This window comes from Saccopteryx bilineata, chromosome 11, assembly GCF_036850765.1.
Source record: "Saccopteryx bilineata isolate mSacBil1 chromosome 11, mSacBil1_pri_phased_curated, whole genome shotgun sequence".
NCBI lineage: Eukaryota > Metazoa > Chordata > Mammalia > Chiroptera > Emballonuridae > Saccopteryx > Saccopteryx bilineata.
The window spans coordinates 80,439,248-80,509,208 of NC_089500.1; the positions used below are offsets into that span (position 1 = coordinate 80,439,248).

The 69,961-nt window shown below is 47.1% G+C and overlaps 3 protein-coding genes across 8 annotated transcripts in view; 1 reads left to right on the forward strand and 2 right to left on the reverse strand.

The window, feature by feature from the left end:
* Positions 1 to 347: 347 nt before the first annotated feature.
* On the forward strand, positions 348 to 18,330 carry SLC17A4 (solute carrier family 17 member 4). Its single transcript, XM_066246633.1, has 12 exons — positions 348 to 374; positions 3,928 to 4,054; positions 7,312 to 7,508; positions 8,204 to 8,437; positions 8,536 to 8,623; positions 9,289 to 9,375; positions 11,481 to 11,599; positions 11,713 to 11,874; positions 14,349 to 14,481; positions 14,579 to 14,726; positions 15,553 to 15,643; positions 17,369 to 18,330. The coding sequence occupies exons 2-12, from the start codon at positions 3,964 to 3,966 to the stop codon at positions 17,501 to 17,503; spliced, it is 1,485 nt and encodes a 494-aa protein (XP_066102730.1). The 5' UTR covers positions 348 to 374; positions 3,928 to 3,963; the 3' UTR covers positions 17,504 to 18,330.
* An 11,309-nt stretch (positions 18,331 to 29,639) lies between these two features.
* On the reverse strand, positions 29,640 to 53,307 carry LOC136315624 (sodium-dependent phosphate transport protein 1-like). Of its 6 annotated transcripts, none has more exons than XM_066247333.1 (13): positions 53,132 to 53,307; positions 52,195 to 52,279; positions 50,224 to 50,396; positions 45,400 to 45,633; positions 45,223 to 45,310; positions 44,439 to 44,525; positions 42,844 to 42,962; positions 42,576 to 42,737; positions 41,385 to 41,517; positions 41,124 to 41,271; positions 34,957 to 35,047; positions 32,341 to 32,477; positions 29,993 to 30,126 (listed from the first exon to the last, which is right to left on the reverse strand). In XM_066247333.1, exons 2-12 carry the CDS (start codon positions 52,220 to 52,222, stop codon positions 32,343 to 32,345), a joined length of 1,398 nt encoding a protein of 465 aa, XP_066103430.1. In that variant the 5' UTR covers positions 52,223 to 52,279; positions 53,132 to 53,307; the 3' UTR covers positions 29,993 to 30,126; positions 32,341 to 32,342. The 6 variants fall into 6 exon arrangements, with proteins under 6 accessions (XP_066103433.1, XP_066103432.1, XP_066103430.1 ...); XM_066247334.1 differs by lacking the exon at positions 29,993 to 30,126 and adding an exon at positions 31,565 to 31,733; XM_066247336.1 differs by lacking the exon at positions 32,341 to 32,477 and having other exon boundaries at positions 29,640 to 30,126.
* Positions 53,308 to 57,567: 4,260 nt separating this feature from the next.
* The window catches only part of LOC136315524 (sodium-dependent phosphate transport protein 3), an 18,862-nt gene continuing 6,468 nt past the window's right edge, over positions 57,568 to 69,961 (reverse strand). The window contains exons 3-12 of the mRNA XM_066247202.1: positions 69,139 to 69,359; positions 66,596 to 66,829; positions 66,422 to 66,509; positions 64,068 to 64,154; positions 61,883 to 62,001; positions 61,596 to 61,757; positions 60,984 to 61,116; positions 60,740 to 60,887; positions 59,825 to 59,915; positions 57,568 to 58,283 (exon numbers count right to left, since the gene is read on the reverse strand). Of these exons, the coding sequence (XP_066103299.1) occupies positions 58,149 to 58,283; positions 59,825 to 59,915; positions 60,740 to 60,887; positions 60,984 to 61,116; positions 61,596 to 61,757; positions 61,883 to 62,001; positions 64,068 to 64,154; positions 66,422 to 66,509; positions 66,596 to 66,829; positions 69,139 to 69,359 (1,418 nt within the window). The 3' untranslated portion in view covers positions 57,568 to 58,148. The remainder of the gene's footprint in view (positions 58,284 to 59,824; positions 59,916 to 60,739; positions 60,888 to 60,983; positions 61,117 to 61,595; positions 61,758 to 61,882; positions 62,002 to 64,067; positions 64,155 to 66,421; positions 66,510 to 66,595; positions 66,830 to 69,138; positions 69,360 to 69,961) is intronic.

The following is a 69,961-nucleotide window of genomic DNA, read 5'->3' on the forward strand; positions in this document are numbered from 1 at the left end:
CCTCACAGAGAATACGCTGCCCCGAAAGCCTCTGTCAGGTGACAGCGTGGTCGTGCCGCTGTCAGGCGCCTGCGAGCAGGGACCTGGGTTCCGACGGGTGATCAGAAGAGGTTAAGTCATCTCTTCTGGGCGTGGAGCAGGAGGAAGACTTAATGAGCTTGATCTACATGTTAATTAAGCCAAGTTAAAAATTAAACCACGTGTTAATTAAGTCAAGTTAAAAATTAAACCACGGAACCAGTCACATCTACCCATTTCGTAACATAAGGGCTAGAGGTCTGGGGTAATCATTTACCTCATGGGGTTAAAAATTTTTGAGCAGCTTAGAGAAATTTATTTGAAAGGAATGAGGACCTGGCACTCACCTCCTTCAGGTTAGCCTTCAATCTTTTTTTTTGCCCTTAATTATCTGCTTTTGTGGAACTGGGAATTTCTCCCATAGGCAGCTGCTTAATTTGCTGTTTTGGGGTAGGAGAGATTGTGCAGGGGGGAAGGTAACAGAACTCATCTTTTCTAAGATAATTCTGAAAATTGAGAAGGAGATTTCTCCTTTTTTTCCTAAAAGAAACAAGAGCCCCCGAACTGCAGGGAACAAAACTCTAGGGAATAAATCCATTCGAAATGATAGCTGCAGAGAGTCTGAATTATCTAAAGCAGCTGTAGGCAAACCAGCAATTTTAAGCTATATCTGTAAGGGTTAATATCACCTAAATATTGGAACTAGACTAGATGACCTGCACCTTAAGGTTTGGACATTAGACTTGTTTTGGTGGGATGCGTTAACTTTTTTTTTTTTAAATCACCAATCATATCTGTCAAGAGACAATAAACGTAAATGCAGAATTCTGGCAGATGAAGGTTTTCATCAGGGCTAAAAGATCAAATGAATCTTTTTGGGGGGGCAAAGTAAAATAAAATAAAACCTCGCATGGCCCTGGGAAGTAGTAAATGAGTAAAGAGTTTAGGGCAGAGGTCTTTTGTTTGGGACTGTGAAAAAGAAATCCAAACTGCTGCTTATACGGAAAAGATGTTCACCGTTGAGACTAGACAGAGACAACGTGTGAACTGTTAACAGCTCTGCCAGGCACCTTTAGTAAAAGTCTCCTTCTCTCGTGAACTAGTGGGTAGGGAAGAACAGGGCATCTGTTCACGCAGAGGGAACACCCACAATCTGTCTCGGCCAGAAAAACCAACAGGAAAGGGATATGAAAATGACCGGCACGTCGTCTTGGCTGGTTCTTTCTCATTTGCCTGGTCTATAAAGAAATAGATAAGGCCCTGGCCGGTTGGCTCAGCGGTAGAGCGTCGGCTCAGAGGTAGAGCGTCGGCCTGGCGTGCGGGGGACCCGGGTTCGATTCCCAGCCAGGGCACATAGGAGAAGCACCCATTTGTTTCTCCCCCCTCTTCCTCTCTGTCTCTCTCTTCCCCTCCTGCAGCCGAGGCTCCATTGGAGCAAAGATGGCCCGGGCGCTGAGGATGGCTCCTTGGCCCCTGCCCCAGGCGCTAGAGTGGCTCTGGTCACGGCAGAGCTACACCCCGTAGGGGCAGAGCATCGCCCCCTGGTGGGTAGAGCGTCGCCCCTGGTGGGCGTGCCGGGTGGATCCCGGTCGGGCGCATGTGGGAGTCTGACTGTCTCTCCCCGTTTCCAACTTCAGAAAAAAAAAAAAAAAAAAGAAAAAGAAATAGATAAGACGGATGACTTTCAAATTTGTATTTCTACCTGGGCCCTCTGTCCCAAGCAGCAGATTCATTGACACCATGTCTACTCCGCCATCTTCCCTTCTGGGTCGAACACGCCTCGCGTCTCAAACCCAACACGTGCAAGGGAAGTTGCTTGTTTTCCTCCCGAGACCTGCTTCCCACCCGCTCGTTTCCGCTCTGCTGAGCTCAACCCCTTTCACTCACCGGCTCAAGCCATAGATCCGGCAAACCCCGAGGATTTCTTCCTCTCTCTCATCCCTACGTCTGCCTCATTAGCCCATCTTGGCGCGTCTCCAAGAAGAGATCCCCAGTCTGGTCATCTGCTCCATGACCAGCCTAGCCCAGACTCCACCCCCCGCCCCGGTGGAGGGGACAACAACAGCCTCTTTCCCGAGTGGCCCTGTCCCAAGTCTTGTCCGTTACAGACCACGCACCACACAGCTGTCGGGGTAAGTCAAGCCCCCTGACCTGGCTGTATAGGGCCTGACCCAGTGTGGCCCCTGGCCACCGCTCGGATCTCGTCCCCCACCATGCGCCTCCTCACTCACTCACTCTGCCCCGGCTGCCCCGGCAAACTCCGCCTGGAAGGCTCTTCTCTCAGGGACGCTCCCTTCTCCTCCTCCCCTATTTCAGCGCCACGGACACCTGTCTCCTGCAACCAGGCCGACCATCTATCTCATTTCCTTCCTCGCACCTGTCCTTCTTCCTTCTCTCTTTTTCATTCTCATGGAGGCTTCCTGGAGGCTTTGCTGGAGTCACCAGCGCAGTGGGCGTTGGCAGTGGTGGGAGAGACCCAGGTGGTGTGGGGCGAGGCCGGCCTCCGTGGGCAATAATGCCGGACATCTGGTACCAGAAAACCGGCTTCTGCCACAAGAAGCATCGAGAGGGGACAATTTAAGGTGAACTGAGTCCTTCAGTCATAGATGCAGGAGGAAGACCTTATAAATAAGCAGGGCGTTCTACCCACCCATCGGCTCAGCAAATATCTAGTGAATCAATGAATGAACCAGCCAGGGGTCAATGAACTCGCAGGCATGGATTCACTGGAGAAGTCCTGGTAAGCACAAGCCCTGGGAAAATGTTATGCTGAAAGGGTTCTTTCCACTCAATCAATTTTCTGCAGGCGCACACAGACACGATGTGCAAATGACTTTTGTAGCAGAAGATGCCGTGCTTTGCTTTGTCCGGTTTCTTCTCAGGTACCAGAGCTGCTCTGTTGGCCCAGTGAGCGTTAATTTAGATTTAAATCCAACTTGCAGTCTGTTTCTGAATTCTGGTGCAGACTGGAGGTCTCCTGGGGTCTCACTTTGGTGCTTTTGAATGATGCACTGAGGCAAACAGTCTGTTAGTGCAAACTAAGAGAGCGGTTACACTAAGTTCAGTGGCGGTACACATAAACATTACCTGGTCCTTTCACTTATAGTTAAAAACAATATCGGGCAAAAGTATAGACATTTGCCATTGTATTCATAAAGTAGCACTCCACAGAGAAGAAGTGGAAACAATTGTATTTTACCAACAACTCCTGCCTCGTCCCAACTTTCTTTTACATCTGCTGGCCCCATAACTTCTATGATCATTTTCAGAGAGTAACAAGTTCATTGGTTATTTTCAGCCTTCAAATAATGACATGTTATAATTAATAGGTCCAGTCTGCTGAGGTGCACAAAACTCCAAACTTTGTCTGAAAGTATCCACTCCAGTCCCACCATTACTGAACGGTTAGCTTATCCCTCCAACTTTTTATGACCTTGATGGGGCTGTCTCTTACTATCTTTGGAACTATGTCTTTAAAAGGCTGTCTCCTGAATTTTATCTAGTCTATCTAGATAATTATAGCAGACAGCCTCTCAGGTAATTTAATCCGTCGGCATCTTCTGGTTGCACTCTCAAAGAAGATGGTCAATTTTAACATTCAGTTCATCCTGAGATCAGTGGAAAGGCACGAGGAAACACAGAACTGAAAAGAATATTGCAATCCCTAAAGCAATCCAGGCCAGATCTCTCCTTTTCGAGAACCAGGAACGAGGACCAGGGTACTGACCTTCCCAAGGCCACACAAACAGCTAGTGACAGAGTCTGGGTGACAAACCAGGTCACCTGAGTCCTAATCTGGCACTTTCCCCACCAAACATTTCCCCCACATTCTGAGAACTGGGACAGTGTCCTGTATGGCATACCAGACTTCTCTTCCTCCGTAATTGCTTGTGCGTTCTTTTATTTCAGTAGGTACACACCGGACCCTGGGAGAAGAGGGTCAGAATGTCCACTGGAACACAAGGCAAGGTCACGGCAGGAGACATTTCCAATGATGACAACGTAAACCGGACGTCAGCGCAAAACTCCAGCACAGGTAAGATCATGTACTGGTTGTGGATAAAACTAGGATCCAGGTCACCTGGACTCTTTTTTGATGACCCATAGAGTCTTCTTGCTACCACCAATTGCCAAGCGTTCTATATAGTGATAAAGAATTTTTACTGGCACTCGGGTTGGGTGGCTCAGTGGATAAACTGTCAACCCAGCACACCGGAGGTCGTGGGTTCGAGCCCCCCAGTCAGGGCATGCACGAGAAGCAGTCAAGGAGTACACAACTAAGTGAAACAAGTTGATGCTTCTCTCTCCCCTTCCTCTCTCTTTCCCTTTCTCTCTCAAAACAATGGAGAAAAAAATTTTTTTTTCCAAAACAGAATTTTTTACTGAGAATGATTACATTATTTGAAATAAACCTTGAAGATATATAAAGCAGGTATTAATTTATTTATAGCAGAAGGAAAACATTAAGAGCAGATGCTAAGCAGAAAATATGGAATCCAATCTAATCTTGGCTTTTCTGATTCTTTTTTGTGTTGTTTTTTAAATGTTTTCATTGTTTGCAAAGAGAGAGAGAGAGAGAAGTATCAACTCGTTATTTCATTTACTTGTGCACTCATTCATTGCTTCTCCTATGTGCCCTGGCTGGCGATTGAACCCACGACCTTGCTATGTGAAGATAATGCTTTATCCACTGAGCCACCGGGCCAGGATCTTGGCTTTTCTGATTCTAAGTCCAAAGGTCATCTCATTAAACCTCTCTGCTCATATGAGAGCCAGACCGACCTCACAGAGAACTATAGGCTTTCTTTCACCACATCCCGGAAGTGAGTCCCTTCTCTCAAGCCTCTCCTCTGTTTCACAACTTCTTGCTTTGCTAGAAAACATCATAAGGAAAACCATTGAACACCTTATTTTCCTCCCAACTCTTCATAATATAACTATGCTATTTTTTAATTCTCTTAAGGGTGTAGGCTATCTGTCAGATAATACTTTAAGAAAAGGAAAGCACTTATCAAGATGAAATACTTCATAATATTCCATGTTTTAGCCAGTGTGTCTGCTGGGAAGTGAGCATGTCTTAAGGAAAAGAGAATTCTCCTAATCTTACCCGTCAGAGAAGAATCAGGATAAGCACATCCTAATACTTACTCTATAATTAACTACCAACCATGACCTGGAATGAATTGCCTCATCTTTACAGCTTCCTCATCTGTAAGACAGAAAAGTTTGACTCTTATATCTCTAAGATCTCATTCATTTCTAAATATCCAGGAGTCTCATAGACTATACCACTGGCCAAATTCTCTTATCCTAACTCTTTCTCTCTCTCAAAACAGTAATTTATAGAATTTCTGTGCAAAAAAAATTTTCCATGAGCGGTTCAGACTACCAGAGTTTGCAATCCTGATTTTCCCGCTGTGTGACCTTAGACAAGGTACTTAAACTTTCTGTGTCTCTGTTTCGTTTCCTGTAAAAAAGAAATGGTAACAATAGTACCCCTATAGGATTTTTGTAAGGGTTAAGTTAGTCATGCTGTATAAACCATTTAGAACAATGCCTGGCACATAGTAAACACTATATAGAGACTAGCTAGCATTATTACCTCTCACATGGGGTCTCTCCCCAACCATCATTCAAGGAAGGTGCTGCCAGCATCATCACCATTTTATAAGAGCGAGAACTCAAACATAGAGCATTAAATAACTCATTTAAGTCACCCACGCACAGAGAGGTGCCACCTGAATTCAAACCAGGATGACCTGATTGTTAACCATTATAGACACTTCTGTGCTGATTTGATATGGAGAAATCGAACAACAGTTTCATTCCCAATGTCTTCAATATCTCAAGAATTATAATAATAATAATAAAACAGTAAAGCTTAGAGTGTATAAAGTAAATCAACAGGATAATAGGAAAGAACAATGCAATATAGATGAGAAAGGAAACTAAAGGGGGCAAATGTCACTTTGGAATTGAAATGGAATTAGCAGTTGCAAGACAATTGATCCCTGCAGAAAATCAGATCAGTGACATAGAGCGGAGCTTGAAAAAGTCACAGAAAATGCAGATAGGCAAGAGAGTAGGTCAAAAGGTGATGGGTATGAAGAACGGAGGAAAACAAAGATCTCACGAGAATAAATAAAGCAAGTTATGCATCCAATTCACTGAGTCTACGACGGCAAGGAAACTCTATGGAAGAAAATGAGACAACTTCAATGTAGATGAAAATGTAAATTCAAAACATGCAGGAAACTGAAACAAAAATCATATACAAGAGCTGATTCTTTGATAACGGAGATGCCATTCACAGTAATAAAATGCACAATTCACTTCTCAGATTGATAAGGCCAGAGAGATTAAATATAAGTAATAATGGGGAAAAGGGGACCTCAACAAGCAAAGTGTGAAGGTGCCGATAACGGGGACAGCTGAGAAAGGACATGCTTCCTGTGAAAATATAACTTTACACATTTGAATGAAGAAAAGTTGAATAGACCCCACAAAACCATTTTAATAGATTTATGCACATGTTGAAAACATACAAGAAGTGGAAAAAAGTTGTTAAAAAGTTATCATTTTTAAATAAATCAAAGTCCTAGTGGGAGGACAGTGGTCACACATTTCCTCTGGGGTTTCTTATATTCAATCCATTCTTCCAGATGCCATCAAACTAATTAATGCACCTGGACTCAACCCCAGGGATAACACCACAGTCCCCACGGGACACCAGCAAATACTGTGCAAACCTAGGTGACCGGATCAGGATGACCTTTAAGTAATTCTGTCTAACCCAGCCTACCTTTCAAGTCTCTTCTCCTGCCAGCCCCCAAACACGTGCCACGTTTCTTTGGTTATAAATGGCACTGAACGCTGTGCCAGCTGCCCGAGCAGGGCACTTGGGAGCCGCATTTAACAACTCCTCTCTCTGGCTCTCTGTGTCCAAACAATCACTGCCTCCAGCCAATTCCTTCTGTAAATCCACTCTTCCTGTCCCCACGCCCATTGGCTCACCCCACAGCCCTGCCCAGAAAATGCTTGCCTAGAGCTAACCCTGGCCAAGTCCACCATTCGCCAGGTGTCCACTTTGGTAGCAGTTCTGAGGGACTGACACCCCCCCCCCACCACCACCACCACCAGGGGGACAGGTGTCCGCCACACACAGCAACACCTGCTCGTGCTACAGGACTGCCTCACACAGACAGACTGCAATTGTCTCCCTCGTCCAGACTCAGAGAGGGCCGGGGAGAAGAGTGCCCTGGTCGTAACACCTTCCGTGCCTTCTCCTTTCAGGCTTTTGTTCCGTCCGACATGGGCTGGCCCTCCTCTTGCATCTCTGTAACTTTACAATTTTCACCCAATTTATGAGCCTGAGCATTGCCATGCCGGCTATGGTAAACAACACGGTCCCGCCCAGCCCGCCCAACAACACCTCTACAGAAGGCTCTCTGGACAACTGGAACGAAACCCTCCCAGGATTTCGGGCAGTGGTGAGTTTATTCAGACTTTGGACTCTTTTCTGGGACCCAGAGGGCTTGATCTCAAGGGTCACTTACCGAACATCTACTATGGTCAGGGATCTCTGTGTCATAAGAACGTGAAACTGTATGTAGCCAAGGAGTTTGTATCCTTCCTTGATGTCTTATCTGTGTAACCCAGGACTAAGTTAAAACGAAGGAAACAGAGTTGACCATGGAGTGGACACATCTATCCTCCACCGCAAAATAAGCTGAAGAGATTTACCCTAATTTCTCTTTTTTCCTTCGTGTCTTTGCCATTCCCTTGCCTATGGTGCCGACTCCGTTTGCCTCCCTCTTCTATAATTTAATTAGTCAGTTAGATGGTTGACTGGGGAAACTCTGTGGGGAAGAGCGTGTTGTGTTTATACAGCGGTGAGCCTCAGTAAGGTTCCAGTTGTGACACAAATAAATTGCACGATACTTCATAATAAAAGAACACACTTTCTGCTTTCGGGTACTCACAACCGTGAAGCCTCTCTGCCCCGCCCGTGTGGTTAGGTTTTTTCCTCCATGAAGCGAGTCGATTGGAGGAAGGATTGGAGAGAGAGAGTGAAAAGAAAGAGAGCTTGCCATTACTCTTCTGCCTCTCAAGTCTTCACAATAAAAATCCTCAGCCTTCCATGGCCCAAGATGAACAGAGGGGGTTCTCTTTGTCTGTCTCCTAGGCGCCCAGGTACGACTGGAGCCCCGAAATCCAGGGGCTGCTCCTCAGCACCTTCCACCTGGGTGCATTCCTGGCCTCCATCCCCAGTGGCTACCTGGCTGGAAAGTTCACGGCCAAGTGCTTGGTTGGCGCTGCCCTGTTCGTGTCCTCGGTCCTGAACCTCTTCATCCCCCTGGCCGCCAAGGCCGGAGTGGTCTTGCTCAGCATCCTTCGGATTGTCCAAGGCGTAGCCGAGGTACCAACGTGTGTTCTGAGGACGAGCGAAGGGTCTGAGGCACCTCTCGGGAGGCAAGAAGTGGAACTCGCTTATTTATTTATTTATGTATTGTTCAGGTCATGATACTAACAAGTCAGTATTTAATTTGGGTGAAGTGGGCTCCCCCACTGGAAATGAATCAACTCATCTCCATTGCCATCTCAGGTAATCGATAAACTCTTCTTTCTTTTTTTTTTTTTAAGATTTTTTATTTATTTATTTTAGTGGGGGGAAGAGAGAGAGAGAGACAGAGAGAGAGAGGAGGAGCAGGAAGCATCAACTCCCATATGTGCCTTTACTAGGCAAACCCAGGGTTTCGAACTGGCGACATCAGCGTTCCAGGTCGATGCTCTATCCATTGAGCCACCACAGGTCAGACCCGATGAGCCCTTCTTGTTGCTTATGTACACGGTCTGAGGGGGACTCTGCAACGGCTCAGCAGCGGAAGCAGGATCCACCCCCAGCTCCTCTGTGCCCTTGCCCGACAGTGCTGCCCTCAACTCTCTTTCTCGATCATAACTGCACACCTGCTGTGCAGCAACTTCTTGCAAGTGAATAATTAGCACACGCTAATTATTCGTCTTAAAACTTCTCATTCTCATTCCACACATAAGGCAAATCCCGACACAACTAGACGAGTAAGTTGCCCAGGGTCCTGCAGCTACTGAGTGAAGAAGCAGGATTTGAACGTAGAGAGTCTGGGTCACAGCTCATCGCTTCCCGCGCTGCACGCAACTCAGCTTGGTGACCAGGTCCGTCCGTGGGCAGGAAGCACACGCTGTCCCCGGGCCGGACCTCTCACCCTGAACATCCTCACATCTTCTGTTTAGGGTTGTTGCTGGGGCCCTTAACAGCCCTCCTTGCCGGCGGTTTCCTCTGCGAGACCCTTGGGTGGCCTTCTGTCTTCTACGTTTTTGGTGAGTTTATGCTTTTCAGACCTCGGAATTTTATTTCCTGATAGCGAGTGGCGGGCATGATTTCTGTCATACGAATCACCGGTGATTAACCAAGCCCTCATAGATACGCATATCCGTGTAACTGAAGATCCTGTCCAGGACTAATCACGTTGTGAATGGTGCAGAGTGACCCTGCTCTTCCAGCAGCCTGAGTGTGGAGCTAGAATAACCTGATGACCCGAAGGCATTATAATATTCTCTCTTGTTTCGTTATTTTATTTATTTATTTATTTATTTATTTATTTATTTATTTATTTATTAACAGTTTTCTTAAGTGAGAAGCAGGAAGGCAGAGAGACAGACTCCTGCATGCGCCCAACCAGGATCCACCTGGCATGCCCACCAGGGGGCGATGCTCTGCTCATCTGCCGTTGCTAGGCAACTGAGCTGTTTTGGTGCCTGTTTAGGTGAAGTCATGGAGCCATCCTTAGTGCCAGGTGCCAACCTGCTCCAGTGGAGCCCTGACTATGGGAAGAGAAGAGAAGAGAAGAGAAGGGAATAGGGGAAGGGTGGAAAAGCAGATGGTTGCTTCTCCTGTGTGCCCTGACCAGGAATCAAACATGGGACATCCACACGCTGGGCGGATGCTCTACCACTGAGCTAACGGGCCAGGGCCCTCCCTCCTCTTTCTATATTGAGCCCACAAAGGATGCCACAGGGATTTCTTTCATAAGATGTTGAAACTGTTATCTTGGTACAGTTCTATTCTTAGAGACACTTATTTATTTCATACATCCTTTTAAATTTCTCTTATTAATACTATGACTAGGAAATTGGGGGAATGTGACCTTATCGTAGGTAAAACGCTGATTGGAGTAGAGAATACAGCCCCCGGGCGAGAGCAGACCGCATAAGGCTCAGGAGTGGTCCTAAGACACAGACAGGCTGTGCGGAAAGTTTCCAGAGACACATGAAGTGTTCCAGGAGCAACGCTCTACAACTTCCCAGTCTGCCTTTACCCAGCCTGGTGGGGGCGTGCCTGGCTGCTTTTGACTCATGTTTGTGTCTGGTTGATTCCGAAACAGTCCCAGAAATCCCATCGGCTAACTGCCTGACTTCAGGGGGACCAGTGCCTCCAAGGGGTATTTTCATTAGAGGATAATGTTCTGATATCAAGAGTTCTGTAACATGAGGTCCACGTATGTATTCTATAGGTTGATTACTATAGCACAATAACCTTCAAGGGCTGTCATGGAAACTTCCAGAGGGCAGGTTCCACAAGTTATTCAAGCAGAGAGAGAAGGTTACTGTGCACAGCCTTTTGAGAAACGGTAAGCAATTGATACCAGCTGCAAACCCACTAAATACCGTTGAATCAGGGTGAACATCCTCCATTCTTGAGTGTGCAGCAGAGCGAATTCTCATCTCTATCCCTTTCCGCTTGGTTTTTAAGTTCCTTGACAGTGAAATTATGTATATCTTTGTATTCTGGTATTCTCAAAACCTAACAAAACGCCTGACCGCTCTGTATTTGCGAAGGAATGCGTAGACACCAAGCTAACCAGCTGAAGAGGACTCGGGACGCTAGGACTCTGAAAAGGAAAGTTTAAGATGCATTATATTTCCACCTCCAAAGTAACTGGGTTTCGTGGTCCAACACTTTTAGAAATGTGGATATTAGAGAACCTCTCTTTGCCGAGGATTCGTTTCATTTCCTTTCATATTTTCAAATTGTCGGAGTGATGGGTGGCACTCAGGTACTGCGGCTAACTCTTCCGCGCTGGAGGCGGAAAACGCACCGCCGCCCTGACGGAAGGAACTTTGCAGAGGCCCGAGGACCAGGGGGGACTCTGGTACTTCAACCCCGAGGGCCTTTTCAAGCACCTGGGGCAAACCCACTGGGCTCTGCACCGCCCCCTGGCCGTTGGCAAAGGCAGGCGACACCGCCAAGGCCAAGGTCAAGCAGCAGGGGAGCACCTTCCGCCTGTGCATGGGCCGCTCGCTCCAGGGCGCAGACGCAGGGAGGCGCGTTGGGGCCGGCTGTTCTGTCACCCACAGGGGCCATCTCGGGACGAGAGTGAAGCCGGAAGGGCCTCGAGCCCGGTGCTGACTGGGCTCTCTTCCAGGTGGCATCGGCTGTGCCTGCTCTGGTCTCTGGTTCTCTCTCGTGTACGATGACCCCACGGAGCATCCGTTTATCAGCGCCGGCGAGAGGGACTACATCGTGCGCTCGCTGGCTCAGCAGGTTGCCTTGAACGACTTCTCTGCCACTTCCCCGTGCCCATGTGTGTGTGTGGCTGTGCCTCGGAGGTCAAGTGTCTTCCCACGGAGGGGACATTGATAACTGCTTTCTCGTAGGACTATCCGCCAGACCAGCCTCTTCCTGTCAAGGCTATGATCAGGTCTCTACCCCTCTGGAGCATCTTAGTGACCCAGTTCACGGCACACTGGTATTTCCACGTCCTAATGGCGTTCTTACCGATGTACATCAGCTCCGTACTTCAAGTTGGCCTCCAAGATGTAAGTACAAGGGGAAGCTCATTCTGTTCTGTTCACATGCTCCATCCTCAGTCTCTCCGATGGTCAGCAAATCCGGGAACGAGGCCTGGGTCCTTCGGGTGGGCAGTGCAAACAGGTTCACTGGAATTCTGACTCATCTCAGTCTGACCTCCTGTTTACTGGGGCAGAATGGTGCTCTTCAAACAATGTCATCTATTTTTTAAGGGACCTATGAAAAAAAGTCTACCTTCAACCCTGGGGTCCCCATCGACACTGGCACACAGGGCACTCTGCTGATGGCAAAGGGGAGGAGGCACTAACAGAACAAATTCAGCCTTCAGGGGCAGGGGGTCTGTGCCAGAGAATCACACACAGCGCAGGCTGAGAATAAGACACGACTAGAAGGACAGGAAGCCCCCCTGGAGGACGTATTCCCCAAACTTGTGGAGACTGTTCTTTAAAACAAAGAAGCAAACGAAGCCCCTGTTCATCTAAGTCTGATGTGTACAGAGAAAGGTGCCCAGACACGTGCAGGTCTCTGCTTCTTCACAAAAGGCACGGGCGCTCGGATGGGCTGATGGGAGACAGACGTCTGACAGGTGGCAAAGAGCGTATCAGCTGCCATAGCCGGTTAGCGGCAGTGCACGGAATGACTGCTACCTTCTCACCTCCTGGACTTGAGGAACAGTGTTCCCATGTGGACTGGCTTCCTGTCCTGACAGCACGCTACGTGGCCAGAGAGTGACCGCAGCAGAGGTCGGAGGACAGGACGCGCGCATGCAAAGGGGCCCGGGTTGCTGGGGTCAGAAAGCCCCAGAGTGGGGTGGCCGTGGTCCCCTAGAGGAGGAGGAGGAGAGGCAGAGGCAAGCGACAGGACCCAACCACAGGCCAGGGAATCAGAATGAGCACGGGGCGAGGTCAGGGTCGGGGGCATGGGGTGGTGGCATCCCACCCTCAGGGGCCACAGCAGCAGGAGGCGACTGGGAGAATGATGGCACAGACGAGCTGAGACCAGCCCTCCCGCCCCCCGGTTTGGGAAGTCCAGACCTGAGGTCCCATCCGTTGTGGGGCACTTTCTCACGACGACACGTCACCCCGATGGCATTTGGTTTATTCGTTGGTAAAATGAACAGCTTGCACCATGTGACTGACTGTCAAGGGCTTTCCAACACTCTCCTTTCCCTTCTTGCTTTAGAAGTTTGCACTGAGAACAAGAGTGTTCAACATGTAAAAAAAACCTATACAGAAAGGTAAAGAGTGAAGAATCTTATCCTCTCATTCCTGTCCCCAATCTGTCCTGTTCTTCCAGCCCAGTCCTCAGCTCACTCTTGGTATTAATTTCATACATATTCTTCCATTTCTGAGAATGCAAACATATGTGAATGGATAGTCTTATCTTCCCAAGGTTTTTTCTTTTTCTTTTCTTTTTACACAACACACAGCATACTGTCGGGGTTTTGTGTCAGCAAACATGAACAAACCGACTCTGGGTTTTATTTTCAGTCTTTGTCCTACATTTGTGCAACTGTTTCTTAAATTTCTGCACATCTGAGTCGTGAGTCCACGCAGTGATAAGCGCTCATGTTTGTTGACACCCTCCACAAGGCACGAATCATATTGGCACGCATCTGACTCCCCACAGCACCGCCGAGGACCCTGTCACCAACCTGACGCGTCACCGAGTTGGTCCATGGACAGCGGTGTCTCGCAGGAGTCGTAGCCTGAGGTCGAGTGCGTTTTAATCTGTGTAGGAATCACTTGGTTTTCTTTCTTTCTTTTTTTTTTTCCTACCTATTTCCTCTTTGTGTCCTTTGCCTACTTTTTCTACCGCGTTTTGTTCTTTAATTAATTTATTATTTTTTTTTATTTTTCTGAAGCTAGAAATGGGGAGAGACAGTCAGACAGACTCCTGCATATGCCTGACCAGGATCCACCCGGCACGCCCACCAGGGGGCGATGCTCTGCCCCTCCAGGACGTCGCTCTGCTGCGACCAGAGCCACTCTAGTGCCTGGGGCAGAGGCCAAGGAGCCATCCCCAGCGCCCGGGCCATCTTTGCTCCAATGGAGCCTCGGCTGCGGGAGGGGAAGAGAGAAACAGAGAGGAAGGAGAGGGGGAGGGGTGGAGAAGCAGATGGGTGCCTCTACTATGTGCCCTGGCCAGGAATCAAACCCAGGACTTCTGCACGCCAGGCCGACGCTCTACTACTGAGCCAACCGGCCAGGGCCTGTTTTGTTCTTTTAAACATCTATTTCCAGGTGATCTCGATAGATGGAGAGAAGAGTTGTTCTTTCCCCACACCACCCTAAACTGAACAATACGCTGATTTTTCCTCAGAAATTATCCTGGCTCGGTCTAATGGCATAGGATTTGTATGAAAGATGATGTGCTTGTGAAGGGAAGTCACGGTGTAGACAGAGCACCTAGGGACCGATCTGTGCCATGCCGGGGGGCGGGGAGGGGTGAGCGTGCACCTCAGCCCATCTCTGGTCCTCAGAGCGGGTACCTGTCAGCCCTGCTGCTTGGCGTTGGCTTTGTCTTCATCATCCTTGGAGGCCTGTTGGCAGATTTTCTCCTCTCCAGAAAAATCCTCACCCTCCTTGTCATCAGAAAGCTCTTCACTGCCGTAGGTAAGGACCCAGGGCTGGGTGGAGGGCAAGGTGGGTGCGGGACCCTCGGGGCAGCGTCCGAGTCTCTCCGCGTGTCCTCCCGCCCGCCCGCCCGCAGGGGTTCTCGTCCCGAGCCTGTTCTCCGTGCTCCTGTCCTGGGTCAGTTCCAGCTTCGGCACCGCCGTGGCCTTCCTGGGGCTGTGTATGGCCACCAGCAGCTTCTGCCAGTCAGGAGCTCTGGTCAACTTCATGGATATCGCCCCCCGGTAAGGACCCCCCCTCTGCCCTGTTGTCACTCACAGAAGCACAGTTCGGGTCCAGCGGCCCTGAACCTGCCGTGACCGTGGGTTACAGTGTGACACATGGAACAGGTCACAGGAAATGTCGCCACCAGCCCTATGTCCAGATGATCCCTGGAGGGGACCCAAAGCTAGTCGACGCTGGAGAAGGTAGTTTTTCTAGTCGAAGGCAGAAGGAGGCAGTGGCCACACTGCCACGCCTCTCTCTGCTGGGGACTCAGCAATGACAAAGGGTAGGGTCACTGAAAGGACTCCTGAAACTCCACATTACGTGCTCACACGGGGTCTAATAGAGCGAAAGGACCCGTGTAAGTAAGTACCAGAGATGACCGAGACTTCCACGTGTAGCTCCCACGGCCGTTTCACAGTCCACAGGACACACTCCACCTTCCAAGAGCCACCAAGACACGTAGGAAACACCTTACTTATCTCAGGGGAGTCCACGTCTTGCCCAGTGAGGGCTCTTGTATCCCCGAGAACAAGGCCCTCAGGTCAGACTTTATAGCAGAGACCAGGAGAACGTAGAAACCAGGTCAGAGCATCAGTCTACACATTCTGCATCCACCACGTTGTCAGGTTAGTGCCGGCTGGCCCTGGGGTGTCTCAGGTGCTAGCAGGGGATGAGAGGAACCACTCGTCAGTGCGTTTCCCTCAGGTGGATGAAGTGACGGCACAACCCCTGACGCCCGCCCCCCACCCACACACACAGCCCCATCAAGAGACGCACTGGATGGCCACAGATCAACTGAGATTGACATCTGCTTGCTCTGGGATCTCTCTCCGTCTCTTCCAGGTACACTTGCTTTCTCAAGGGGTTATCGGTGGTCTTTGCTAACCTATCGGGAGTCATCGCCCCTACTGTTTCTGGATTTTTCATCGGTCAGGTGAGGTCCAGTATTCTGACGAAAATATTCCTCTGGTTAGCCTCTAGAGGTCACCCTGGAGAAGTCAGACAGGGGAGGGCACACCTGTTCCTTCCTCAATACGGCTCCTTTGGAAGCCCAAGAGCCCCAGGCGCCCCCTGTGTCCGGGGCGCGGAATTGCGGGAGTTCACACTTTTATGAGATCTTAGAAGATGAGTCTCTCAAGCTCCTCATCCAAGTCTGTAGCAACAGGGCGGCGTTTCTGGTAAAGTAGAGAGTGGCTGACCATGGTGATCTGCTCGGGAGGGAGGGGTTTCCCGGGAGGCGGGACTTTCAACCCTGAAACCGTGAAAGTTCCAAGCCGTTCGAAAGAATTGGTCATCCTATGTAGGAACCCAACAGATGTGTCTGGGGTGAAAGAGCGAGAGGCTGGGAGAAGGGCAGAGGGAAGGAGCAGTCTGCCCCATCTGTGTGAGCTCACCACCCCCCGGTGAGGACACCTCACCAACCAGCCCCGCTCACACGGCTGCGTGTGCACCCAAACGACCTCCTGTCTGGGAGATGCGTCTAAAGTTGTCGTAACAAACAAATTTATCTGATGCCTTGAACATCTCCTAAGAACCTGCGGGTGCAGACTTTCTGCGGAGAGAGGTGCACATGACCTTCACACGAGCACCATCCTTTCAGTTCCTTGTGGTTTTCCACCTGTCAGTCAGGAACAGGGACAATAATAGCAGGGAAAGGCGATTCTTCCTGACATCGCGTCCTGTGTCACCTGAAGCTTCAGTTCCCATTCAGCCACTGACGAACACGCTGTCAGGGAATGGTTGTTCGAAATGGAAATTCTCAAGCTGACCCTGTCTCCCTCGTCATTCACCCATCCGTTCATTCGTTTTACAAACGTGCATCCACCCAGAGCGTGCGCCCTGCACCGCACTAAGTGAATAACAAGGAAGTCCGGGCCTTTGAGAAGCCTACATTATAGAAAAGAATAAAAATAGGTAACGTATGGTAGAGTGAGGGTGGTAACTGTTAAGAGAAGAACTAAGTAGGAGAAGAGAATAAGGCATAGAGCAGGAGTCCCCAAACTATGGCCCGCGGGCCACATGCGGCCCCCTGAGGCCATTTATCCGCCCCGCTGCACTTCCAGAAGGGGCACCTCTTTCATTGGTGGTCAATGAAAGGAGCACATGGACCATCTCATTAGCCAAAAGCAGGCCCATAGTTCCCATTGAAATACTGGTCAGTTTCTTGATTTAAATTTACTTGTTCTTTATTTTAAATATTGTATTTGTTCCCGTTTTGTTTTTTTACTTTAAAATAAGATATGTGCAGTGTGCATAGGGATTTGTTCATAGTTTTTTTTATAGTCCGGCCCTCCAACGGTCTGAGGGACAGTGAACTGGCCCCCTGTGTAAAAAGTTTGGGGACCCCTGGCATAGAGGAAGGGGGAGGTTTTCACTGTAAAATGGGGGGTCAAGGGAGGACTCACTGGGGGAACAGAAGCATTCAGGCAAGGTCCAGAAACCAGAAGGGTGTGAGACAGGTGCTCTCTGGGGGGAGGAGGTCCCAGCGGAGGGACAGGCCCGTGCATGGAACGCAACTGCGTATTTCAAGGACAACCAGGACTCCCAGCGTCTGGAGCAGAGCTGAGCGGTGGCCACAGGACACCGTGGCATAGCCCTTCTGTACCGGGAGGGACAAAGACGTGCGGGCCGTTAATAACCCGTCTTCTCCCGTCTCCAGGACCCGGAGACCGGCTGGAGGAACATCTTCTTGCTCTCGGCAGCGGTGAACATATGCGGCCTGGTCTTCTACCTTGTCTTCAGCCAGGCGGAGGTGCAGGACTGGGCTAGAGAGCAGACGTTCACCCACTTGTGAGCAAACAGACGAGCGACGTCCGAGCTCCTGCCGCCGGCGTGGGTTCACCTGCCGTCCCCGGCAGCCCCCACTGGGGCTTGCTTGACGAGTTGCCATTCCGTTGCGTTGACTTCGTTTCTAGTGTCTTCACCGAGGCCTCGACTGTGAAATCCTGCAGGTTCTGCCTGGAGATTTTATTGAAGGGGGGAGGAGAAAGAGACCAGCTATGTAACAGGGCACTCCTGAAAGCACAGGTGTGTCTAAATCTCTACATGCTTTTCAGTTTTTTTCACAGGCGTTGTGACATAATAACCCATATTTGGTCTCTGCTCCCAGTGCCTGGCACAAGCATCCTAAAACTCTTGCAGTTTCTTGAGTGATGAGATAATAGGGGTATCTGTTTGGTCTTCCATCCTTCATTCCTGTCACAAAAGCTGATAAGACCCTGGGATTTTTCTGGCATGATGAGAGGGTTGGCAGCTGGGGCCCTGGAGAGCTTCAGCATGGGGGTCGGTTGCATGATTAGACGTCTGGGACTTCCGGCTCCACCATCCCACCTTTTGGGAGGAGAGAAAGGCTGGAGATGGGGCTGTTCATCAATAGACGATGATTAATTTCATCAACCGGGCCCGTGTAAGAAGATTCCTATGAAAACCCTACATGATGGGGTTCTGAGAACTTCCGGGTTGGCAAACCCACGGAGGGGCCCGGGAGAACGAGCCCCCCCCCCCGGGGGGGGAGAGTGCAGAGGGCGTCTCTTCCCACGTCCTGCCCTGCACATCTTCTCCATTGGGCTGTTTCCGAGTGATATCCTCCAAAATAAACCGATCATCGTAAGTGAACTGTTTTTTTTCGAGTTCTGTGAATCAGTCTAGCGAATTATCCAACCTGAGGAAGGGGCCGTGAAAGCCCCCCCCTCTCATAGCCATGTCAGACAGAGCCCTTCCCCCATGGAGCCTGGACTCACTCTGGGTAGCTGCTCTCAGAACGGGATTAAACTATAGGACACCCAGTTGGTGTCTACAGAGCACGGAAGAACTGCTTGGTGTGGAAATCAACACATTTGGAGCCCCGGGTGGGAGCACAGAAACAGATTTCCTGTGGTTCTCCTGGTGAAAGCATCCGGGACCAGAGGACAGTTTCTCACCAACAGCAGAAGAGGAAGGCAGGGCCGTAGGAGTGGGAACTGAGAATCACCAGAGGGACGTGTGTCCAAACACCCAGAAGATGAACACAGAGAGCTACCATCGAAAGAAAGCCTGAAACAGCAAAATGCAGAGTCCTGGGCCAGGGGCGGGGGAGGGAAGTCCAGGAGCCGGTGACTTCAAGGGAAGAGACATGCTGGGCACATGATACCCAGGGGGAAATTTCCATCACCATAAGGGCAATAAAGACGAATCCACTGTGAGAAGAATGAAGGTGCCTGCAGCTGCTGGGTACAGGGTAGCGGACTCCAGCTAGTTCAGATGCCTGGCTCTCTGCGGACGCTTTGGAAACAGAACCACCGCTGGAAACAGGGTAGTGGACTCCAGCTAGCTCAGATGCCTGGCTCTCTGCGGACGCTTTGGAAACAGAACCACCTCTGGGAACAGAACCACCACTGGGTACAGGGTAGTGGACTCCAGCTAGCTCAGACGCCTGGCTCTCTGCGGATGCTTTGGAAACAGAACCACCTCTGGAAACAGGGTAGTGGACGCCAGCTAGCTCAGACGCCTGGCTCCCTGTGGACACTTTGGAAACAGAACCACCTCTGGAAACAGGGCAGTGGACTCCAGCTAGCTCAGACGCCTGGCTCCCTGTGGACGCTTTGGAAACAGAACCACCTCTGGAAACAGGGCAGTGGACTCAAGCTAGCTCAGACGCCTGGCTCTCTGTGGACACTTTGGAAACAGAACCACCTCTGGGAACAGAACCACCGCTGGGTACAGGGTAGTGGACTCCAGCTAGCTCAGACGCCTGGCTCCCTGTGGACACTTTGGAAACAGAACCACCTCTGGGAACAGAACCACCGCTGGGTACAGGGTAGTGGACTCCAGCTAGCTCAGACGCCTGGCTCTCTGTGGACGCTTTGGAAACAGAACCACCGCTGGGAACAGAACCACTGCTGGGTACAGGGTAGTGGACCCCAGCTAGTTCAGACGCCTGGCTCTCTGTGGACGCTTTGGAAACAGAACCACCACTGGGAACAGGGTAGTGGACCCCAGCTAGCCCAGACGCCTGGCTCTCTGTGGATGCTTTGGAAACAGAACCACCGCTGGGAACAGGGTAGTGGACCCCAGCTAGCTCAGACGCCTGGCTCCCTGTGGACACTTTGGAAACAGAACCACCTCTGGGAACAGAACCACCGCTGGGTACAGGGTAGTGGACTCCAGCTAGCTCAGACGCCTGGCTCTCTGTGAACGCTTTGGAAACAGAACCACCTCTGGGAACAGGGTAGTGGACGCCAGCTAGTTCAGACACCTGGCTCTCTGTGGACGCTTTGGAAACAGAACCACCGCTGGGAACAGAACCACTGCTGGGTACAGGGTAGTGGACCCCAGCTAGTTCAGACGCCTGGCTCTCTGTGGACGCTTTGGAAACAGAACCACCACTGGGAACAGGGTAGTGGACCCCAGCTAGCCCAGACGCCTGGCTCTCTGTGGATGCTTTGGAAACAGAACCACCGCTGGGAACAGGGTAGTGGACCCCAGCTAGCTCAGACGCCTGGCTCTCTGTGGACGCTTTGGAAACAGAACCACCTCTGTCACACCTGTAGGGCAGGGCACGCTCCAGGCTCAGCACTTCCACGGACACCTTCTTTCTGTCCATCCTGACCTCTGCCCTATATCTGGCCTGTGCATCCTTGAAGAGCCCTTTGCATCTTAGAAAACGGACACCAGTTTCTGTCTTGTCCCCTCAAACATGGGTTCTTTTTTTTTTTTTTTATATATAAATAAATTTTTATTTTAATGGGGTGACATCAATAAATCAGGGTACATACATTCAAAGAAAACATTTCCAGGTTATCTTGTCATTTAGTTATGTTGCATACCCATCACCCAAAGAGAGATCGTCCTCTGCCACCCTCCATCCAGTTCTCTCTGTACCCCTCCCCCTCCCCTCCCCCTCTCCCTCCTTCCCTCCCCCCACCCCCCTTAGCCACCACACTCCTGTTTATGCCTCTCAGTCTCGCTTTTATGTCCCACTAATGTATGGAATCCTGCAGTTCCTGTTTTTTTCTGATTCGCTTATTTCACTCCGCACAATGCTACCAAGACTCCACCATTCCGCTATAAGTGATCCAATGTCACCATTTCTCCTAGCTGAATAATATACCATGGTGTATGTGTGCCCCATCTTCTTCATCTAGTCCTCTATTTTTTTTACAGTGATTAAATGCCTTTAAGCAAACTCTTGGCCAATACAGCAAGAATCCATAAATGAGTAGTGTCCTTAACATGTTCCCCAAGTCCAAGTTGGCCCCCTCACCATGCCAAATCCCTGAAAAATGCAACCCAACCACAGTTCAGTCTGTTAGGAGCTGTCACAGGGAGCAGGAGTCCAGGAAAGTTCCCCACAGGAAAAGTCCGTATGGCACTGGAATTGTTGTCACCATTCTATACTTTGCAGCTCATGTCCAAGTCCCAATGACCGCTGCTTCTAGCTGGTAATGATTCAGGTAGACTGGAAAAAGCCATTTGCAGCATGCGTGGATATGGAGCTTCTGTTCTCCTCTGCCTGGAGAGTTGAGACAAGGTTGCTTTTCCCTGGAGCTCTGTGACTGTGGCCTGGTAAAGAGAACCTTGGAATACACTAAGCTGGGTGGCAAAGGTAAATTCATAATACAAGTTGGCAAAAGGAGGAAAGAGAGCTCTAAATTAAGAGTAGGTCCCAGCCTGAAATATGAGTGGGGCATTGAGGTAGGAGGAATAAAGGAATCACTATATATTAAGCAAAGCAGCAGAAAATAGGACTATCAACACCCACAACAGAGATCTTTGAGGGAAGAATAAAGAACCTGACTATTCAGGCAAAACATAGTTAAGTGGCCCTTGTGCAAATGAGATCAGTTTACCTGCTTCTTGGAAGAAATACCCTAGGCTCGTCCACAGTGTCATAGATGGGGTCGACGGCCCTGGGCACCTTCAGCCTCAGCCTTCAGTGGCAAACCCCAGCATTCTGGGCAAGGTTAGGTCATAGGTGGCTGGAGCAGGCCTGGAAGAGACTGAACCCTCCCTTAGAGGAGCGAGGGGGAAGCCCACCTTCCAGTGTCCCTGTTTCCTCACAGCAGAGGTGTGTAAGCCTGGCAGGCTTTAGCTCAATGACCTTCCTTTCCACTATTGAAGCAGGACCCAGATGGCATCCTATGAGACCCCTTTGGGGTGCTGGAGCCTTTAAGGGTGTATCCTAAAAGCTGGTAGTTCCCCCTGATCTCTATTGGGCTTTTTCTGCCTCTAGGTATCTTAAAAGCCATTCTCAGAAGATCTCGCTGAGGGGTTTGAGGATACCCATCCGCCTATATAAATCTTTTCCATATATCTGGAGCTATTTGGAAAAAAGACAGAACAGTGTTATTAGCTAGATCTAATAAAGAAGGTAGATTTGGTGTCTCCTGTTCATCAGCTTTCAAAAGAAATGTAAATTTTTTTTTTTTAAGTAAAAAGCATGATATGGTAGACCCGTCGGAGTCATTGGCCTGGTGTGCAGGATTCCCGGGTTCGATTCCCGGCCAGAGCACACAGGAGAAGCGCCCATCTACCTCTCCACCCCTCCCCCTCTCCCCCCTCCTGGTCCCTCTCCTCCCGCCCACAGCCAAGGCTCCACCGGAGCAAATCCACCCTGGGCACTAAGGATGGCCCCATGGCCTCCGCCCTAGTTGCTAGAATGACTCCGGTTGTAACAGAGCAACATCCCAGATGGGCAGAGCATTCCCCCCGGTAGGCATGCCAGGTGGATCCCAGTCAGGCGCATGCAGGAGTCTGTCTGCTTGCCTCCCCATCCCCATCCTCAGAAATATACAAAAAATAAATAAATAAAAGAAAAAATACAAAAAAAAAATACAAAAAAAAAAAAGGGGGGGGGGCATTCCCTTGTGCTAAAGCACCAGGAAGCATGGAGTGAGCTTGAGTATGTCCTATGAAACTTGGAGCTCTATGTTTACATATAAGACTTTGAAGAAGGAGGAACTGCTGAAATAGTTTGTCAGCATTTGTCCCTAAGACAGCAGTCTTTATAGTGGGAACACCATACGTAAATATTTGCTGTCTGTCTATAGATTAAGGGGGGAATATGGCCAATGCTGAAAAGCCATGATCTTTGTGCCCCTCCCCTCCCCCAACCCCCTCCCTCTCCTCCCCCCACCCTGTAACCCCAACACTGTTGTTCATGTCTCTGAGTCTCATCTTTATGTCCCACCTATGTGTGGAAACATATAGTTCTTAGTTTTTTCTGATTTACTTCTTTCACTCAGTATAATGTTATCAAGGCCCATCCATGTTGTTGTAAAAGATCCTATGTCATCATTTCTTATGGCTGAGTAGTATTCCATAGTATATATATACCAAAGTTTTTTAATCCACTCATCCTCTGATGGGCACTTGGGCTGTTTCCAAATCTTTGCTATTGTGAACAATGCTGCCATAAACATGGGGGTGCATTTCTTCTTTTCAAACAGTGCTATGGTGTTCTTGGGGTATATTCCTAACAGTGGTATAGCTGGGTCAAAAGGCAGTTCGATTTTTAATTTCTTGAGGTATCTCCATACTGTTTTCCACAGTGGCTGCACCAGTCTGCATTCCCATCAGCAGTGCAGGAGGGTTTCCTTTTCTCCACATCCTCGCCAGCACTTATTCTGTGTTGTTTTATTGATGAGCGCCATTCTGACTGGTGTAAGGTGATATCTCATTGTGGTTTTAATTTGCATTTCTCTAATCATTAATGATGTTGAACATTTTTTCATATGCCTATTGGCCATCTGTGTGTCCTCTTTGGAGAAATGTCTATTCATTTCTTTTGCCCATTTTTGGATTGGATTGTTTGTCTTCCTGGTATTAAGTTTTACAAGTTCTTTATAAATTTTGGTTATTAACCCCTTATCAGACGCTATGTCAAATATATTCTCCCGTTGTGTAGTTTGTCTTTTTATTCTGTTCTTATTGTCTTTAGCTGTGCAGAAGCTTTTTAGTTTGATAAAGTCCCATTTGTTTATCCTGTCTTTTATTTCACTTGCCTGTGGAGACAAATCAGCAAATATATTGCTGCTAGAGATGTCAGAGAGCTTACTGCCTATGTTTTCTTCTAAAATGCTTATGGTTTCATGGCTTACATTCAAGTCTTTTATCCATTTTGAGTTTATTTTTGTGAGTGGTGTAAGTTGGTGGTCTAGTTTCATTTTTTTGCAGGTAGCTGTCCAGTTTTCCCAACACCATTTGTTGAAGAGGCTGTCTTTACTCCATTGTATTGTCTTACCTCCTTTGTCAAATATCAGTTGTCCATAGAGCTGTGGGTTTATTTCTGAGTTCTCTGTTCTGTTCCATTGATCTATGTGCCTGTTCTTATGCCAGTACCATGCTGTTTTGAGTACAATGGCCTTATAATATAACTTGATATCTGGAAGTGTGATACCTCCCGCTTTTTTCTTCCTTTTCAGGATTGCTGAGGCTATTCGTGTTCTTTTTTGGTTCCATATAAATTTTTGGAATATGTGTTCTATGTCTTTGAAGTAAGTCATTGGTATTTTCATTGGTATTGCATTGAATTTATAAATTGCTTTGGGTAATATAGACATTTTAATGATGTTTATTCTTCCTAACCATGAGCACGGTATATGCCTCCACTTATTCGTATCTTCCCTGATTTCTTTTATCAATGTTTTATAATTTTCTGAGTACAAGTCTTTAATCTCCTTGGTTAGATTTATTCCTAGGTACTTTATTTTTTTGGTTGCAATGGTAAAGGGGATTGATTCCCTGATTTCTCTTTCTGACAGTTCATTATTAGTGTATAAAAATGCCTCTGATTTCTGAGTATTGATTTTATATCCTGCCACCTTGCCAAATTCTTTTATCAGGTCTAGTAGTTTTTTGACTGAAACTTTAGGGTTTTCTATATACAATATCATGTCATCTGCAAATAATGATAGTTTTACTTCTTCTTTTCCAATTTGGATGCCTTTTATTTCTTTTTCTTGTCTGATTGCTGTGGCGAGGACTTCCAGAACTATGTTGAATAAGAGTGGTGAAAGGGGGCAACCCTGCCTTGTTCCTGATCTTAAGGGGATAGCTTTTAATTTTTGCCCATTGAGTATTATGTTGGCTGTGGGTTTGTCATAGATGGCCTTTATCATGTTGAGGTATGTTCCCTGTATTCCCACTTTGCTGAGAGTTTTGATCATGAATGGGTGCTGGACTTTATCAAATGCTTTTTCTGCATCTATTGAAATTATCATGTGGTTTTTCTCCTTTCTTTTGTTTATGTGATGAATCACATTGATTCATTTGTGAATATTGTACCAGCCTTGCCTCCCAAGAATAAATCCTACTTGATCATGGTGTATGATTTTTTCCATATATTGCTGGATCCGGTTTGCTAATATTTTATTGAGGATTTTTGCATCTAAGTTCATCAGGGATATTGGCCTATAATTTTCTTTTTTTGTGTTGTCTTTGCCTGGTTTTGGAATCAGAATTATGCTCGCCTCATAAAAGGAGTTTGGAAGTCTTCCTTCCTCTTGAATTTTTTGAAATAGCTTGAGAAGGATAGGAGTTAGTTCTTCTTTGAATATTTGGTAGAATTCACTTGTGAAGCCATCAGGCCCAGGACTTTTCTTTTTTGGGAGTTTTTTGATAGCTGTTTCAATCTCATTTGTTGTAATTGGTCTGTTTAGGTTTTCTGATTCTTCCAGATTGATTTTTGGAAGATTATATGATTCAAGGAATTTGTCCATTTCATCTAGGTTGTCTAGTTTTTTGGCGTACAGTTCTTCATAGTATTTTCTTACAATATTTTGTATTTCTGTTGTGTCAGTTGTTATTTCTCCACTCTCGTTTCTAATTTTATTTATTTGAGTCCTCTCTCTTTTTTCTTGGTGAGTCTTGTTAAAGGTTCATCGATCTTGTTTACCTTTTCAAAGAACCAGCTCCTGGTTTCATTGATCCTCTGTATTGTTTCTTTAGCCTCTATGTCACTTATTTCTGCTCTGATCTTTATTATTTCCTTCCTTCTACTAGCTCTGGGCTTTACTTGCTGTTCTTTTTCTAGTTCTTTTAGATGCAGGGTTAAGTTGTTAATTTGAGCTTTTTCTAGCTTCTTGAGGTATGCCTGTAATGCTATAAACTTCCCTCTTAGGACTGCTTTTGCTGTGTCCCATAAATTTTGAGTTGATGTATGCTCATTATCGTTTGTTTCTAGGAATTTTTTAATTTCTTCTTTGATCTCAATGTTAACCCATTCATTGTTTAATAACGTGCTATTTAGTTTCCAAGTGTTTGAATGTTTTTCAATTTTTCTATTGTGGTTGATTTCTAGTTTAATGCCATTGTGATCAGAGAAAGTGTTCGATATGATTTCAATCTTCTTAAATTTGTTGAGCCCGCTTTTGTGCCCTAACATGTGGTCTATTCTAGAGAATGTCCCATGAGCGCTTGAAAAGAATGTATATTCTGCTCTTTTAGGGTGAAAGGTTCTGAAGATATCTATTAAATCGAGTTCATCTAATATGTCCTTTAAGTCTGCTGTTTCTTTGTTAATTTTCTTTCTTGAGGACCTATCTAATGATGTTAATGGGGTATTGAAATCTCCTACTATTATAGTATTGCTGTTGATCTCGCCCTTTAAGTCTATCAAAGTCTGCTTTATATATTTAGGTGCTCCTATATTAGGTGCGTAGATATTTATAATGGTTATATCTTCCTTTTGTATTGCTCCCTTTATCATTATGTAGTGACCTTCTTTATCTCTAACTATGGTCTTTGTTCTAAAGTCCATTTTGTCTGATATAAGTATTGCTACCCCAGCTTTTTTTTCATTTCCATTTGCGTGAAATATTTTTTTCCATCCTTTTATCTTCAGTCTGTGTGCATCTTTTGATTTAAGGTGTGTCTCTTGTAGACAGCATATGTATGGGTCCTGTTTTCTTATCCATGCAGCTACCCTATGTCTCTTGATCGGATCATTTAATCCATTAACATTTAAGGTTATTACTGATATGTAATTGTTTATTGCCATTTTTTTTCTTTAAAACTGTTTTTCTCTTTTGCTATATTCTTTTTTTCCTTTGATCTGTTTACAACAGGTCCCTTAGCATTTCTTGCAGCCTTGGTTTGGTTGTAGTGAAATCCTTTAGTTTTTTTTTGTCTGTAAAGCTTTTTATTTCTCCTTCAATTTTAAATGATAGCCTTGCTGGATAAAGTAGTCTTGGTTGTAGATTCTTGTTCTGCAAAACATGGGTTCTTGCTGCCCCTCCCGTCTCAGAAACCCTCGCTCTGCTCGGCAGGCTGGGGAGACTCCACTGCCATCCGTGGACCCTGCTCAGCATTCACCTCCTTGCCTCCCCAAAATGCAGCTTGACCCCATTCCAGATGTCGGAAGAGTGTGTAGGGGTGCGTCTGCTTTCGTGAAGCCCCACGTGGGCACCCTGAGGACCGTGAAAGAGAGCAAACCGTCGAGCCCTAGGGGAATATTAATGCACACGGACCACCGAGGCATGGCAGAGACCAAAGTCAGGCATAGCTTCCGGGAGCGCCACAGCTCAGGAGGATGGATGTCTTTTAATGAAAGGACCGTGCAAGTGGATGTGTGATGATGACTGGGAAGTGACGTAATGAGGGGTATGCTGGGACAAGAACCCCCAGGACTGAGCCTTCCTAGCGACGTGAGGAGATGCCCTCAACGTCAAAGGACCGTGTCAGCACGGTTAAAACCATACAGGTGTCCGTTAGCGCTGCTGTCTTCAAAAGATCTGGATGAAATGAGGGAAATGGGGAAATCCCGAGGTGTCCTCAATTAAAGTGACAACGGCCAGAGAGTGAGAGAAAGAGACAACTGTTGGTCTGATCGCGGTGATCCACAGGCAAAAAGGCTGCTCACATTCCTTCTGTACAGGTTGGAACTTGGGATACATGTCCAGGCGGCTATTTCTAGAAATTATCCCAGACAAGCACCATGGGACTCCAAAGTCGCCGCTCCTTGTCTAGCCTCGGGCTTTAGGACGTGGCCCACAGCCAGTCCGTGAGAGCAAGTTTCTCTTCGCAGGCTCCTCCTGCCCCGGAGCTGGCCCGCTGCACCTCCCACCCCTCGTCTCTCGCTCAGGCAAACTCTTTTTTACTGTTGACACTTTCTTCCCCTTTCCCCCTACTTGACGTAGAAAATCACCTGCAAACTCTGAGACGATGTCACGGATGTCTTTTCCACATCACCGTGCCGCTGGGGGCTCGGACTCCATGCCTCAAGACTGGTGGTCTTCTTAGCTACCGTTTTTTGACTCAAAAACAAAATCCAAAAAGACCCACCTTTCTTTAAAAAAAGACGTTCAGCCATGAAAGTTAAACTTTTTGTACACTCTTCCTGACTTCCTGACGTTGACCTGCCATCTTAAATTTTGTGTGTGCTTGGTTTAGATTTCCAGGAATACTTTTTTTTTTTTTTTTTTTGTGGCCTTTAAACGCCGCCCGAGTCACTTCCCACAAAGGGTATGTAGTCGTGTTTCACTATTTCACCCAGTCTGGAAGCTGCCTTCTTTGTATAGGTGAGTTTAACCCAGCCGCATTTATTATCATCCCACACGTACTTCGTTTTCCGCCGTTTTGTATTTCCTTTTTTACAGAAGCACCACCGCCGGTGTTTCTGTAGAGACTTGTTGGAACCTGGTGGCTTCCTTTTTAATATTTTCTAGGTGGCTTTCTACAGGCTGAGTAGTGTTGATATATGCACAACAAGGTGTGTTAATGATCATGCCTACACCTCCTTGTTCTGCTGATAGAGCAGTTCTGTTATCGAATACAACTTTCCCCTGGGGAGTTAATAGCCTTTTCTTGTGCTGTAACGGGCTGAAGCATCCCTTGTGATGTTACCTAAGATCATGCAGGGATTACTAGCCAAGTGCTCATGGCATATACCCCGCCCGCCTTTCCTGTGAAAGAAAAGCTCTTCCACAGAAGTAGTCCATGACATCCTCTTGGTGTCCAGGTAGAGAATGGGAGGGTTCTGGCTAAATAGAACCTCCATCTAAAATGGACCTTTTGGTGCCTGACCTGTGGTGGCAGAGTGGATGGGGCGTCGACCTGGAATGCTGAGGTCGCCGGTTCGATACCTTGGGCTCGCCTGGTCAAGGCACATATGGAAGTTGATGGTTCCTGCTCCTCTCCCCTTTCTCTTTTCCTTCTCTCTCTCTCTCTCTCCCCCCTCTGTCTTAAATGAATAAATGAAATCTTAAAAAAAAAAACCTAAAATGGATCTTTTCGTTTTGAAAAAACATTTAAGGGATCTGACTCAGTGTTGGGCTGCTTATGAACTATGTATACAGATAAAGCAGTGACAAGATAGTCCAGAAACATTGTCACTAAATGACCCGTCTTCTTCAGCACTTAAGGCACCTTGGTGCTTCTCTCTTCCACAAAGACAAAATCTGGTGATGTGCAAACACCTTCACAGATATTTGGGTTTATCCGTCGTTCACTGATTTTTATTCCGACCTGTGCTAAGCCGTGGGTCAGAATGAAAACCAGAGCACCCTGTAATTCTGAACCTGTGTTAATCCAGTTTTCAGAGCCAGAAAAGTGTGTTAGTTCATCAACGGTGGCTTCGACATAGTCAAGGTACATAACGATCTGGACGGTGATCTGAGGGGCAAGGTGGAAGCATGACGTGGGAAGAGTGGGCCAGATGAGCCTCCTAGCCAGTGATGTGTGGGTTCTGAGTCTTGCTGAAAGTACAGTTAGGACTAGAACTAAAGTTAGTAACAGAGTGTGCCAATGTGTCACTAAAACCATGACCCGTACGAGGCTTAGGATAGCACATCCCATATGTTGTTAGGCTTCCAGCGGTCACTAGGGACTGAAATTTTGATTAAGGAATTATGTTTCCATGCCTGGGTAAGGGTAACCATATATATATATATATATGGTTACCATATATATATATATATATATAACATATATATATATATGTTAAGGAGATATATATATATATATATATATCTCCTTAACATTTAAAAAAATGACAACACTTAGTGACTTTAAGCAGTCTAAAACACAAGGGAATGGGTCAGCATGGTGTAGCACTAACAGAATTGTTCATATTTTTAAGAGCAAGATTACTACGGCAATTATCGAGTAAGCATAAGATTATACATAGTAACGTGCAGTATTTACGGCTGATGATGGCCTGGTTTGAACTTGCGGGCGGAAGCAGTCTACTTCCAGATGTGGGCAGCTTCTCTCCTTGGTCAGATAAAAGTCAGAGACAGGTGTGCTGAGACATGCAGGTGGATGAGACCTTACTAAGTGGGAAACGTGACCCCAGTCCCTGGAGCATGGCTGCACAGGGACTCTAGAGAGAGAGGTCCCTGGGAAGGACCTATCCTGTGGAGCTGTGCAGAGTCCCCGTGCAGACGACTATTTCCGTAGACAGTCTCCAGGCTGGATCTCACGGGGTGGGAGGCCACACTCCTGTCAAGGGTGAATGAAAATCGTGAAACAGAAAAGACCGATAATTTTACTAAATTAAAGTTAAGTTTCCAATTAAGAGGTACTTATCAAAGCCTTGTTAAAACTGTAAGATAACATCAGAATATGCGATAATAACTGCTTGAACAGAAGCAAAAAAAAAAAAAAAAAAAAATAATAATAATAATAGAGATAACCAGAATGGAAAACTTTAGTATCCCACTTCTAGTATTTAAGAGGTCCAATAGAAACAAAATCAAATGTAGAGGATCTGAGTCAATTCACATGGTTGATGCCACGGCTGTGCCCAAGTCTGTACCTTGGAAGTAGAGGGTGAACCTTTGCCGAAGCCTGTTTCTCTGTGCTTGTTCATGAGGTCAACTGCAGCGGTTTCTACATGAAAATACTTGTATGACCTCCCCTATTTTTCAATCACCGGTTGTATTCTATTCACTCACACAAAATCTATTAACTAAGACCAGGACTAGGAATGTTTCATTCCAGACCCAGACATTTGCCATTTCTAATTTGCCATCTTGAGTTATAAATGTATCTTGGTGATGTATGTAAAAGGGGCCACATACTGAACGTGACAAGCTCAGGAGAGCCCTGCACGGTGGCCTTCTAGACTCAGAGACCTAAAGTGGCCACACAGGATGGTCTGAAATGAAAACTTTCCGACTCAAAGCAGTTCACGGTGGGTACTCGTTGTCCTAGGGAGGTATTTTTCTCTAACAGAGGTTCATGCTTTCCTTCATTGAGCCTGTTGTCTTTTTTGCACCTACAAAAACATACCTGCTAACAACTTTAAAATGTAAAAGTAATCTTCTGTTGCAGTCTCTGGGCACAACCACCCCACCAGAGCAGAAACCACAGATCCCCTCATTGCGATTATTATCCTGTTAATGGTTAACTGTTAGTTATCCTATACCATCCTTGCCTATGTCAGTCTGTGTCTATTCCTTTCCCTTTGTGCCCAATCTCAGAGATTTCCTCACTTGGCTCTCTACCGCCTCCCTAACCTATCACCAGTGGATTTCATGTAAACCCCACCACCACCCCCTGCCGCCTTCCCCTCTGATTCTGATGTATAAAATAAGTGGTGAAACCACCGTTTTCCAGAGCGTTTTCTCAATCCGTTGAGATGTTTGCCTTTGGCAATCGCTGACGGTTTGGCTCAAATAAACTCATAAAAATTCGTACAGTTTTTGAAGTTTCTTACGTTGACAGTGAATTGTTGTGTGTGCACCGTTTCGGAAATGCTTAGTACTGGAGGCACTGAGCTATTGAATTTTTCACTGGTATTAAATCCCCGCTCCCACCGTGATTCGGATCATTTCTTTAAAGACATTTGCTGACTGGTTATGGTTGTTAAGTGGGAAGAAAATTTATTTCCATAGTAATAGTTTCCTCAGGAACCTTAAGGTCAGTACAGAAACTTCTGCCCGAGCTTATGTGTTTCTATAACTCTCCAGTCTTTGTGATGTTAACAGCTGTTGAGGCACAACACCCTGATCCCTGAGTTCATTGGAGGTTTGCAAAATGGGGGGGTATCCGACATCAATCGGGTTTCCATCGGCTGAGATAACTCCGCAGTGACGTTTCTCGTTCTATTGACCTCGATGATGTTTAGGGAAGAGAGGCACAAGAACTGAGAGATCTCTTTTGAACTTTAATGGACCCTTGATCTCTGTCATTCATTTGAAAACCGTTCTAGCCAGACCCAGCTTTAAGGTTCCTCTTGCCAAATCCATTAGCAAATAAATCCTCACACCTGATATAATTTGACCCCCTGCACGTAGTTGCCACGGGTCCTCCTCATGCCCACCCTTTGCATGTCCCCTCTGTCACCACATTCTCCAACAGTCTTTCCATGTCTCCCCGCCCCCGTTCCCTTCCTCTGCAGACTCTCCCCCTGTTCCTCACGTTCAAATGTTAGAAAGCCCAGGCTCCTAAGATTACATCTGAAGTCCCAGAGTCTCCTCAGACTTTTGCAGCAGCCCCCACTGTGGGCTGCATGCTACCATCTCCACCAGGGTGTGAAATGCTTTTAGACTCTGTGTGGTCCCCCCTTCTCCCACACACCCGCCCCTCCTTTCCCCATTGTCAGTCACCACCCCTGTGCTCTGGGCTCCTCCTCCTCAACTCCCCATCTTTCCTGCACCCCTCACCCCACCCCGGGTTCAAAATTCTGCCCATGATTTGACCACTGCTCACCCTCAAAGGTGTGTTTGCTGTCTTTCTTCAGCCCAGTCCTGAATTTCTGCTTTAGCAAAGACCAGGTAGAAAATTAAGCTTATCATATTGATAGCCGCCATCAGGACAAAGATGGTAAACCAGGAGGACTCCGAATTCTGAAGGGTGAAAGTGCGAAGTCATTATAAATTATTGGGCATGTGTTTGTGTTTGTAACACTTAAAGCAGGGGTCGTCAACCTTTTTATACCTACCGCCCACTTCTGTATCTCTGTTAGTAGTAACATTTTCTAACCGCCCACTGGTTCCACAGTAATGGTGATTTATAAAGTAGGGAAGCCACTTTACTTTATAAAATTTATAAAGCAGAGTTACAACAAGTTAAAGCATATAATAATAATTACTTGCCAAGTACTTTATGTTGGATTTTCGCTAAGTTTGGCAGAATAAATCTTTATAAAACAACTTACTCTAGTTAAGTCTATCTTTTTATTTATACTTTGGTTGCTCTGCTACCGCCCACCGTGAAAGTTGGAACGCCCACTAGTGGACAGTAGAGACCAGGTTGACTACCACTGACTTAAAGGATTAAAATGAATTTAGGCTTAATGCGAGTCTCTTCACAAACAGAGAAAAACACACACAGAGAGAGCAAAATTAACAAAAGTCAGAATTTCACTCTATCATGCTGTCTCCCCATTTTTGGAGCTGTGCACATGCACACATGCATTTTGATGAATAAAAAGTGACATTGCAATGTGCATAACGGTAAAGCCTCTAAGAATGCTTTGTTCTCTTTTTTTTTTAAATGGTCTTTCATCTAAAGATATGTAATATAGTCATGCACCACAAAATAACGTTTACAGTGATGGCAGCTCCCGCTGTCTCCCCGGCCTGGCCCCTTCAAGCTTTCTGTCTCCTTACTTTGCTGAAGCTACAGAGAAGATTCCTCTATATTTTCCAGCCTTTTAGGTTGTCTTTAGTGAGAGAATTGGCCCAAATCACTTACTTTTCTGCTACTGGCAGCAGAAACATCACTAATTCTCTTTTTACCTGTATTTAATCTGAATTTTCAATTTGAATGTTTTATTTTTAATTGCCAGAGGTTATCTTGTGTGTGTGTGTGTGTGTGTGAGAGAGAGAGAGAGAGAGAGAGAGAGAGAGAGAGAGAAATTCTATTTCTCATTTATGGTTTCACTCCCATTTTTTTTTTTTTTTACCTCTTTAAACCTAGGCACATATTCCCAATGTCTCTGGGTATCTGATTCTGTGATATTTTTATTTTTATTCTTCTTTCATACGACAACTTATTTCTTTAAGCTTTTTTTTTTTTGGATTAATTGTGAAATGATATTCACTGAAACTTTATGCTTAAAGAAATTTTGGAATATGAATTTTGGGTGAGTTACTCCCAAAACATGTCATTTGCTTCTATTATGTGTCTGTGGACTCCTTGAAATTCAAGTCTTGGCTGATGATGGCATTGGGAACCCCTCAAGTTTGAACGTGGGCCTTAAAGCCTGGTGAACACGGGTGGATTTGTCTCCACTGTTCAGAAAGCCTCCATCTCCGTCACCCTCGGACACTGAGGCTGCAGCAGGTGTGTTTGCTTCCTGGGTGGAGAGGGGGCTTTGGACAGCTCTGAACTCACGTTTCTTCCTGCCGCCACTGGAAAGTGAGCAGCGAGGACAGCTCTCCTAACAATGGGGGGAGAGGGGGTCAGCTCCGCAGGTCTGAGTGAATTGGGGGGAGGGTAGAGCAGGCTGGGCTGTCCCCGAGCTCAGAGCTCAGAGCGAGAAACACTCTCTGGTCTCCCTGGCTCTCCTTCTCTGACCGGGAAGCCTTTCTGAGACCATGAGCCCGTGGGCACCCTGGTGACGCCAGGCCCTTCTCTGTGAGACATTCGGCCGGCGGTGGTCAACGCAGACTCCCTTCCTGGCTCAAGTCCCGGGGTGAGGAGCATTTGGGGGGCATTCCTTGCAAGCTACAGCTTCAGGTTTTCTCCCAAATCCACCGGGTTTATGCGTGAGCTGCCTGGTGCTAGGGGAGTGAGGGTGTGGTCCTTAGTGATGACAGGGGTGTGCCAGCATTTCCACAGTGACACTGCTTTCCTGAGTGGAGTTCAGGTATTACTGTATTTCCCCCTGTATAAGACACCCCTTAATTTGGGGGGCCTGAAATGTGGAAAAAAAATGTATTACATAAAGTTATTGAACTCAAGTTTTATTCATTGTAAAATTCATACCACTCCTCATCTGTGCGAAAAAGCGGGAAATGCAAGTACAGTAATAGAAATCTACAACAATTGCCTGTCCTGTGGTGGCGTAGTGGATAAAGTGTCGACCTGGAATGCTGAGGTTGCCGGTTCGAAACCCTGGGCTTGCCTGGTCGAGACACATATGGGAGTTGATGCTTCCTGCTCCTCCCCCCTTCTCTCTCTCTCTCTCTCTCTCTCTAAAATAAAAAAAAAAAGAAATCTACAACCACTGTATAAGACACACCCAGTTTTTGTAGACACCAAATTTTTTGAAAAAGGGTGCATCTTATTCATGGGAAAATACGGTATCTCTTATCTTTTGAGTGTCCATTACAACCAGCACCCAGGATGGGCAAGTTCCCCTGTCTGGGTGTTTCTTACCTGATTAAGGATGATTCCAGTCAGAGTGGAAGAAATTATTCCTCCTATCATCCCAATCAGAACTGTAATTCCTTTAAGAAGTCCATAATATCTATACAAAAAAAAAAAAAGACAATACACAGATGTGGGGTGTTTAAAATTTTAAACCTCATTTGATTTAAGAGGAGGTTTAAGAAAGATAACTATTAATTTCCTGAATTTCTCGTGTCTACTTCTCAAACTCCGTTAAGGTATCAGATAAAGACGGAGGTTCAAGTAACTTTCGAAACGGGTGCACTACGGAGCCAGAAAGGTTGGCTTTCGCAGCCAGTGATGTGTTATGCTGTTGAGACACTGAGTCTTACCCTGAAGGAAAGCCATCCGAGTTAGGAGGTCTGCAAACACAGCTGGGAAGTCCAGAAGGTGGTGTGTGTTGCTCATAGGAAGCGATTGCGGATCATGTAAAAAGTGAAGGAGTCTGTTCACCCGGTCTGGCCCCACAGTCCGAGAGCTGCTGGCCCTGTGCGTCTAGTTCCTTAACAAGCAGCTGTGCTCCCCAGTCCTGCAACTTCTGCTGGGACTGGGAAGCCACCGGAGACTATAGGGAGAGTAGGGGTCAAACCCACGGGGGACGCAAGGCCTCAGGACGTGCCCTCTGCAGGGCAGAATCAGGGTTTGACGGAGAGAGATCGTCACTCCAGGACGGAGCCTCTGCCTCCCGTGCCCGACAGACTCCGGCAGGAGAGGTTCTGCGTGTGCAGGGAGGTCAGTCTTCCCTTTCGCGAGAGGGAGGGCTGCCGGTCTCCGTCGTTTCCCTGGGTCCCTCCCGTTCCCACTCGGCCTTGACACGCTGGAGACGGGAGGGAGCGTGTAGGGGGCGTTAGTTTATGGGCCCCTGGTCAGAGCGGCGTCACCGCAGGACAGAGAGCCCTTGGGTGTTGAGCCGGATGCCGCCGTCACCGGGTGGAAACGTGAGTTGTCTCTTTCTAGGGAGCGGGAGACCGCGTGTTCTGTAAGTGCAGGATACTTCGAGTTATGAAGCAGCCCAGGTGCAGGCTGGGGCAAGAACGGTCCGGTGTCTCCAGTATCTGTTGCTCTTTTTTCCACTTTAGTAAGGGGACCCCTGGGGCTCTGGCCACTTACACCTTCTGTAAGCCCTGTCATTTTGCCTTCATGACCCTTTCCCCCATAAAAATATTAAAAGTTATATTTTATGACGCTGTGTCTGTGTGTGGGGGTTGTGTTTTGTGGGACTTTTCGATTTCATTTACATTGTCAGATTTGTTGGCATAAAGCTGTTTATAACATTCTGTTATCTTCTTCATTATGTGCTAAGACAGTGATAATGTACCCTTTTTATTACTGATATTGATAATTTTTCACTTAATTTTTCTTGCTACATCTCCATTGTATTAATTTGATTAATTTTCAAAGAACTACCTTTTGACCTTGTCGATTTTACATATCATTTTTGTCTTAATCTTGATCATTTATTTCCTTTTACTTTCTTTGGGTTTAATCCCAGGTACTTGAGATAGAAACATGGTTATTGATTTTAGGACTTAATTGTTCAATATATATATATATATATATATATATATATATATATATATATTTTTTTTTTTTTTTTTTTTTTTTTTTGGTATTTTTCTGAAGCTGGAAACGGGGAAAGACAGTCAGACAGACTCCTGCATGCACCTGACCGGGATCCACCCGGCACGCCCACCAGGGGCGAGGCTCTGCCCCTCCGAGGTGTCACTCTGCCGTGACCAGAGCCACTCTAGCACCTGGGGCAGAGGCCAAGGAGCCATCCCCAGCACCCGGGCCATCTTTGCTCCAATGGAGCCTCAGTTGCGGGAGGGGAAGAGAGAGACAGAGAGGAAGGGGGGGGGGTGGAGAAGCAAATGGGTGCTTCTCCTATGTGCCCTGGCCAGGAATTGAACCCGGGTCCCCCGCATGCCAGGCTGACGCTCTACCACTGAGCCAACCGGCCAGGGCCAATTGTTCAATATTTAAGTTGAAAGCGATTACATTTCTCTCTGGGCATAATTTTAAAAACATCTCACCTACCTGGATGTATCATATGTCATTATAATTTAAAGTGTTTTCTGATTTCAGTTGTGATTTGTTCTTGGATCTGAAGTTTAACTTCCAAGTGATGGGGGTTATGTACCTTTTGGGTTTGATGGAGACCTTTATTTTACCGTGATCAGACTGTGTTCTGAATGGTTTCCATCATTTGAAATTACTTGCAGATTGATGTAGGACTCAGCATGTTGTCAATTTCAACAAAATGCCCGGTAGGCAGCCGAAAAGAATGTGAACTCTCTCCTTGTGGGGGCAGTGCGTCCTGTATGCCGGCTAGGTCACTTCTGCTCATTTTTCTTGTAGTTCCAATCATCCGTATCCTCACTGATTTTTTTTTTTTTTTTGCCAACCTCTCTGTGTGCACACCATTAAAGAGGTGTGTGGAAGTCTCCTTCTCCGCTGTTTGTGTGTCTAGTTCCTGAGATCTCTTCAATCGTGATGAATATAAATTAAAGCTATAGTATTGGGTTCAGGCAGAAGTAGATTTCTGATATTTTTCTCTCTCTTAATAGGAGATAGCACTCTATCCAGGAATGCTCCTTGCATGAAAGTCTATTTTACCCGAAATAACAGTTATCCGGGTTTCCTTTGGTTTTATATTCGCTTGGCATGTCTTTTTGCCTTTTCTCATTGCATCATTTCTGAATCCTCCTGTTTAATGCATGGAAGCTGCCTTTCCTTTATTCGTGTTCGTCAATCTTGATACTTGGAGTCTTTCCTCCATATCAGTTTAATACAATTACTGACATACTTGTGGTTATCTTTATCTGTTTGCTATTTCCTGCCTAGTTGACCTCACTTTTTCTTTCTTTTAGATTCATTCATTTTTATTTTATTTTTCCTTCTATTACATTGTCTCACCGTTCTTTTCAAGCATGGAAGACATCGTAACGTGCACTCCTTACTGAAGTTGTCATTTTGCCAGTTTCTTTGCAATGCCAGAATCTTAAAATATTTTAAACTCTATGCATCTCATATTTTAACGTAGAGTTAAAATATTACTCTACGTTTATACTCTGTGTTGCTCCCTTCTGCTCTCTGCGTTAGTTCATCCTGCAGTTTAGTTTCTTAACTACATTTTATTTCCACGTGCATTTCAACTCACAAAGTTATTCGCTGTTGTTGTTTTTTGTTTGTTTGTTTGTTTTTGTATTTTTCTGAAGCTGGAAACAGGGAGGCAGTCAGACAGACTCCCACATGCGCCCGACTGGGATCCACCTGGCATGCCCACCAGGGGGCGATGCTCTGCCCATCTGAGGCATCGCTCTGTTGCAACCAGAGCCATTCTAGCACCTGAGGCAGAGGCCATGGAGCCATCCTCAGCGCCCAGGCCATCTTTGCTCCAATGGAGCCTTGGCTGCAGGAGGGGAAGAAAGAGACAGAGAGGAAGGAGAGGGGGAGGGTGGAGAAGCAGATGGGTGCCTCTCCTGTGTGCCCTGTCTGGGAATCGAACCTGGGACTTCCACCCGCTGGGCTGACGCTCTACCACCGAGCCAACCGGCCAGGGCCTCACTGTTGTTTTTAAAGATCAATAATCTCTACAACCCTCCTATTGCTGCTCCCCAGTCCTTCTGACATTTTCAGGGCTCATCAGTAATCATTTCCTTTTGCCTGAAATTTTTTTTTTTAGTATTTTTTTTTTTTTAGTGAAGATCTGCTGGTGACAATTTCTCTGTTTCCTTCTTTGCCTGAAAACATTTTTATTTTGCTTTGACTTTTAAAAGTATGTTTACCATGGAAAAAAATAATTCTGGGTGGGCATTTCTTTATTTTTCAGAACTTCACTGAGCTCATTTCATCACCTTCAGCTTTCATGGTTTTTTGTTTTTTTACGGTATGTAATTATATTTTTATTAAAAATTTTTTTAATTAATTTTAATGGGGTGACATTGATAAATCAGGGTACATATGTTCAGAGAAAACATCTCTAGGTTATTTGACATTTGATTATGCTGCATTCCCACCGCCCAAAGTCCAATTGTCTTTCATCACCTTCTAACTGGTTTTCTTTGTGCCCCTCCCCTCCCCCAACCCCCTCCCTCTCCTTCCCCCCTCCTTGTAACCCCCAAACTCTTGTCCAGTTTTCATGGTTTTTGTTGAAAAGACAGATGTCAGGCTCCCTCTTCCTACTTAAAAGCAACATATCTTTACTCTCTAGTTTCTTTTGAGGTTTTTCTGTTTGCCATTCTCCTCATAAGATTTTAGCTTGGATTTCTGTCCCTTGTTCCATTGAACTTCAGAATTCAACAAACATATTTTAAAAATTATATATATTATATCTATATGTAATATAATATATATAATAAAATATAATATATAAAAATATATAATATATCTAATATCTGGTACATAATATATAATAAAACTATATATATTATTTTATTATTGATTGATTTTAGAGAGCAAGGAAGAGAGAGAGAGAGAGAGAGAGAGAGAGAGAGAGGAACATTGGTCTATTCCTGTATGTGCCCTGATTGGGGATCGAACTTGCAACCTCTGTACTTTGGAACAACACTCGAACCAACCATGCTATCTGGCCAGTACTATCATCTTAAGGAGAAACTTTGTGTTTAAAGTTCCCTTAATTTTTTAATTCTGTCACTCCAGCCCTGAACAACTACCCCATGCTGAGCTAGTTTCTAGACCCAGAGCATCAACCTTCCACCAGGGCCAAAATTAAGGATGAACTGTAACTTAAGTGACTAAGAATCTTTTCCAAAAATCTTGTTAGCATGTTTATTCTCGCGCTGACTCGACAATTACCTGGCTGTGGTGGAATAGGAGCCCATTGGAATGATGCAACTCAGGCCGTGTCCTACGATACCCACGCCATTGCTGGCTGAGCTGTTTCACATCCCACTGAGCAGAGGCTGGCACATGACACCCAGCGAGGAAATGGCAGCAGCTGGCCAGCTTTGGGGGCAGACATGTCGCGGTGTGAGCCCTCCGTTTCTTACTAACCGTGCAAATCACATACGTTCATTTCCCCGCTTTCTTGTTTCCTCACCCACACTGTGTGTGCAACATTATCTCATACCGGGGCAGGACAGACACATAAAAAAAATATTCAAAACGCAGTAGTTACTTATCATTTCTTTTCTCCACCTGTGTATATACAAGCCTTCATTTCGCATTTTTTTTTCTAAGTGCATATGGCACGGTTGGCTTGTGCAGTCTATGTCAAATAATCCTCTTATATCTATATTCAGTTTCAAGTAATCAGAACGGCTGTGGGCATTGTTTTTGGAGGGTTGCGGAACTGAGTAAATCAAATGTACACACGGCCTCATTACTCGAGCTCACCTGCCGTAGACCTGGTGGTGGGCAAGAATCTTTACAGAACTGTGGCAAAGGCTTGATCCTTGACTGATGTTGCCTCTCTATCCCAGGGCTGCTATTTTACAAAACTTCTGAGAATTCTGTTCACACCGGGTCTGTGTTCTCCAATGTGCGTTGTGCCCCCCGGAGTTGTGTGAATGGTGGGCTGCGTATTAGTCACACTTGTTATATCTCAGTTTTTTAAAAAAAGGCATAATACAGCCCTGGCCAGATAGCTCCATTGGTTGGAGTGTTGGCCCAAAGCACAAAGGTTGCCGGTTTGATCCCCGGTCAGGACACATTACAGGGACAGACTGATGTTCCTTTCTCTGTGTGTCTGCCTCTCTCTCTCTCTCCTTCTTTCTCTCTTGTTAAAATCAATAAATAAAAATTTTAAAAACTGAAATAAAAAAAAGGCATAACGTAAAAATAAGAGCAAAAGTTATTTTTTGTTTGTTTGTTTTTATGCCAAACCAAGTTGGATTGAAGTCCTAGGTAAGATCCCAAACCAGGGGTGAGATCTTCTTTGGGTGACAATGAAGTCTTTGTATCTCCATACCCTTCACTCTAAAATAAACATTCCTAAGATGGTTTCTCATGAGGACTAACGCTGTATAAACACGCAGGCTCTCTAACAACAGTGACGAAGTAGCCACCAGGGACACCAGGTCCGACCTTCTGCCAAAGCTGGCCGTCAGCTCCCCAAAAGCAGCTGAAATCTGAAAGCCCCCTTGAGAACTTGGATACAACAAAGAAAGAGATTTTTTTTTTTGTACCCCTACCTGGGGGCGATATCCAAGGGATTGATGATGATGCCGGATACAGTAAAGCCGGGGGAGGCGCACGCCAGCGTCAGGAAGATGGCCGTGCCCAGGAAGCTGGAGCCCAGGTAGAGCAGGACCACGCTGAAGAGGGCAGGTAGCAGCAGCCCTGGGGACATTCAGACCACACACACAGTCAGGTGCGTCCTGAAAGTGGGGTGAAGGACACCCCCCCCCCGTCCGGCTTCCCTGGAGACGTTGAATCGTCTTAGTGGCACTTACCAAGCGTGGTAAAGAGTTTTCGGATGGCAAGTAAGCTGAGAATCTTCCTGGACAGGAAGCAGTCTGTCAGATGCCCCGCTAGGACCCCAAAGGTCCAGGAGATCAGGTGGGGGAGCGCGGTCAGCAGTCCGTTCTGAGGAGCAAGTGTGAAGGTGAGAGGGGAGGACGGCCGAGTCATCGCTGCTACACTTGGACCTTCAAGTATCTCAAGTTTGTCCTGTCACCCAGAAAACCATCAGCGTGCAGCCCCCCCAATTACGGCGAGGGCCGTCCGACCCAAAGAAAAGAGAGAAAAATAGTTCTGAGGCTGAAAGCAGTTGTCACAACTCGTCTAGCTGTTTGGTTGTTTTCTGTTGTTTTTTTTTTACTGTGAGTATCCTGAAATGATGGGTAGGTAGTCAGAGGAAGATCACTACACCGGAAATGGGAAAATACGGGGAAAATGATAGAGATCATTATAACAATTAGAAACAGTCAGCTGGGGGATCCCTCTGGACCAGCTCCTGTTAATCCTTGAAACAACTCCATGGTTGCGTGGAAGAGAAAGTTGAGTCGGAGACCTTGTCAATGACCTCATTCTTGTGCTGACCTCCGGGTTGGGTGACCGGGCATCCGCTACAGAATGCGTCAGAGGGGCAAGCCCAGACTCCACATGTGAAGGATTTTTTTTCCCCTCTGCATATTGTGGCATCAGAAGGCAGAAGATTCCAGGCACCCTTCAGTGATCGTCCAAGTCAGACCGTCACTGAGAGCTCCGGCCCTCTTACGGCAGGACCCGCGTCATGGGTTCACGCCACAGGACTCATTGCCTCGCCCTAGGGCAGGATTGACGTGAGCTGGGCAGGGTGATAGGGCCTGGCCAAGTGGCTTTCAGGGAGGGATCCCAGTCCCTTTGGGGACGGATGCTGTTGACCCTTAAGTAATACCCAAGGGTGATCACACAGCAAGTAGGAGGCAGGAAACCTGTGGGGACAGACATAAGTGTGGATGGTCGTGAGCGTGCCAGGCATGGCGTCCACGCCTTTCATCCTGGGCGACGTGGACACGGCAGTGGGGAAACAGTGGGTCCCCCCCCCACCTTTATTGTCAGTCCAACAGGATAGTGATCTAGAACCAGAGTCACGAGAGACGAGACGGAGAGATGAGCGGAGTCCTCCGTGAGGTCCAGAGGAGAACGGGAGGTGTGCTCACCTCTCTGACGTTGATGTGAAGCTGGGAGCTGAGGAAGGTGGGCGCGTACAGATGCAAGACGTGGGTTGTCCAGTAGTAACCGAAACAGCCCAGGGAGATGGCCCAGACCGGCTGAGACTTAATGATCGCCTTGATGGGCACGGACTTTCCACTCGAGATGACCTAGGGAGGGGAGCCCATCTGCTGTCAGCTCAGCAGGACAGGCCGGAGCACATTCCCTATGGACCAGAACCTGGGAGGTCCCAAGGCGGGACTCTCTGTGCTTCACCTGCTCTGCGAGGGACGACGTGATGAATTCCTTCTCAGTGAGGCTGATGCACGGGTGGTCCTTCGGGCCCTCGTAGAACACAAGCAACCACAGAAGGCTCAGGGCACAGCCGAAAGCGCCTGTCAAAGCAGGACAAGGCAGAGTTGGAATTGCTTCTCTCGGTAGCGAGTCTCTTTCCCCCAAATCGGCATTTTTCATGAGCCTGGGATGAGAACCTGGAATTCCTTTTTCTATTTTTGAAACTGTGCAAGGTTGGCTCACACTTCCACTCGTCCTCTCTGTGTCCACAGCTGCCTCCCCACAGAATGCAATGGTCAGGGATGGTGGCGAGCCCTCCCCTGGCCTCTGGACTCCTCTGCTCATGACCAGTAGGCCTCTTTGCTCTTAGACCCCATCTCTACAGATTTCTAGCATTGTACCCTGAAAGTGAGGCACAGCTGAGCCCTCACCGGGCTTGACGATCCTCCAGCTTGAAGAGCTGGGACTTAGCCACGCTCCTCCGATACAGCCCAGGGCTGGGGATTATCCAAGTCCTATAAGGGTTTGTCAAATTATTGGTTGTTTTTGAGGGTTTTATTATTATTATTATTATTATTAATAACCTAATCATTAGGGAACCCTCCATTGGGATAGGGAGTATGTAGTGTTCATCAGTCAGTCTCCCAGAAGTGAGTTCATTGATTTTCCAAATATTAACTGAAGGCCCATGATGCACCAGGAACTGTGTGTTCTAGGTACTGGAGATGAGCAGTGAATAAAACACCCCCAAATTCCTGCTTTCTGGAGTATACTTTCTAATGGTGGAGAAAGAGAGATAATAAAAAAAGTAACTTAAAAAAAGGGTATTACTAAAAAGGGCTGGTTGGCTCAGTGGTAGAGCGTCAGCCTGGCATGTGGAAGTCCCATGTTTGATTTCCAGCCAGGGTACACAGGAGAAGCACCCATCTGCTTCTCCCCCTCCCCCTCTTTTCTCTCTCTCTCTCTCTCTCTTCCCCTCCTGCAGCCAAGGCTCCATTGGAGCAAAGTTGGCCCGGGCGCTGAGGACAACTCCATGACCTCCGTCTCAGGAGCTAGAATGGCTCTGGTTGCAACAGAGCGATGCCCCAGATGGGCAGAGCATCGCCCCCTGGTGGGCATGCTGGGTGGATCCCGGTCGGGCACATGCGGGAGTCTGTCTGACTGCCTCCCATTTCCAACTTCAGAAAAATACAAAAAAAAGGGGGGGAGTATTACATGTCCATGACAAGAGCAATGGAGAGAAGAGAGGGGGGAGGGAGTGAGGGGCGCTGGCCCTGGAGATGGGCAAGGACACACCAGGCCGAGGGAGCAGAGTGCAGAGGCCAGTGGGACCGCAGCACCGACACCGCAGGACGGTGATGCTCATCTTCAACAGCACCTCAGGGGCTCTGAGCATGGCGCCTTGCCTGTAGTTGGAAATCAATGAATGTTGCTTGCTCTCCTCCTCCCTTCATGAAATTCATCCTTTGTAACATCCTCAACTTCACCTAAGTTACTCAATGACATCCAGCTTTTATTTTTATATTTTTCTTCAATTCTGGCAAGGACTACAATTTCACAAAAAAAGAGAGACTCACCAAAAATATAGAAGACCATGGGCCAGCCCAGGGACTGACAGATGAACCCGGTCACCAAGAGGGTGATGAAGGGTCCCATCATCATTCCTAATCAGAGACACAAAGAACAGCCCTCGTGGGTACAGGTGACCAAGAGTAGGGGTATGACAGCTTCAAGGTCACAGTGACGTACGTCAATGTGTGTGGCGTTAGCACAGGTCAGAGGAAAAGAAGAAAACGTTTCTTTTCTCTCTCTATTTTTCTGTTATCTGAGATAAGCAAGCCTCTTCTTCCTTCTTACATCTTTAAAGTAAGGATGCTGGGCCTGACCAGGCGGTGGCGCAGTGGATAGAGCATCGGACTGGGATGCAGAGGACCCAGGTTTGAAACCCTGAGGTCACCAGTTTGAGTGCGGGCTCATCTGGTTTGAGGAAAAGCCCACCAGCTTGAACCCAAGGTCGCTGGCCCCAGCAAGGGGTTACTCGGTCTGCTGAAGGCCCGCGGTCAAGGCACATATGAGAAAGCAATCAATGAACAACTAAGGTGTTGCAACATGCAATGAAAAACTAATGATTAATGCTTCTCATCTCTCTCCGTTTCTGTCTGTCTGTCCTTGTCTATCCCTCTCTCTGACACACTCTCTGTCTCTGTAAAAATAAATACATAAATAAATAAAATTTAAAAAAATTAAAGTAAGGATGCTGGGACTGATGGTTTCCTATAGCCCTCACGGTTCAACACAGGCTTCCCACAGCTCTGGGGAAGAACACCCCCATGGGGCCCACCCCAGGCGCTAAGTCATTACCTGATAGACTGATCGCGGTGAGCCGGCCTTGTTCCAATGGAGGAGCCCACTTGATCCACAAGGTAAACTGAGCTAAATTGACTGCCCCCTGCAATCAGAGGAAGGAGAGCATGAACTCTCCGATGCAAAAATTTCTGCGAGTACAAACCCCGTTCGGCCTTTGCACCATAGGAATACCTGGCTGACTCCCTGGGCCACGCGGCAGGCGATGACCACAGACCCGCTCACGGTAGCGGCCAGGGGCAGGAGCAGGCTGAACAGGGAGCTGAGGAATAATGCCGTGCCCACTATTTTCTTGATGGGGTATATTCCGGACAAGTACCCGATGGGAATTTGGATGATCAGCATGCCGTAGGTGCTGGAACTCAAGATGATCCCCTGCAATTTGGGGCTCCAGTCATACACAGGATTCTGAAAGACAAGAGGAGACTGACTGTCTGGTCACTCTGCATATTCTGAGGTGTGGGGAAACAGCTCTTCAAGGTTACCGCGTGGGAAGGGGGTCCCTTCTGCCCAACAGCCTCTGTCGTGGGACCTTCCTTATTCCTTTGCGAGCATAATTACATTTGCTCACTGGTCCCCTCAAGCAGGATGTAAAGTCTTTGTGGTCAAAAGCACTATCTGACCCCCAGTACCTGGCACAAGCATAGACCTTTCATCCTTACCTCTCTCTCTTCTTTAATTTGAGATATAATTGGCATTTCATATTATATTAGTATCAGGGATACATACTCACGACTTGCTATTTGTGTATATTGTGAAATAATCATCACAATAAGGCTAGTTCATATCAGTCACCACACATAAAGTTACAGAAACTTTTTTCCTAGGCTGAGAACTTTTAAGAGCTCCTCTTTTATCAGCTTTTAATACATGATACGGTATTTATTAGCTATAAAAAAAACAATCCTAGCCAAGACCAGTATCAACGAGCGGACTGCTTGTGTTTTTCTTCTAAATATGTTTAGGTCTTACATCAAACCTTTGATCTATTTGCTCTCATTTTTGTGTATGATGTACGATGTCCAGTTTCATTCTTTTACATGTGGCTGTCCAGTTTTCCCCAGCACCATTTATTGGAGAACCAGTCCTTTCCCTATTGTATTTTCTTAGCTCCTTTGTCATAAAGTAACTGTTCATGCGTGTGTGGGTTTATTTGCTGGGCTCTCTATTCTGTTGCCTTGATCTATGTGTCTGTCTTCATGTCAATAGCACAGTTTTAATTATGATCGCGTTGTCATATTGTCAGAAATCAGGAAGTGTGATGTCTCTAGCTTTGTTCTTTTTTTCTTCTTCTTCTTTTTCTTCAAGGTTACTTTGGCTGTGTGAGGTCATTTGAGGTTCCATACACATTTTTGAATTATTTGTTCTACTTCTGTGGAAAATGCCATTGAAATTTTGATAGGGATTGTATTAAAGCTGTAAATTGCTTTGGGTCGTATGTACAGTCCAAAACAATATTTTTTCAATCCATGAACATGGAATATCTTTCCATTAATTTGTGTCCTCTTCAATTTCTTCCATCAATGTTTTATAGTTTTCAGTGTACATGTCTTTTACCTTGGTTAAATGTATTCCTATGTATATATTTTATTCTTTCTGATGTAACTGTAAAAGGAACTTTTTTCTTAATTTTTTCTTCTGCTAGTTTATTAGTGTATAGAAATGCAACAGATATTTGTGTATTGATTTTGTATCCTGCAACTTTACAGAATTTCTATATTAGTTCGGACAGGTTTCTTGATACGAGTCTTTAGGGTTTTCTTCATCTAATGTGTATCACATCATCTGCAAATCATGAGAGTTTTACTTCTTCCTTTCCAATTTGGATGTCTTTTTTTTTTTTCTTTTCCTTATCTAATTGCTCTGGTTAAGACTTCCAATACTCTGTTGAATAAAAGTTGTGAGGGTGGGCATCCTTGTCTTGTTTCTGATGTTAGGAAAAAAAAACTTTTAGCTTTTTTTTTTTTTCTACAAAGACAGAGAGAGAGAGAGAGTCAAAGAGAGGGATAGATAGGGACAGACAGACAGGAACAGAGAGAGATGAGAAGCATCAATTATCATTTTTTTGTTGCAACACCTTAGTTGTTCATTGATTGCTTTCTCATATGTGCCTTGACCATGGGCCTTCAGCAGACCGAGTAACCCCTTTTTGTGTATGATGTACGCATCATACACAGCTTGGACCTTGGGTCCAAGCTGCTGAGCTTTGCTCAAACCAGATGAGCCCGCACTCAAGCTGGCGAGCTCGGGGTCTCGAACCTGGGTCCTCTGCATCCCAGTCCAATGCTTTATCCACTGTGCCACCGCTTGGTCAGGCAAAACCTTTTAGCTTTTATTAACCATTTTGTATGATGTTAGCTGTGGGCGTGTCATGTGTGGCCTCTCTTTCCACTTTGGGAGTTTCTGTCGTAAGTAGATGTTAAATTTTATGAAATGATTTTTATGCCTCTATTGAGAAGATGATATCATTTTTATCCTTCATTTTGTTGATGTGGTGTATCACAGTAATTGATTTGTGGGTGTTGAACCATCCTCACATCCTTGGACTAAATCTACTTGGTTATGGTGTATGATTCTTTTTTTTTTAATTAATTTTAATGGGGTGACATTGATATAAATCAAGGTACATATTCAGAGAAAACATCTCTAGGTTATTTTGACATTTGATTATGCTGCATTCCCATAACCCAAAGTCCAATTGTCTTCTGTCACCTTCTAACTGGTTTTCTTTGTGCCCCTCCCCTCCCCCAACTCCCTCTCTCTCCTTCTCCCCACCCCGTAACCCCACACTCTTGTCCATGTCTCTGAGTTTCATTTTTATGTCCCACCTATGTATGGAATCATATAGTTCTTAGTTTTTTCTGATTTACTTATTTCACTCAGTATAATGTTATCAAGGTCCATCCATGTTGTTGTAAATGATCCGATGTCATCATTTATTATGGCTGAGTAGTGTTCCATAGTATATATGTACCAAAGCTTTTTAATCCACTCGTCCACTGACAGACACTTGGGCTGTTTCCAGATCTTTGCTCTTGTGAACAATGCTGCCATAAACATAGGGGTGCATTTCTTCTTTTCAAACAGTGCTATGATGTTCTTGGGGTATATTCCTAAAAGTGGGATAGCTGGGTCAAAGGGCAGTTCGATTTTTAATTTTTTGAGGAATCTCCATACTGTTTTCCACAGTGGCTGCACCAGTCTGCATTTAAAATAAATCGACCGTACTCTGTATGGTCAGGAGGCACGAGGATGTACCTGAATGTTCGTCCTGCTCAAAGGGTTCATGTATTGCAGAATTCAGTTTGCTAATCTCTTATTGAGAATGTCTGTGTCTGTGTTCATCAGGAATATCGGGCTGTGATTTTCTTTTCTTGAGGCATCCTTGTCTGGGTTTGGTACTGGGTAATGGGGACACTTGGAACAGCTGCTTCTGTGCTGGGTGCTAAGGCAGGTGAGAGCAGGGAGAGCTCTTTAAGGTTCACTGCTCAGTTCGCCGCAGCCATGTGGGACCTGTGTACATGAGCCACATTGGCTTTCAAAACTTGTCTCTCAGGTGCTGGTCTTAAATTGGGGTGTCCCACGCGGGCTCTGCTCTTCAGAGAGCAGAACCAGGTTTTGAGTTCCCTCCTGATTGTAGGTTGCCTTGCTAGCTCTGGGCTTTATAGCTTTTGAAATTGTCACATTCTGGGATGTTAAGTTTTCTTTACATTTTCTTTCATTTCAGCTTAGGACACTTTTATTGATCTATATTCAGGTTCACTGTTCCTTTCCTCAGCTGTGCTGAGACTACATATGAACCCAGTTGGATGTTGTTATTTCTTCTAATTGCCTTGATTTCTACTTTATTTTTATTCTTTTTTCTTTTTTCTTTTTGGTGAGAGGAGGGGAAACAGTGAGACAGACTCCCACATGCACCCTGGCCAATATCTACCCAGCAACACCATCTGGGGCCATTCTTGTGTACCAAGCCATTTTTAGTGCCTTGTGCCTGAGACTGATATACTCAGACCAACTGAGCCATCCTCAGGTCCCGGGGTCACACTCAAACCAACTGAGACACTGGCTGAAGGAGGGAAGGGAGAGATGGGGAGAGGAAAAGAGAGAGGGATGGGGAGAGAAGGGAGAGAGAGAGAGAGAGAGAGAAGCAGATAGTCACTTCTCCTGTGTGCCCTGACCAGGAATCAAACCTGTGATGTCCATATGCTGGGCCGACACTCTATCCACTGAGCCACCAGCCAGGGCCTTATCATTTCTTATAGTTTTTGTCTCTCTACTAGTGTTCTTTATCCGAAATGCTGTATGGCCAATTTTTTTTTCCATTAGAGCCTTTGACATAGTAATTATAGTTACTTTAAATTCCTTGTCTGAGTATTCCTATATAGGTATCATATCTGGGCCTGGTTCTGATGAATATGTTTTTAAAAAATCAAGGCACAATACATTGCATATAGAGTGTAATTTTTATGTACAAAGAGGTAAAAATAATAAAATGTGTTCATATTTGCCTGTGTATTCATAACAGAACACAGGAAGAGTAAAGTAAAAAATGTGCTTTCTACCATTTCCATTTTTCCTATACTACATCTTCTGATGTAGTAACAACCCAATACCTTCCAGAGGAAACATTAATAAGACATACAAAGGTACTGTTTTCAAAACTTAAATAGAAAAGAGAATGGATCTTGACTTCCACTTTTGGCTTAAAATGCATTTTTTTTTCTCTTGTCCAAACTTCTCGATTCTAAAGAGGCCCTAACTCTTGGTGTTTATTCTCCTTTACATAGAAGATTTCACACATCAAAGCCCTTCACAGATATTGAGGCATGCGTTCCTCATGGGACATATTTATTTAGGTTACCACCGGCCAGGTAGATCAAGACCAGAGCGTTCGTTCTAATTCCTAATGTTCTATCAGTCACAGTCACAGTCCGTCTCTGCACAGATGAGATAACAAGACAGAATTTTAAACACAGGAGTGTGGATGTTGTGATATACCTTTACGTTATCCAGGGGCTCCTTGGTCGAGGCGTTGGGTGAACCAGGTTGGTCTGTGCTGTTCACCATGGTGACCATGGTGAGGCTCAGACAGCAGTTCTGGGATACTATTACAATGTTACAGAAGAACACGACGATAGCTAACCCATAGCGAAGGGAGCAAAAGCTTGCAACTGGGAAGTAGAACAGAAAACATCTACTGTTAACATAGCTGAGGTGGAAAAAAAAACAACCCCACAAAAACATCCTGTTAACTCTAGGAAGAGATACTCAGAAATTTGGAACTCTAGATAACATTTTGAAATTTTATTGTACTTTGTGTGGCCTTTAAGAAATTGTGATAGGATAAGAAGGTATGTAACTGTTATAATAATCTCACACCCACAAAGATACAATCCCAACTAGAACTTCTCAGAAAATGAAGGCAGTCCTCCACGTACTTTGACTCATGTATCTTTTAGAGGGACCATTTACATAGACCCTGTTTAGGGCCCTGGTCAGATAGTTTAGTTGCTTAGAGCATTATCCAAATGCACCAAGGTTATGGGTTTAATTCTTGGTCAAGGCACATACGGGAATTGACCAATGAATGCATAAATGCATGGAGCAACAAGTCGATATTTCTCTCTCTCTCTACAATCAATAAATAAAAAATTAGAAACAAACTTTTGCAAAAAATACTCTGTTGCTCTTGGAACTAAGCCCCTTTAGTAATGACCATCACTTTCACTCAAGGTAACAGCTTTATTCTTCAAACTTCTATAGTCTGTCTGAGGAACTCATATGTGCCCATGGCAGAGGAAAATTGCATTTATAAAATGTAATGTACTTGAGGCAGTCTCAAGCTAGAGTAGTCAGTGCAGTGTTGGTGTGGGGGCCAAACACATGCATCAGTGGAAGGAAGTGGGGTATCCAGAAACAGAGGCACAAATAATCTTCTCAAATAAACATACTAATGCAATGTAGTAGGGAGAAAGTCATCTTGTCAACAAATGGCAATTTACCAAGGGAAATAAAAACATATGCTTGCAAAAGGGCTTGTACTGAAATGTTTACAGTGGCTCTATTCAAAAGTAGCTGACCATGTGGGATAAGTGAACCTACGGTGGTGTATTGATGCAATGGCTATCACTCAGAAATAAAAAGGAGATGGACACCGACACGCTCAACAATTCTGGATGGATCTTGACAAAGATGACTTCTAAATAAATCTAGAGTTAAAAAGGCAACCACGATGGGGATTCCAGAGTGTTTGGGACTGAGTAACAGACTCCATGTTGAACTCATGGGCAGTTGGAGCAAAATGTACCACCCTAAATATATATATTTATCAGAAAAGAAGAGAACTCAAAGACTTGGAGAATTAACAAAGGAACAAACCCAAAGAACCCGACAGGAGGGAAATGTTGAGCATTAGGACGGAGATCAATGGTGTATAAATTAAAAAGGCATACAGTTTATTGCCCACTATACCCTCTTCTTCTGGGAGGTTGTCCCTCCTGACATGGACATGATTCTAAGCCAATAGTCTAATTCCTCACTGTTCCCGATAAACAGTTGGTCTTAAAAACAACAACAACAAAAAACACGTGTGGTGAATATTCAGCTGTTGATGTTTGAGGAGGAGGACGCAGTGACTTGGGCACTTCCGTACTGTCACACTCCCACCACGGGTCCCTTAAGGCGAAACAAAATTAGCGCACCGCCTTCTCACGTTGTTGACCAAGTGCTGCCTGGACCAGTGTACAAAAGTCAAATTCACTGAAGTGTGAACCAGCCGGGTGCACAGACTCTTTTAATTTAAGGGTTTCTAATGGACAGCCCTGGAAAGACTGGCTTTTTCATCTCCTTTCCAGAACATTCCTAAGACCCCTTATGTGTTTTTATGGAAAACACCCTGTCACCTGGAGTCTACGGTGTCCTAGTCAAGAAAGTGAAAGACCGCGTGAGGGGACAAGGAGTGACTTCTACCTCTTTTGGAAGGAGACTGGTTATCCATTTGCTTCACAGCAGCCTGTGTTTCTCAGTTCTTGCCCAGGGGTTTGTTCTCTGTCCTCTGCAAGTGCACAAACACATGGATGTCAGCAGGACACGGGGGAAGCTGACCCCAGCAGGCTCTGGCCTTCTCTCTGATTTAAATGATGCAGCAAAGGAAACACTTTCTCATACCAGCACCCATGCAATACCATCAGCTGCTGCCTCTGATGTTTTACCTTTATGTTTTTCTTTTGTCAACTAAACGTATGCAGACAATCTTTAAGTGATAGACAACGAAAGACCCTGGCAACCCATAATTCCACATCCCGGGAGAATAGCCCTCAAAAGTGAAAGAGAAAGACTTAAACAAACAAAAGCAAGGACTTCACTGCCAATAAGGAATCTCTCTCTCTCTCTCTCTCTCTCTCTCTCTCTCTCTCTTTTTCTTTCTTCATTTTGAAGTGAGAGAAGGGGAGATAGGGAGAAAGACTCCTGCATGCCCCCTTGACCAGGATCTACCCCACATCTGGGGCTGATGCTCTGGCCCATCTGGGGCCATGCTAGCAACCGAGCTATTTTTAGTGCTTGAGGCAGAGGCTCCGAGGAACATTCCTCAGCACTAGGGGCTAACGTGCTGGAACCAAGAACCATGGCTGTGGGAGAAGAAGGGGGAGGGATGGAGAAGCAGCGGTTCCTTCTTTTGTGTGCCCCGACTGGGAATGAACCTGGGACACCCACATACCCCGGCCGGCGCTCTGCCACTGAGCCAACAGGCCAGGGCCCAACAGGGTGTCTTAAAAGGAGTTTTTAGGCAGGAAGACAGCGCTTGAAGTTAGGAACTTGGATGCGCCAAAAGAAAAGGAAGAATGTCAGGAAAGAATTAATGGTAAAATAAATTATTTTCTTTTCCTTGTGAAATAGATCTAAATACCTTTGATAAGATCTTGAAACCGAGGAGGCCTCCTCATCACGGCTTGTTCCTTTCATTTCATGAGAAGCATGTAAGAGGAAGACTAACTTGATTCAGGACAGGAAAAGGTTTCCTCCCTCCCATGTGCCGGCTTTCCTCTCAACTTTGAAACATGCTGAATATTCAGACTTACTAGTTTTAGCCCTGCAAACCCTCCACCCGATCCTTTGACCTCAGACATCAAAGTTAAAATTTAATTTTTAATTTCACTTTGACCTTTGCCTTGACTCTTCAGGGCAGGGGTGTGAGTCTTAAAACCATTCCATGCCCAGGAACTTCATGATCATAATAAACTGAGACCGTCTGGTCTCCTTCTCTGCTGGGGGGTCGAACCTGCCTGCTCCTGAGTGCTGCTAGGATTTTTTTTCTATTGAGGATGGTTCTGGATACATAGGAATGCTATATAGCTTTCTACCTGCTCTAGAAATGCCCTATTCACTTCCTTCTCCCCTTCCTTTCTCCTTGCCTCCCTTCTGTTCCAAAAAATCACTTCTGTCTATAATATTTAAGCTATTCAGTAATAGTAAGCTCCTCAGAAAGAGGTCTATGTTTTCTAAAATTTTTCCATTGATTTGAGAGAGAGAGAGAGAGAGAGAGAGCAAGACAGAGAGAGAGAGAAAGAGAGAGAGAGAGAGAGAGAGAGAGAAGCACCAACATGTGTTGCACTCACTTGTGCATTCATTGATGGCTTCTTCTCACATGTGCCCTGACTGGGGATGGAACCTGAGACCTTCGGAGCTTGGGACGATGCTCAATCCACTGAACCACCCACCAGGGCCAGAAAGAGAGATATTTTATTAAGGCATGTACTCTGAAGGGTGCGACTTCCCTCCTGGCTTCTCCTGCAATTAATGCAAATTCCCCTGAGGCACTTACCTGTCCGTGGCAACACCTGGGGGCACTTTCACTTGGGAACTCTTTGAAGGCAATCTATTGCTCAGATGGCTTTAGGCGACCCCTGTGTTTTGGTCGTTGGACCCCCGCCAGGGTGGTGACCCACAGGTTGAGAACCGCTGGCCTAGATGGAAACCGCCCTTCCACCTCCTGGCACAGAAAAGTGCTCTTGACTTGATAGGCGCCTCTCTGTCTGTGAAGGTGGGTGATTGACTGTTCTTCCTGTTGGGTCTGTAAATTGATGCCCAGGGGTGTGTGTGTGAGGGTCCCCTTTCCGGCCTCTCACTCCCAACTTTATCGTCATCAACGAGATTTTCCTTTATTTATTAATTCTCACGGTTCTCTAGTTCAGATGTCTTATGTGGCTTTTGCTATTTTGTTTGTTTGTTTTTGTGATAACTTGAATGACTTTAGTTCTGTTTTAAAAAAATTAAAAAGAGAGAGAGAGAGAGAGAGAGAGAGAGAGGCTATTATATATAATGAAATACAGCAATTTAGTACAGTTGTGGTTTTATTTTTCCCTGAGAAGTTTTGTTAATGTGTCCCTTTGCAATGTATGAACATACAGACGAACTAGAACTTCACTCCGTGGCTTTCCCCTCTCACACACAGAAACAATGACTGAAACAGCTCACGTCCATTTCGTGAGGTTTCTCCACGTTGTTCTGCTTTCACTCTCTACGGGCACGTTCACAGCTATATAAAATTATACTCTGTGTTATTTCTAAATCTGTGTACTGTAGACCTGCTGTCATGCAGTGTGTGGATCGCTCTTGGGAAAACAAACACTGTGAGTCTGGGACTCCCAAGGGGGAACCGTGGAGGCCGTGCCTCAGTTTCTCTTGGCTGGCTAGTTTTCATCTACACGGCCGCATGGTGGGACCCCTCCTCCCTGCCCTCCACACTGGTGTGCACCTCTGCCCACCTCTCTCCTCAGAGGAGAGGCAATGCCTTCAGCCTCCCAGCTCTACGGAGATAGCCCATCTTCAGTGTGCTGCTGCATGCGCTGGCTGGGCCGGCAACCAGTCTCTCTCTCTCCCCGTGTGCGCGTTCGAGTCAGAATCCAGCCGTGGAAAATGAACCTGGCTTCACTCTGAGGTCTCCTGGCTTCAGCCCCCATCCATCTCTCTCAGCTCCATCTTGGTTTTTAGCCTCTGTGGCAATCTCCTTCTGAGGTGGAGTTTGACTACTTAACGCACCTGGCAAGTACCATGGAGGCGTGGCGCTTGGCAGGGTCCTTCCCACAAACCAGGAGTTGGGTCTCGGGGATTCAGAAGCTACTGTTTTCCAAGCTTTTATTGGGTGCCAGTCTCACAATTCCTTCAGGTAAGCTTGTACGATACTCTTTTAAGATAGGAAGAGAAAGGAACGAGAGAGTTGAAGCCTGGCTGATACATCCATTATGCGGGGGGGTGGGGCGTGTAAGTGTGATTTTTCTGGATAAACGATTTCTCCCTGAGTGCTTCTTGAAGGACTCTGGACCGTGTGATAAATAATCAACAACTTCAGAATATTAATATTGTGTGAAATATTTGTAAGCCTGAAATTACTGACCAGGTCAGATAAAGCAACTTGGTCTCAACAGTTTAATCTTTAACTTCACTTTATAATGCTTGTGAATTGTTTGTTCTTGTGTTCTACTTTGTTTGATTTGGTAGAAATAGACTCAAGATATCTCTGGGTGAAAAAAAATTAGACCCAACTTTGCCTTATCTCTACAATTAATTTTTAAACAATTGTGTACAGATCAAGGTATTTCTTTGAGTTAGATTTTAATATCCCTCTGTTTAAAAAAATGTATGTTTTCCTTTGGAAAAAGGTTCATTTTTTTTTTCCTCTTTGTTTCTTTCCTTTTTCCTTTTTTTTTTTTTTTTTTTACAGAGACAGAGAGAGAGAGTCAGAGAGAGGGATAGATAGGGACAGACAAACAGACAGGAATGGAGAGAAATGACAAGCATCAATTCTTTGTTGCAGCACCTTAGTTGTTCATTGATTGCTTTCTCATATGTGCCTTGACCAGGGGGCTACAGCTGACCAAGTAACCCCTTGCTTGAGCCAGTGACCTTGGGTCCAAGCTGGTGAGTTTTTGCTCAAACCAGATGAGCCCGTGCTCAAGCTGGCGACCTCGGGGTCTTGAACCTGGGTCCTCCGCATCCCAGTCCGATGCTCTATCCACTGTGCCACCGCCTGGTCAGGCTAGGAAAAGGTTCATTTTTAAATTGCTGCGTTTTCGTGATGAGAATTAGAGAAGGCAGAGGGCCCGTTTCTCCTTTGATAACAGTTATCCTCTGAGTCGTCCTCATAAAACTGTGAACACCTGCCCCTCATAAGTAGCTGCACGGCCACACGGCAGGGTGTTGGCTCTCATTCTGGGTGACATTCCGGACGACTGCTGTGCACACCCCTATTGCAATCACAGGCAGCCCGAGAAGCCCAGGGTGCGCCCTTCTCAAGTGGACACTGTGTCCCAAACCTCACCGTGTCCAGCCCTGGCTCAGGTGATTCAGGGGCCGCTGACCGACCATCCTGTCAGATGGGTCTAAATCCTGAAACAGGAGACGACTGAGTGAGTGGTCAGGACCATTTTCTGGGGTTCAGCTGCTGTTTCACTCACTCTAAGCTGTGAACTCATGCGCCCTGTTCTATCTGTTTGGATCTGCCAGTCCTCAACATGATCCTGGCAAATCCTTTTTTTCTTCAAGTTTGAGTCAGAGGTCCTGTTTAGTGCCACCATTTCTATGAGAAATGGGGTCAAGTTCCCACTGGAAACTATCTCTATTTTTTTTTTTTTTTTGAGAAAGAAAGAGAGGGGAAGGGAGAAACATGAGAAGCATCAACTCATAGTTGCTTCACCTTTTTTAAAAAAAAATAAGTGAGAGGTAGGGAGGCAGAGAGACAAGACTCTTGCATGCACCCGGACCAGATCCACTCTGCTAGCCCTCTAGGGGGCGATGTTCTGCTCATCTGGAGCTGCTGCTCTGTTGCTTGGCAACTAAGCTAGTTTAGCACCTGAGGTGAGGCCATGGAGCCATTCTCAGTACCCGGAGCCAACTTGCTCCAACTGAGCCATGGCTGCAGGAGGGAAGGAGAGAGAGAGAGAGAGAGAGAGAGAGAGAGAAGAGGAAGGGAGAGGGATCGAGAAGCAGATGGTTGCTTCTCCTGCATCCCCTGACTAGGAATGGAACCTGGGACTTCCACACACCAGATGGAGGTTCTACCATTGAGCCAACCAGCCAGGGCACTTCACATTTTTTTTTTAGTTGGTTATTGATTGCTTCTCATATGTGTCTTGACTGTGGTCAAGCCAGCAACCTTGGGTTTCAGGACAATGACCGTGGGCTCTAACCAGTGACCTCGGGATCAGGTTGATGATCCCACATTCAAGCCAGTAAGCCTGAGTTCAAGCCCTTGAGCCTGTGCTCTCACCAGCGACCGTGGGGTTTTGAACCAGGACCCTCAGCATCTTAGGTTGGTGTTCAATCCACTGCATCACCACTGGTCAGGCAGCATATAAGTTTTAATAGAATTAAACCACATAAATAAACATCCAAGTTTCACAATATATAAAAACAATAAAAATACCAATTCTTCGAATGATAGATGTCAACTTCCGCCCTGTGCGCAGCTCTGTATCACGAGTTCAGTTTCCAGCAGATCTGTGCTGCGTCCATAATCACCCCCGTGAATGTAGTTACCAGTGATGATTTTCACATCAATTTTTGATTCACCCAGTACTTTCCAAAGAGGAAAATGCAAAGGCAACAGGAATGGATGTTTCAAGCTTGTGCAGCAGCTGTCAACTCTGACTCTGTGTTAGACACGCTGGGGAGTGTCTAGAAATTAGTGGTGTCTGGGCGCTACCCCAGACCAATGTCTTCAGGGTCTCTGGAGGAGGGCCCGCACATCAGTATGTTTCATAGACTCTCCAGCAAAATCTAACACCTAGACGGAGTCGACAACCGCTGAGTCTATGGTGAAGAAGATGAAGAAAGAATGAAGACAAGTAAAAATAACAAAAAAGGAAAACAAAAAAACTGTTGGCAAATTGATGGTCAGTTTTACATCGAAGTTTGCTGCTGTGTCCTCAGAGGCGGGTCAGGGTCCTCTCTTTGGCCCACTCCTGTATTTCTGCCTGTCCAAACATGAGGTAAAAAACCAGGCCAAACATGTTGACAGCAGCAGACAGGAAAAAGACATTCCTCCATCCGGACACAGAATCCTGGAAGCAAAACAAATAAGCAAACAAACAAACAAAAACAGAATTGATCATTTCCCCAGTAGTTTCCTGGCCAGTCCTGGACACCCTCTGTTCTGAGTACAGCCATGCTGACCACAAAGAGTATAGGGAGCAACATGAAATAGCTACGTAGCTGAAATGATGGGCGAAGGCCTTACGGAACTTGGAAGCAAAAATGACTCTCAAATCAACATTGGGTTCTGAGTCGGGCTGGATTTTTCCTTGCACCAAAATAAAGGAAACTACACTAATGTTTCCTTCTGGATTTTGGATCTCCACCGTCATGATGAAAATAGCACGTTACTCATTTAAAATTACGCCTGAAAGGATGTCATTCAGATTGCTTCCTTGTGGGCCCTGCTTTGCTTTGCTTGAGGCTGTTGGGCAGATCTCAGATGGCAACTACCGCTTAGATGGACGTCCCCACAGGAGGCAAGTGGTGTTTGTTCTGCTGGCCCAATGGGCCTCACCAAGGCCTGGTGAGTGCAAGTTCATTTCCACCGTTATCCTCACAGTATATTCCCTAGCAGCTCGGTCAAACATTCACCCAGATACCAGGTCACATTAAAAGGTATCGAAAATGTTTTCTGTAGCTTGACCCTCGTGGTCCACCCATCCCAGCCTGGTTCTGCCTTTTCATTTTTTCCTGTAGCACCTGCCATCCCAACCTCCACCAGGACCCAGCCTCCTGGCCATGCTCCTGCTTTGTCCACCACAATCTAGTTCTCTTCAAACTGACCAGTTGGACACTTGTGTTCCCATTCGTGAATTTTTCATTTAAAAGTGGGGAATATGCCTGAATAGACTCGTCATCATCTCCCCCTCTGCATGGCCTTCCTCTCTTTTTTATTTACTTAATTAATTTTTATTTATTTTTTATTTTTGTGACAGACAGAGGGACAGACAGGGACAGACAGGAAGGAAGAGAGATGAGAAGCATCAATTCTTCATTGCGGCACCTTAGTTGTTTGTTGATTGTTTTCTCAAATGTGCCCTGACCAGGGGGCTACAGCAGACTGAGTGACCCCTTGCTTGAGCCAGTGACCTTGGGATCAAGCTGGTGAGCTTTGCTCAAACCAGAGGAGCCCGTGCTCAAGCTGGCGACCTCGGGTCTCGAATCTGGGTCCTCTGCATCCCAGTCCAACGCTCTATCCACTGCGCCACCGCCTGGTCAGGCCCAGCCTTCCTCTCTTAGCCTGAGAGGGCTGTTCACTCTGGGCATGACTAGAACCTCTTTGCGCTTCCAGAACGTCAGCCGTGCTGTCTTCTCTGCCTGAACTGCTGCTCATTTTCCTCCATCGGACACTGTTCATTTTTAGAAGTTCAGCACATAACCCCCCTCCCGGGAACCTGAGCCCCCAGAACCGGACTCAGTCTGCTCAGAGCAGACGGGGTGTGCTGTCCCCCATGCTGGCTTTCCCCGTTGGACCCCACAGCCCCGCCGCGAGCAGAGAGGTCCGCCTGCGCATCCCCGGTGCCCCAAGCGGTACCCGCCGCCCACACGTGGTCAATGCGCGGCCGACCTGACTGATGAGGAAGCCGGTGGCGGTGGACGAGATGATCCCGGCCAGGAGCCCGAATCCCCGGGACAGGCCCATGAGGAAGCTTGCGTACCTGCGGGGAGAGGACAGGACGTGATGGATGCTCTGGTGCAAAAGCGGCTGCTTCGTGGAGTCAGCGTTTCCTAGCAACCTTGTTCTTAGAGAGAGAGAGAGAGAGAGAGAGAGAGAGAGAGAGAGCGCGGGTGCGCTTCAGCTCTAAGGGCAGTCACCTCGCCTGAGGCAGCGTCTCGCTCCCCTGGCGACATGACATTCGGGGCCACGCCTGTGTGCTGGCGCTGACACCACCTACCGCCGAGAGGACAACCAGGAGACGGGTGTGTCCCCCCTGCCCCGGGGAGGAAGCCCAGGTTCCCACCTGGATGTTTGTGGAGTGGACAGGGCTACAGACTCCAGACAAAACGCCCGGGGTTTAAACCCTGGCTCTTCGCCTTGGAGAGGCGTCGGGCACGCCACCTGACCTTGCATGCCTGAGGCTGCTCCCCTGTAAAGTGCGGGCAGCCAGCGGGTTGTGAGGACCGGGTGTGTGTGTGTGTGTGTGGGGGACACGAGAAGCCCCTCCGAGAGGGTGGGGTTCATGGTGCCTGTGTCCGTATTGGGGGCGAAGGTTGTCAACGTTCTGGAAGCTTTTCCCAAACACCCCCTGCGGGGTCCGTTTCTGGAGAAACAGTCCCGTCTCTGCTGTGGATGGGGACCTGCCTGGGAAGCTTTCGCTCTAAAAATGCCGGAGGTCAAGGCCACATGCTGACCTTTCTAGTTACTGGTCACTATTCTGCCATGTTGACTGTATGTCAACAGCATGAAGGAGTCACAGGAAGAAGAGGCATCTGGCACCTCAGAGCCGCCCGGCGGATGGAAGCAAGCAGGGAAAGGCCATACCTGGGGGCGACATCTAAGGTGTTGATGATGAACCCCGAGTCACACAGGTTGCTGGTCCCGGGAATCAGGATCAGCAAAACAATGGTGGTCACGTAACTGGAAGCCACGAAGGGCAGAGCCACAGCGCAGAGGGACGGGAGGAGAAGCCCTGGGCAAGGGAGCGGGCGGCTCGTCAGGACCCGCTCAGACCACGCGTGGAAGAGAGGGGGGCTGGCCCCGCCCGAGCCCACCTGCCTGTCCTTACCCAGGGATGAAAAGAGTTTCCGTACGGTGATCAACCTGAGAAGGTTCCTGGACAGCAGGACGTCTGCCAGCTGACCCCCTAGGATCGTGCACGTCGAGGCCGCGACGAAGGGCAGGGAGGACAGCACCCCGCTCTGGGGGGAGGAGGGACACCGACCCAGTGAGGACAGAGGAGCCCAGAGCTCCAGTGTGGCCTGGATCACCATCGGCCCACCCCGCTGACACCGAGTTGATGTAAAGAAATCAGCATCCCTTCCCATGAGGGAAGAACATCGTCTCGGGCGAGACGGCCAGCACCTGCCTCTCACCCTGTCTCCAGCGACAAAAGGTACTTATTCATTGCTAAGAGAACTTGCAGAATTAAGACTCCCGTCTGGCAGTGTGGCACAGTGGTTAGAAACACATGCCGCAGCCGCTCTATCACTAGCTGGTTGTGTCACACAGGGTGTCACCTCTGTACGCCCTGGGCGCTGGGGATCACGACCGTGCCTCTCGCAAGGTCGCTGTCAGGGTTAAATGGTTGCGTGCCAAGGCGGAAAGTAACAGGAGGCAGAGAAGAAAACTCTCCCCGCGGTCATGATCGTTCTGGTGGAAGTCTCAGAAGTGCGCTCACCTCTCTGATGTTGACGTGGAGCACAGAACTGATGTACGTCGGCAGGTACGTTATGATTATGGTGCAGAGCCAGAAATGGCTGAAAAACCCCGTGAAGATGGCCCACAGCGGTAGGCAGCGGACCATGGCCTTGATGGGGACAGCGCGTCTATGAGGAGTGGACTGAGAGGGAACAGCTCGTCAACCTGGGTTTACTGGAAGAGGCCCGAGCTGCCCCTCCTGAGAGAGCACTCCTCCCCTGCCCTGGCGACCTCTCTGCGGCCACGGGGGGGGGGGGGGGGCGGTACCTGTTGAGCCAGCGAGGACACGATGTGCTCCTTTTCCCTGACGCTTATGCACGGGTGATGCGTGGGGTCGTCATAAATCACTGTGAACCACAGGAGACAGCACACACAGCCAAGGCTACCTGGGAAGCCGGGGTCCGGTTAGTTTTCAGGTAATTTGTGACCTCTGAAGTGGTCTACCTCCACCCACCAGAACACCCACTGACACGTGGCGATTCCATCACAAGGACCGAAGTTTTCCGACTTCTTCATTTCAGTTCTTCTACACACCGCCTTGTAAGTAAAGCTCTCCAGGTATTATCGCTCAAACAGGGATGGCCATTTGTCACCGTCGAAGCCCTCTGGAGACAGCATGAGCACACACGTACCCTTGCATGGCAGACTGATGACACTCAAGACTCAGTGGTTATGGTGTCAGATGTCATCAGCAGCAGTTTTTTAATGCCCACATTGTCTTATTCTGGAAGGCCTGTGTCTTCAGGACTGAAGAAGGGAGCAGCCGTGCAGGCGTGGAAGAACCTGTCATAAACCAGTGGGCGAGCCCTGGCCGGTTGGCTCAGTGGTAGGGCGTCGACCCAGCATGTGGAAGTCCCAGGATTGATTCCTGGCCAGGGCACACAGGAGAAGCGCCCATCTGCTTCTCCATCCTTCCCCCTCTCCTTCCTCTCTGTCTCTCACTTCCCCTCCCGCAGCCAAGGCTCCATTAGAGTAAAGTTTGCCCGGGCACTCAGGATGGCTCCATGGCCTCCACCTCAGGCACTAGAATGGCTTCAGCTGCAGTGGAGCAACAGCCCAGATGGACAGAGCATTGCCCCCTGGTGGGCTTGCTGGGTGGATCCCAGTCCGGTGCATGCGGGAGTCTGACTGCCTCCTCACTTCTCACTTCGGAAAAATACAACAAACAAACAAACAAAAACTAGTGGGCGAGGAAAAATCTTCAACATGCCTACCACAGATTTCCAGAAGGAATATTTCTTGAGAGTACTTGATTTACACGCACGGACCAAACTGACCCAGGATAATTAGCATCATGAGTGAGAAAGCTGTCTGAGCCCGAAACATAATTGAATAACAACACCATCTGGTGTTATCACAACAGAACAGAAACTTGTGTCATCCCTGAGATGTGTCATTTGAAGAAGGTTCTATCTTCATAGATTCTGGGGACTAATGTTCTTTAAATTCCCTGTAATGACTGGATCATCCATTCTTCTGTTTATAAAAGCTGGAAGTCAGGAACTGTGACAGTGGAGTGTATTACAGAGTGGATTCTGTGACTGAAGCGTGTCAGAGTCTAGTGGAGAGGGGCAAAGGGAACTCAACGATTATTCAACAATGCAGCGTGAGGAAGAAACACGAGGTCGCACCACCGGGGATGGAAGGGCCGACTCTGACGGGAAGTCCCCGCAGGGGAGGGGCGTTTACATTGAGCTTGAGAGTCTGACCCGGGAGAGGATAAGCGAAAGGCATCTGGCAGAAATAAGAATTATACTGAAACATGAGGACACGTTTACCATGTTCGTCAACAACTTTGTATCTTAGCCACGTACAGAAGGGGACCTGGTGTTGCAGATGATGGTAGAGATTTTTTTTTTTTTTTTTTGTATTTTTCTGGAGCTGGAAACGGGGAGAGACAGTCAGACAGACTCCCGCATGCGCCCGACCGGGATCCACCCGGCATGCCCACCAGGGGGCGACGCTCTGCCCACCAGGGGGCGATGCTCTGCCCCTCCGGGGCATCGCTCTGCCGCGATCAGAGCCACTCTAGCGCCTGGGGCAGAGGCCAAGGAGCCATCCCCAGCGCCCGGGCCATCTTTGCTCCAATGGAGCCTCAGCTGCGGGAGGGGAAGAGAGAGACAGAGAGGAAGGGGTGGGGGGTGGAGAAGCAAATGGGCACTTCTCCTATGTGCCCTGGCCGGGAATCGAACCCCGGTCCCCCGCACGCCAGGCCGATGCTCTACCGCTGAGCCAACCGGCCAGGGCGATGGTAGAGATTTTTATAGATATCCTTGGGGCTCCTCCGAAGTCGGCGACTCGCATAGTCACCGCACGGACTAGAAACAAGAAAGCCACCGGTCCTGAGCATTCGTGGTTGTCTCCATGTAGCAAAGGTCCTTTCCATCATGTGGGAAGAAGGAGGCTGAGAGCCTGGGAAACGGAGGCTCAGGAGTGAGAGGAAGCGACTCACCGAAGATGTAGAAGATGAAAGGCCAGCCCAAGGCCTGTGAGATCAGTCCCCCCACACAGAGGATGATGAAGGACCCAAACGCTGACCCTGAAGAGAGAAGAAGGAGAGAAAACCACTTAGAAACACGGCAAAGGCTGAGAGTGAGTGGCCTCCCAGGACATCGTCCCAATAGTGAGGTGGCAGACTTGGAATTACTGGGTGACGAGAGTCTTTCTTGCTACTTGGATCTCCCCAATGAAGTCATGTGGAGGAAAGGAATTAGAATTAATAATAATGATGACGAAGATGATGATGATGATGATGAGATGCCCTTCAGTGGCTCCTTAACACCAACCAGACCAAATCCACAGCCCACCTATACATTTCCATATAAACCAGAGTTACCTTCTGAGAGCATCCGACAGGATGCTGGGGACAGAAGCAGGAGGGGAAGGGGGTGGGAGGTGGGGGAGGGGAGAGGGGGGAGAGGTGGTGATGGAGGGAGACTAGACTCGGGGTGGTGACCACACAATGCAGTGTATGGATAATATATTCTAGAACTGTGCGCCTGAAACCTGTAACATTTTATTAACCGACGTCACTCCAATAAATTCAATAAAATATTTAAAACAAAAAAAACCGCCTTTAAAAAAAGACTTCCAAAAATTCATAGTTCCTACTTTCCAGGACTGGTTAGTCCAGTTGGGGAGAAAAGCATGAACAGCCTTCACTATCAAAAGTGCAATGCAATGTAGTCCCTGTAGTCTGAACATATTTTACAGAGATCCACAGTAAGAAGTGCGTTTTACACAGCAACCCAAAACACACACAGACATATAACAACAAATACACACACACACACACACACACACCCTCAAACAAGTTTCAAGTCTCGGTACTTAGCTTTACCATGTACAATATTCTATTCTATCCTACTCTAATCTAATCTATTCTGTTCTACTCCACTCTAATCTATTCTACTCCTATCCTATCCTATCCTATCCTATCCTATCCATTTTCTTTCATTTTTAAATACTGGTTTTGAGCCACATCATTGATTTGATGACCCTGCCAAAGGATCCCAATTTGAAAAACAAAAAACAACAACCCAAAAACCAATGTAGAATATAATAAAACTACAAGGTGCTATAAAAGTATACATGAGGAGAAATTAAAAGTGATGATAAATTTAGGAATCGTTGGCATGAGCAGAGCAGGAGGGTGGTTGGCATTTTGGTAACAGGAAGGTAGACGCAGAAGGACTTTCCAGGAAAGGAGCCTGTCGGAGGAGAACCCACGAGGAGTAAGGACGGAATGTGATTGTCGCTCCCTGAGCCTTGCTGAGAGGGGGGTGTTGAGGGGCAGAGCCCTCGGGACCACACAGCGGAGCATCTTTGTACCCATGGCACAGCGGCGTCGGTCTTCATCCGCGACTACGGATGAACACATTGAAGATTCCCAGGCAGGTGAGCAGAAACGGCCATCGTGGCTTTGGTGGGAAGAGAAGGCTGGAAGAAACAGCTGGAGGAGAGAGAGGGCCAATGGGGAGCCCCCCCCCCCAGGTTGAGGAGACAAGGGCACTCACTGCAATGTGAGGGGAGGGTCGCTTTGCGGGAAAAGTCTGCAGGGTGCAGCCGTGCAATGGACTTGGAGGAGGGGCAGGCTGGGGAGGGACCTACGTTCTGTTCAGGTGCACACCCTCAGCTATCAGAGGGGCCAATAACAATGACACTGAGTTCTCCTCGGTTAAATCGCACACTGCGTCCAGCATGGTGACAGACTGTGCACCCCAGAGCCAAACCGTTGGAGCTCAGATCGCAGTTCTATCATCTGCTGGTAAGGGCTGTCGGGGCCATGGACTTAATCCCTACGCACATTAACATACGTTCATTCCCCTCTTTGCAAATGAAGGTTAAATGTAGTATGTACTTCCATCAGACGCAGGGTGGTGAGGATCAGCTCAGAACACCGCAGTGCCCAGAACCATAGGACATACTGAAACTCTCCCCTCCAGTCTTTCTCTCGTCCCACCCCGAACTGCATTCGTCTCTCTTCTCACGTGGACATCTTTGCTACCATGGTGTTTCTACCATGTAGTTGATCTTTCCCCGCTTGTGAGAAGTCTTGAAGTGCTACACTGTTTCCCCCGGCCATGCTACAGTCGTTCACAAAGGTCTTTTCTGTGCTGAGCTGCAGGGGGCCTTCCAGCACAGATGTAACCTCCTTAACTGTTGTGTCACCATCTTACAGTCTCAGAACTTTGAGGAAGGCCTTGACTCCCTCTCCCCCAAACCATCCCATGAATCGAAAAGCAAGGTGTGGGAATGGGAAGGTGAAGCAAGCCAGGAAGCCGCGATCCGTTCAGGAATCCTTACCTGACCCTGCAATGCTGGTCAGCTTGCTCCGTTCCAGTGGGGGAGCCCATTTTGCCCAAATTGTAAACTGACCTGTCCACGCCATCCCCTGAAAGGAGAGTCCATTAAGGCCTTTACTCGCTCGTTGAACTTGGGGGTCTGGATTCCATGCAGGGGAAGATGATATCGAGATACCTGGGCCATGCCCTGGACGGTCCGGATCACAATCACCAAGACCACTCCGAGGTCAGCGGCCAACGGCGTGAAGAGGGTGAGAAGGGAGGAGAGGAGCAAGCCAGCTCCGAGCATCTGTTTCGCCCCAAACATCCCTGATAAATATCCGCTCGGGATCAGAGTCAGTATTATCCCATAGCTGATGGAACTGAAGATGAGGCCCTGGGTCTCTGGGCTCCATTCATACACAGAGGTCTGGGAGGAAAGAAAAGAAAAGAAAAGAAAAAATTATTCACTAAGAAAGTCTACTTCACAGCCAGAGCTGCTTGGGGTTGGTGGGACCTTACTGGAAAGTATCAAAGTTATTTTTTTCTCTCTCTTTTTAAATCTAACTTAAATATTCCACCTTTTCCAAACAACCAATGATACCCTGAATCTGCTCCTCTCAGAAGAAGGAAAAATAGGGGAGATAAAGGAGATGTAAATGAAAGGAGACAGTGAGAGATATTTCACCTGTGACAAGGCTTCCTTTCTGTTTTGCTTCTGATGAAATTTGGGTGACATGTTGATTCTCATTTCAAAGAATAAGGAAGATGCAACTTTACTAAGCTCTCATGACAAGCAGTCCCTAAAATCAAGTTTAGGGGCGATGGTCTGCCCTGGCAGTGCGGGCTTCCTAAAACAGGTGTTTTATGTGAGTACAGTCACATTCTTCTTCCAGTGAAATCAGCAGATAATTTTTGGTAGCCCACTAGATATGAAACATCATGTTATAAATTGAATGAAGGAGCCCCCCCCCAAAAAAGTAAAATATAAAATACTTTATCTACTTAAATAATGCAAGATACATGATTCGTGTCAGAATTCAAGCTTGGCGATGAACATCAGTGGCAAAGGGACTTGGAGAAGAAGGAAGGACAACTTGGGAAGGTCCCAGGAAGGCTACAGAACCTTTGAACCATCCCTCAAAGAGCGACGGTGATATGGACAAAGAGAAACAGGGAAATTCATCCTCACTGAAGAAAACAGAAAAGTGGACTGTTAGCATTGGGAATGCTACCGAGGGATCAGAAATGAGCAGGGCTCCTGCTTGCTTGGGACAAAGACTGGCCTTGGGTCACCTGGCAGTGACAAATGTGCTGAGAAGTGTAGCCAGACTCCAGAGGGGCTCAGCACGCTGAGGGAGGAGTCTGGCCACAGGCGTGTGTCCTGGATCCTTGAGCACAAGAGAGGGAATGTGCAGAATGAATGACAGAGAGAGGTCATCGTCAATGAGCTGGATCCAAGGGAACAAAATCACATAACACGAGGACGGTCAGATGTTACAGTTGGTCCAGAGGAGAAGTCAAAGAGCTACATACAGGTATATAAGCAGGAAGTAATGCTGAAAACTTTTTATTTTAATTCTTTTTTTTTTTTTTTTTTAGTGAGAGCAGGGGAGGCAGAGACAGATTCCCACATGTGCCCCGACCGGGACCCACCCAGCATGCCCACCAGGGGGCAATGCTCTGCCCATCTGGGGTGTTCCTCCCTTGCAACTTGCAACTGGAGACATTTTTTAGCACCTGAGCCCGAGGTCAGGGAGCCATCCTCAGGGCTCAGGATCAACTTGCTCCAATTGAGCCATGGCTGCGGGAGGGGAAAAGAGAGATAGAGAGAAAGGAGAGGGGGAGGGGTGGAGAAGCAGATGGGCGCTTGTCTCATGTGCCCTGACTTGGAATCGAACCTGGGACATCCACACGCTGGCCAGGGCTGAAAATGATTTTAAATGAATCACAAAACTGGCTTATCCCACTGAGGGGCAAGTGGAGGAGTATTAGCTGGTTTTCTGCAGGACAGATCTATTTGCAGACCTATGGGCAAAAATTGTTGGCATTACCATTCGTCACGCAGAACTTAGAGCTGTGAAATGGCTTGAAGACCCTGAAAGGTGTGGAGACCAGCATAGAATCGGGCAGAAACTTAGTTGGGGCCTATGTTTTCATTGACGTCACTCACTAACTGTTCCTTTTCAGAATTTTTCACCATTTTTTCCTGTATCTTCCCCCACTTAGTAGTGATAGTAATAACCCCAGTGAAAGATATTTTTTTTTTTTTATCACAGAGTTAAGCCATAGCTCAAAGAACTATCATTTCAGTTCTAAAAAGTTTGTCGTCAAAAATTCATGCCTCTCTCTCCGCAGCCCCAAGAAGGAAGTCCTCCTCTCACCCTGGGCTTCCTCTCCTGACCAGGAAGTCCTCCTTTCACACTGGGCTTCCTCTCCCGACCAGGAAGTCCTCCTTTCACACTGGGCTTCCTCTCCCGACCAGGAAGTCCTCCTTTCACACTGGGCTTCCTCTCCCGACCAGGAAGTCCTCCTTTCACCCTGGGCTTCCTCTCCCGACCAGGAAGTCCTCCTTTCACACTGGGCTTCCTCTCCCGACCAGGAAGTCCTCCTTTCACCCTGGGCTTCCTCTCCTGACCAGGAAGTCCTCCTTTCACCCTGGGCTTCCTCTCCTGACCAGGAAGTCCTCCTTTCACCCTGGGCTTCCTCTCCCGACCAGGAGCCACTCTTTCCACTCACCCCTGTGTGGAATCCCTGGCTGGACCTGCTGGAGTCCCCGAGGGCGTCCGCAGGAGGACCATCTGTGGAGGCGTTGGAGGCATTGGCCGGAGCCGGCTGCTGAGTGCTGTTGACCATGGCAATGATGGCGATGCTCAGACTCACGCGCTGGGTGATCATGGTGAGGTTGGAGAGGTGCATGACCACAGCCAGTCCACAGCGTAGCGAGCAGAGGTCTGCGCCTAGGGAAGGACGGGGAGGGATTCAGACAGCTGCCGGCTGAGGCCACTCTTCCTACTGAAAACATGGCTGTCCCCCTATTTCTTTTCTTTTCTTTTTTTTTTCTTTCATTTTTTGGTGACAGAGACAGAGAGAGGGATAGAGAGTGGGACAGTTAGGGACAGACAGACAGGAATGGAGAGAGGTGAGAAGCATCAATTCTTTGTTGCAGCTCCTTATTGTTCATTCATTGTTTTCTCATATGTGCCTTGACCGGGGGGGGGGGGTTTACAGCAGACTGAGTGACCCCTTGCTGAAGCCGGCGACCTTGGGCTCAAGCCAGTGACCATGGGGTCATGCCTATGATCCCACACTCAAGCCAGCAACCCTGCGCTCAAACTGGTGAGCCATGCTGAAGCCGGATGAGCCCGCACTCAAGCCAGTGACTTCGGGGCCTCGAACCTGGGTCCTCTGCGTCCCAGGCCTACTCTCTATCCACTGTGCCACCGCCTGGTCAGGCCTCATGTCTCTTTTCACCAGAATGACCGTGAGGGCAACCCTCCCTTGTTGTTTACTTTAGTTGGCTTCAGGACAGTGAATCTGGAATTTTAAAATCAAGTAAAGC

Excerpts from the sequence above, each read along its gene's own strand:
- SLC17A4 (XM_066246633.1), top strand. The coding sequence starts at position 3,964 with ATGTCCACTGGAACACAAGGCAAGGTCACGGCAGGAGACATTTCCAAT. Across the intron at positions 7,509-8,203 it reads TCCCAGGATTTCGGGCAGTG|GCGCCCAGGTACGACTGGAG; the intron begins GTGAGTTTATTC and ends TCTGTCTCCTAG. Across the intron at positions 14,727-15,552 it reads TTCATGGATATCGCCCCCCG|GTACACTTGCTTTCTCAAGG; the intron begins GTAAGGACCCCC and ends CGTCTCTTCCAG.
- LOC136315624 (XM_066247333.1), bottom strand. The coding sequence starts at position 52,222 with ATGGATAACCAGTCTCCTTCCAAAAGAG. Across the intron at positions 50,397-52,194 it reads CCAGTCTCCTTCCAAAAGAG|TTGCAAGCTTTTGCTCCCTT; the intron begins GTAGAAGTCACT and ends TCTACTTCCCAG. Across the intron at positions 32,478-34,956 it reads CTGGAATCATCCTTAATCAG|AATTCGGAGTCCTCCTGGTT; the intron begins GTAAGAAACACC and ends TTCACCCTTCAG.